Source organism: Esox lucius, chromosome 16 (assembly GCF_011004845.1).
Source record: "Esox lucius isolate fEsoLuc1 chromosome 16, fEsoLuc1.pri, whole genome shotgun sequence".
NCBI classification, from domain to species: domain Eukaryota; kingdom Metazoa; phylum Chordata; class Actinopteri; order Esociformes; family Esocidae; genus Esox; species Esox lucius.
In genome coordinates, this window is record NC_047584.1 from 23,834,436 (window position 1) to 23,905,799 (window position 71,364).

The 71,364-nt window shown below is 44.1% G+C and overlaps 4 protein-coding genes across 15 annotated transcripts in view; 3 read left to right on the forward strand and 1 right to left on the reverse strand.

The window, feature by feature from the left end:
• The first annotated feature begins 6,479 nt into the window (after positions 1–6,479).
• On the forward strand, positions 6,480–12,809 carry pou1f1 (POU class 1 homeobox 1). The gene is given in 8 exon segments (XM_010880148.3): positions 6,480–6,881; positions 11,111–11,272; positions 11,504–11,602; positions 11,716–11,792; positions 11,794–11,959; positions 12,058–12,222; positions 12,322–12,382; positions 12,540–12,809. Coding segments are annotated over 8 exon segments (1,077 nt in total). The 5' UTR covers positions 6,480–6,742; the 3' UTR covers positions 12,748–12,809.
• A 1,107-nt stretch (positions 12,810–13,916) lies between these two features.
• On the reverse strand, positions 13,917–24,070 carry chmp2ba (charged multivesicular body protein 2Ba). Of its 2 annotated transcripts, XM_020054596.3 has the most exons (7): positions 23,735–24,070; positions 20,748–20,839; positions 18,911–19,051; positions 18,533–18,727; positions 17,423–17,525; positions 17,085–17,191; positions 13,917–15,133 (listed from the first exon to the last, which is right to left on the reverse strand). In XM_020054596.3, exons 4-7 carry the CDS (start codon positions 18,722–18,724, stop codon positions 15,020–15,022), a joined length of 516 nt encoding a protein of 171 aa, XP_019910155.1. In that variant the 5' UTR covers positions 18,725–18,727; positions 18,911–19,051; positions 20,748–20,839; positions 23,735–24,070; the 3' UTR covers positions 13,917–15,019. The 2 variants fall into 2 exon arrangements, with proteins under 2 accessions (XP_019910155.1, XP_010878460.1); XM_010880158.4 differs by lacking the exon at positions 18,911–19,051 and having other exon boundaries at positions 23,735–24,067.
• Positions 24,071–25,162: 1,092 nt separating this feature from the next.
• On the forward strand, positions 25,163–37,847 carry vgll3 (vestigial-like family member 3). 4 transcript variants are annotated; one of them, XM_020054571.2, is made up of 5 exons: positions 25,163–28,163; positions 34,755–35,024; positions 35,681–36,044; positions 36,211–36,780; positions 36,916–37,847. In XM_020054571.2, exons 2-5 carry the CDS (start codon positions 34,884–34,886, stop codon positions 36,951–36,953), a joined length of 1,113 nt encoding a protein of 370 aa, XP_019910130.2. In that variant the 5' UTR covers positions 25,163–28,163; positions 34,755–34,883; the 3' UTR covers positions 36,954–37,847. The 4 variants fall into 4 exon arrangements, with proteins under 4 accessions (XP_019910130.2, XP_019910131.2, XP_010878463.2 ...); XM_020054572.2 differs by having other exon boundaries at positions 34,793–35,024; XM_010880161.3 differs by lacking the exon at positions 25,163–28,163 and having other exon boundaries at positions 34,216–35,024; positions 35,681–36,035.
• Positions 37,848–59,128: 21,281 nt separating this feature from the next.
• akap11 (A kinase (PRKA) anchor protein 11) overlaps positions 59,129–71,364 on the forward strand; it is a 21,915-nt gene continuing 9,679 nt past the window's right edge. For 3 of the 8 annotated variants that reach the window (XR_004574576.1, XM_013137892.4, XM_013137896.4), the window contains exons 1-8: positions 59,129–59,278; positions 62,074–62,173; positions 62,780–62,890; positions 63,253–63,306; positions 63,398–63,529; positions 64,142–64,427; positions 64,531–68,210; positions 68,384–68,542. Coding sequence is in view for 7 of the 8 variants with exons in the window: in XM_013137892.4 (XP_012993346.3) it covers positions 62,111–62,173; positions 62,780–62,890; positions 63,253–63,306; positions 63,398–63,529; positions 64,142–64,427; positions 64,531–68,210; positions 68,384–68,542 (4,485 nt within the window). In the remaining variant the exon portion in view is untranslated. Of the gene's footprint in view, positions 59,320–61,689; positions 61,925–62,073; positions 62,174–62,779; positions 62,891–63,252; positions 63,307–63,397; positions 63,530–64,141; positions 64,428–64,530; positions 68,211–68,383; positions 68,543–71,364 lie in introns of those variants that run through there. The other 5 variants (XM_013137893.4, XM_013137894.4, XM_013137895.4 and 2 more) reach the window with 5 other exon arrangements.

Below are 71,364 nucleotides of genomic sequence, written 5' to 3' on the forward strand. Positions count from 1 at the left end.
GCATTCAGCGTGATGTGAACACAAACACTGACTTCCTCAAACACAGATGATTGTTTAAGCATTATGTGAGACTCTAGCTGATACTAACCGTCTCACAGCAGAATCTCAACCACCCAGGGTTCTTTACAGATGGGTTAAGGCAGATGGTGAGGGGGCCACTATGTATGAGTTGGGATTCGTGACTCATGAATGAATGGGTAAATAAATGGTAAGATAGAAGAGTTGTATCAGTGAATTGGTTTGGAAGTTGTTTCTCCTCTCGGTTTCTTCACCCCCACCGTTGCTACAAGTACATACATCCTTTTTTTTTTTTTTTACACACATTTGGACACAGATATTTCAGCTAAATTCCAATCACATTCATTTATTAAGGTAAACCTTTATAACAAATCCAAGTGTTTTAATCCATTTATGCAATTAAAATAAATAGTAACACAATTAGTATACTTTTTAAGTGTAATTTCTTAATTTAGGCTACTTTTATTTGTCAATAGTGTTGAGGTAAAGATTACATCCATATGGATATGTAATCCAAATCTGTAAAAAATAAAATGCTTTCCAGGGGGTGTTTTTTAAATTTCGTATGAGTGTATCTTATTAGCTATGTGGATCTTTTATCAGCAGCAGAAGGCAGAGGTATGTTTAATCTGGACATCCTGGTCTCTGTTAGAACCAGTCTATTTAAATGAGCCACAGTCCAACCCAACAACATGATCTCCAAGCTTTACCTCTGTGAAGAGCCAAACAACAAGATGCAACACCAAAGGGATTAATGAAATAGGAAATCAAGCCCAAGTTAGCACTAACATTAATTATTTAGCAAGTGAGGAGTTTTTTGTAAAGTATAGAATTTTGTTCAAATAAAATGAATTTGCTATTTGGATACGTAAAGCGTATGTAATAGTAATTTTGTCATGCTAAGACTGTGTATAGCTGATGTAGTATAAGCTGACATCTGGGAAAAAAATAAAATAGACACCTGATATACAGTTGTGCTCATTAGTTTGCATACCCTGGCAGGGTACCACCCCTGGTGGTCAGGTATGGACATTGCTCGATGGTTAAATTAAGCTTATCTGAAAAGTGCTGTAGTTCCCTTTAAAAGCATATGGCGTGCCCTGCATCTTTCCTATATGAAGCCCATACTGTACCTCTGCAGAATTAGGGGTAGATTTCAATCCATTCTGCCAGCCAGCCCGCCAGACAGTTGCTTGCCAGTGCTTGTTGCTATGGGCTACTACGTGAGGGTATGTTTCCGCAGCGTGTCTAGAAAGCTCTAACAGAGTGCATACAAATCATCTCTAGAGACTGTCTCTGTTCTCTCTCTCTCACTCTAACCCCTTCAAACTCTGTCTCTTTATCTTTCCCTGCAGACCAGTAGCCAAGAGTATAAATTAAATAGTTTGTTTTATTTCCTAACAATTGTCTAACGAAAATACAAAAGTTGTCATTGTTTTGAAGTTATAAAGGGATTTCAAAGGACCCAGAAGGGAGTCGTTAATGATTGGTAATGAAATTGTTTCCGTGGCATGTTTACTTCCAGGCGTATAAATACGTTCACCTAAATGCACTCTTGGCATTACTATAATAACAGTGTTAGATGTAGCTGTGTATGAATTCAGAAGAGAGAAAACACATTGGCAAAGTGTGTTCCCAGATACTGTACCTATGACTATGGAGAGAGAGAGAGGGGCCTTGGCTGGTTGTATATTGATAGTCAACTAAAAGTCTCTTTAAACATTCAGGATTGAGTAAGATAAATATATTTACCAGTCAGATAGATATACACCACTAGTCATATAGATGGACCTGTATTGGACGGGAACAGAGAGGGAAATCAGACTGATGATGATCTGTGCCTGGGCCATCTGGAACTGGAGCTACAAAGAAATGAAAAATAAAAGAAAGCAGCGATATATGCCTTGATGAACTGGTAGGTCATATTCTGATTCCTTTCCTCAGTTCCCCAACAGGTACTTTGGTTTAAAAGCTTTAAATTCAGTCTCCATGCTTTTTCCTATTGGTCTCTCCCCTTGACAGTGCCCTTTTATTGGATTGGTGGGATTTTGGTGGTTTCTGAGGTAATAGACAGTTTTTAGTGCTTGGTAACCAGTAGAGCATTAAACTCCTTGTTTGTTTGTCTAAACAGTGTGTGCTTACTATAGGAGGATGCATGTACAAACACAAACCTTAGATGTAATTCTTCTATTGATCATTATTCTGAAACTATGAATGTTTCGTCTCTATGACAAAACGGATCCAAGGAACTAGCCAGGTGAAAAGATCTGTTGTCCTTTCTGAGGAAGGCAGTTAACTCTAATTGCTTCCAGGCTGTTGCTGAAATTGCGAATGTGTTCTCAGTCATAGTTCTCTGGTACAAAAAAGAAATGAGCTATTGGTGTAGGTCTAAATTGTACTGTTTTTCAGCATTTTGTTGTGACAGAAGGACGAGCAAGACTGATGTGACACCAGTAAAACGCCGCCAACACTGACCTCCACCTCCAACACACTGCCTGAAATCTGTCTGGAGTAGACAACCACAACAAACCACCACAACAAACAACCACAACAAACAAAACAAAGACAATCTCGTTTAGCCGGCAAACGTTTGGCTGTGACATTTATTAAAAGAGAGCCTCTAGAATCAGCCAGTGCCATCGGAGCAGGGAGTTGTATCTGGGCTAACCTTTGGTTTTGTTGAATATGTTGATGAAATTACCCTCATGGTCTGGCTTCTGTGTATTTATGCAGTGGGCACTGACGACAGATGCTGGAAGATGGGAGCTCTGTATATTCATCAGTAGGCCAGACGCTCTGCTATAGTTCAGGTTTGCATAATGGAAACAGAAGTTAAACCTGACTCTGCTGTTTGGTATCGTACGGAAAAGCGCTTCATGTGACATTAAGGTCCCAGCTAAATATAATGACGATTTGCTTGCATGAAAAAAAGAACAACAACATTCCTATCAATTCCTGTATATACTCTTATATTACTGTACTGTATAACTGAGGGGAAATGTATTTGAGCTACCAATGTCATTCACTCCTAATTGACAGTTTGCTATTTATTGTGAAGAGGGGAAGGTCAAACTCTAGATATCAATAAGAAAAATGCACCCACCTCCCCAAAATAAAAATAAATATTTCCACCAGAACCTCCTGTTGTTTTAAAAAAAGCTGCAATACCCTGCCTTTCTAAATATTAAGACCACAGTAATATTGAAACCAACATCAATATGCTACTGCTAATAGAATAACATCATCCACTGACATTCCCTCTTCCCACACAGGTGATTTTCTGCTCCTCAACACAGGCAAACTCCACAGGCTAAACAAGCAGTATTGGCTAAAGGAAGCACACAGTTAAACCACGTACATGCTCCATGTCATTAAATATAACCTAGTGTAACCAAGAACTAAACTATTTATTGTGAATAATCAGTAATAACGTGACTAGCTGTGTAAAAAAAAAGAGCTGTCTCTAAAAAAATAATACATGGTCACATTATTTTGATTTACGATCAACACTGCCCTCACTAGTTCAATTGGGTTGGTATTCCTAGATTTATTTTGTCCGTTTTTTTCCAAAATATTAAGTTATTTAAACTGAAATATACTCCCAAACAGCTCTGAGAAAACAGTTCAGTAGAGCAAGAGATTTGATTTGGGTGGACTACACCAAACATCCCTAGTCGTTTCCATTGGCTACTAGACCTGCAGTAGCCTTTACATTTGCAAATCACCTGATGTTTAGACAATAGGAATCAATAAAAATTAAGAAAACCTGCCAAACCTCTGTAATCCCTCCCCCAAAACAAATGTCAATGCCGCTCTGTCCTCCCAAAAATCCATGTACACCACCCTCCCCAGAGGAAAATAAAGTTCCAACACCGTCTCCCGTTTTCACCCCCCACCCCCACCCCCCATCTCCACATCCTTGCCCTCACAGAGTTAAACACCCACGCGTGTCCCCGCCCACCGATCACCTGTTCCCAGGACTGTACATGTGCATGTGTGTGTATGATGTGATACCTGTGAGAAGACGTGGGTGTGTCCTGTTCCCACTGCCAAGGCTGTGTGTTCATGTGCATCTCAGCAAGGGGTCAGACTCAGAGGAGGGCAGGTGCTGAGGACGGGGCCCGGCAGGCTCATGGACCAATCTCTAATTAGGTTGAGGGTCTTTGTCCCTGTAGCATGGGAAAGGCTTCTCCTCCCATCTCCCTAACGCCTCTCTTTACCCTGCCTCATCCTGTCATTATCCTGCCTCTCTCTGCCCTCTAGACCATTAGGCTCTCTCTCATTCTCTCTCTCTCTCGATCTCTCATTCTCTCTCTCTCGATCTCTCTGTTCCAAGGGTCAACATCCTTCCATCTAAACATTAATCTGTATAGTGGGGTTCATAATTTAGAGTGTTCAATGTTTGTAAAGGGTCTTTTTCTCCATAGGATTCTCAGGCAAACAGCTAAACACCTTGCTGAGAAAAACACACATACACGCGCACACAAACAGATGCACGTACACACACAGTTGAACAGCCAAATATCGTGCTGGAGGAATAAAGGAAAACATTGATTCATCACATTGGTCATTTGAAAATGTAATTTCATTATGGGTTCTCAGCATGTATTCTATTTTTGACAGTTTGCATGATGTAAAAATCAATTCCAACTATCATACTCCTGGTTTTACTGCAAGTTCTGTGTTGTAAAGAGGCAGGTCGGGGCATGCCCATGTCACATCAGATCACCTCCTGCCCACTTCCAGCCTCTAGGACAACAGCTGACAGGCTCCGGAACAACAGCGTGATGGCCTTACTCTTTAACAGTGGCCAAAAACAACAGTTCCACCTGACATCTTTTCCCCAGCAGAGCGACTCAGGGCAGGAGACACGTGCAGGAACACATCTCCAGATTAACCAAAATGACTCCTGTTGTCTTTCATGTAAACACAGTTGACACATTTAGAGCCCCCACAACACACACTCAACACCAACATAAAGGACACAATGCCAAAACAGTATAGACACAATGCCAGCCACATCCTCCTCTTCCCTTCCTAATCCCTATGGACAGGTGGTTTGAGTTTACACACACACATACACACACACAGACAAACTCTACTAACCAGGTAAATCCCTTAGAAATAAAATGAAATGTATTGCTTTTTCTTTCTTTCTTCCTTATTTTTTTTCTTGGGGGGGGTATGTTTTCTTGGTCTAGTTAAAATAATCCAAACAAGCCACTATCTGATCAATACACCAGCTGAATCTGTCAAGCCTACCTGTGTAATTCAATGTAATTGGATGTGTGTTGTTTATTCCATTGTCTACAGTGTAAATTTATTTATTTGTTCAGTATTTTTGACATATTTTTCTTGTCTTCATTCAATTAAATATCGGTAGTAGCTCAGATAGTAGAGAATGGAGCATAGGTCCATTCCAAGGGTTATAGGTTTAACTCTTACTGCTGGTCAATACGATACAAACATTTTATTGAATTAAATCTCTGGACGAAAACTCTTGATTGAGCGAGTTTGCAACATTTAAAATAAAAATGTATAACTCAGTTTACACCTCTGGTTAAATAATGGATGAGTTAAAAAAGTTCAGTTTGCAGGGAGGGGCATTGAATAAAAGCTCTATAAATATAAGAAACAGTGCAATAGCTACAGATTCTAAATGAGCATACAATGCATGATTTTTAATAATTCATATTACAAATCATTTAAGTTGTGAAAAGAAACAAGATAAAAACCCAGAGAGAGACCAAGAAAAAGTCAGAGTACAATATAGTCACTGAGAGAGAAAACAGAGATTTCAGTTGTTACATATACATGTCCACCTCGGGTCCTCATTGCTGATGTCTCTGCCCATGCTGCCCCACTCCTTCAACTAGCCTTGATTGCACATTTAGAATTGCCATTTGTACCCGCACAACTATTTATCCTGCTTATATAATACTAAATACTTACTGGCATCCTCTATTGGCCTTTATCGCACATTTAGTACTGTCTTTGTCTTCTTTGCACGTCTATACATTCCACTTGTAATCCACATACACCTAATACTTTACACTTAAAAAATGTCTGCCCTCTTCTATTTGCACTTCTGCTTAGATGCTAACAGCATTTCGTTGTACTGTACTTGTACTTATTCAATGGCAGTAAAGTTTAATCTAATCTAATCACGGAGATGAAGAGAGAGAAGGAATGAAAAATATAAATAAGAATTGAGAGATTGAGAGAATGAAGGGAGAAAAATAGGGAACGCAGAGAGACAACCAGAGAGACCTAGCTATTAAGTTACCCATTTCTCTGTGCTACTAATCCAGGATTTTCCCTACTCTGGCTGGAGGCAGCCGGTCAGATACATGCTGTGGGGGTTTGGGGAAGGTGTGTGTGGGGTGGGGGGGTGGGGCAGAGAGGGGTGGGGTATAAATATCTGCAGTAGACAGGCAGAGTGTTATTCAGGTAGGCCAGGGAGGAACTGAAGAAAGTCACCAGACATCTATCCAAAAACTGAGATCCCCTGAGGCCCAACCACCTGAATGTGTACAGCCAAAAGGAGAGGGGGACCAGCCAAGTAGACCAGCTTTTACCTGACCTAAGGAAGTCCGGTGCAGAAGTCAGTACCTGAGAGTCTACCTGAGAACAGCTGGAGGAGAGACCGGGTGTGGAGAGCAGTAGAGGTGTTTCCACCAATCCTGTCCAGGTGAGGAGGTGAGAAGGAGGTGTGATCATCGAGATGTCTTGCCAGGCGTTCAGTGCAGACTCCTTCACCACCCTGGCAGGGGACTCCTTGCCACTCCTCATGCACCACGCCTCCTCTGCTGATTGCCTGCCCTCCTCCGTCTCCACTCACACACACAACATGGTGTCTGCAGGTAACCTTTCACCCCTGACCTCTGAAAGTTGCCTCTAGGATGTGTGTGTGTGTGTGTGTTTATGTGTGGGCACGTTTGATGTTTCTGTGTCCAGGTAATGACCGCTTTCCACACCGTGAGACGAGTGATAATGTGTGTGTGTGTGATCCAGGGCTGTGTGTGGATAGCAGCACTGTAATATCTGGATCGTGTAGAACCATGCAGGTCTGTTTTAGGTGTTTGTAGAATGTCTCCAGCTGTTGGCCGTAAAGACATTCTGAGTGTTAGTATAGTGTGTATGTGTCAGGTGGCGTTTCTATATGTAAAAAATTGGTGGGGCACAAACCATTTCAAAAATACCAATAAAGCTACAAAACTCCCTCTTGCTACTGATGTGTTTATTTAAACCATCAACAAACAGCGTGGCTGCACAAAACACTTTTAACGACAGAGCGGCTTGCTTCTACCAGGTGTTGTAGTACACATACTGGAGAGAAAGAGAGAGACCTTCTTGTGTAATTGCTCTCCTTCTCTCACACACACATGTAAAATTACCACTGTCACATTTACAAATGTTCGCCATACGCGAACAGCAATGAGCTCAACACCACTGAAGGCCACAACGAAGCGGAAAGTCAACTTTTTAGGGATACAGATCCGTTCTATGACAACAACCTTAATAGATAAGCATGGACACACTGACACTCGTCACCATCTATATCAGAGGTGTCAAACCGGTTCCACGGAGGGCCGAGTGTCTGCAGGTTTTTGCTCTCTCCTTGTACTTGATTGGTTAATTAGGTCACTGATTGGTTAGTTTCTACCCTCACCTGGTTGTGTAGGTATGAACTAGGAACCAATTTATAGGAAAAACCAAAAACCTGCAGACACTCGGCCCTTTGTGGAACCGGTTCGACACCTGTGATCTATATCAATCCATCCAGCACAAAAATATGACCAACGCACGGACCAGCACCACAAAGGCAGGATGATAAAATATGCTTCCACTAACCAAGGCTGAGGGCTCACTTGAAGAGAAAGGTGGTTCTTCCTCTGGGCAAACTTTTCGATGACTTTGGGAATTAAGTCATCTAGCTGCTGAATCAGCGAGTTTTCGATGGACAACATGGCCAATGCGTTGAGTCGCGGCTGTCCCATGGTATTGCGAGTGAATGTTTTTACCCTCTTTAAGGTGGAAAAGTTCCTCTCTGACTCGGATGTCTTCATAGGTGTTGTTATGATAATTTTCAGCAGATTGACGGTCTCAGCAAAAGCCTCTAGGTTGTTCTTATGGATGGATCTTAACAGAGACAGGGCCGTCTTACCATTGTGAAGCTCAGCGTGGCGGTACAGAAGTGGTCAGATCAGACTTCAACTGTTCCTCGTTTCCTAGAGGCCATATTTTCACCGCACAGTCAAGCTCAGATGTAGGGAAAGACAAGACAAATTGTGGGAAGAGCGAGCTGTCAACCAGCTTGGCAGCGATCAGGTGGTCACTTTGTGAAAACCTCTGCTCCACCTGGGAGATGACTGTGTCGCATGCCTCCTTCATCACCGGTGCTGTGTTGGTTACTCGTCGGCGTGGCTCGTCGGTTCCATCGTGAACGGTGGCAGCCCATTCATCAGTTTGCTTCCGCATATTCTGGACATTCTCCTTGAAACGGGTGAGCGAACTGCTAATCCTAATCCCACTCTGAGTGTTGTATAAAACATCAACTTCTGGCATAAGGAAGAAAAAAAAGCCTGCCAGAAAGGCTCGGTCCCAGAGTTTTTTTTTTACAGGCCGTATGCCTCACTTATGGTGGCCTCATCCCATCTGGTTGTGTGCGTATGTCCTCCATACACAGGAGCAGCGCAGCGCGGTTTTCCCAAACTGCATGGACAGTTCTACTTTGAAAGTGGGTGGCCTTGGAATGCGTCTCTGTGTTGCCTCAGCAAGTGCTGCAACACGTTTTGGAGCACAGAGAAAAGGTGGCAAAAGCAGTTCAATCTGCAAAAAAGATCTTTAGGATGCTCATCCTTGCTGAACAAAGTTGCTGCAAGGTCAGGTTCTGCTGTTGAGCATAGCAGTGAACAAACTGGGCATGTTGGTATCTCTTTCATTAGCGTCTGTACCCCTCGGACGTTTCCACTCATTACAGCCGCACCATCATAAGTCTGAGCGATCAGCTTTTCTCCCAGCTTCAGTGGTTCCAGCACACCCTTGATGCTATTAGAGGGGCCGAGTCCAGTTTTATCTTTGACTTCCACAAACTCCAAAAACCTCTCTGTCACTGTATTGTCAGGCAACATGTATCACCAAACAATGAAGATGGGCTGAGCGTCATAGTGCCTCTGAAGTCTCGAATCGCCCTCACACGAAAATGCATCTGAATATTCCAGGATTCAGGGAGTCCACCGACTCATTGGGCCCCTGCAGTGTGGTTTCACATTTTCCACAGTTTAATACATATTATGATCCGACTGAGAACGTACATGTTTTCCTCCACCTGTATGTTATGCTGCTCAATGGAGCGCCTGTATGCACTGTCAACTTGGGCTGCGACATTTACCCTTCCAAGTAAGCCCAATTTCACAGCATTGTCCAGATGACTGCTCTCATGTTTTGCAATCCTCTCAGAAAGATGTTTCAAATCTTTGTAACCCGTCCTCGACCAAGTACCATCTCCACCAAATAGCAGACATGGAAAATAGACGTGTGCCTTCTTCTGTATGCTAACTGTTAGCCACTTTTTCTTAGATCTACATTGATCACACTTACATTCTGAGCATGCGTATTAATATTTTCACACGTACAATGTACATTACATTGTGAGAGAGGGGCTAGCCCCAAATTCAGGCTTAGCCTATGGCCTACTACTGCAAACTCAAATTGGCAGAATGCAGTCTGAAGCAGCAAGGCAGGGACCAATGAACACGAAATAAAATCCTAACACAAATGATATGCAATTTAGGAAGATCCTATATTTATAGATAATACATTATAGGAAGTAATCTTCAAGAAATAAAAAAAAAAATGTTGTTGCAGTTCTTTCTGTTGACAACAGGTGGGGCAGTCGCCCCTGCATGTCGTGTGTGTGCAGGTGTGCAGGTGTGTGCAGAGCGTGTATGTAAGTGTGTCAACAGTGTAGGTGGGGTGTCATTGACCCATTTTACGGTCCCGGCTGTGTGTTAACATGCATCCTTACTCTGGCATGCACACACACACGCACGCACACACACACATGCTGTTGTATGTCCTAGATTAATATTTGGCCTGCATCTAAAAGTAAATTCAGGCACCATTCATTATCTTTCACAGTCAGTATTCTGATCAATAGCCTACTGCCCTTGACCACACTTAACCCACCATTCAAGCAGTGTATGGAAAATTCTTCCCATTGGATACCTTTGTGAACATGCCCACATCACACATTCATGTCTGAGTGTGTTTCAGTTCAATTTAATGTGGGTCCAAGTCCTTCATGCAGGGAAGGAACATTTCAAATAGCAAATGCATTTCATTTATGTAAATTTGTCTTATCAGCTAATTGTCCCAGCAGTAGATAATTATTTAATTAACTAATTTAATGCAACAGCTTTTGCAGTGAAAAAGGAAAATCAACCAGTTGTGTCGAATCCAAGCACACAATTTGAATTATTTAAAAAACACGAGCACCCATTACAAATGTACACACTTATAAAGATCTTCACAGGGGTACTGCAAAAAAAGTGTTTCACTGATCTGAGGTCTCTCTCCACTTGCCTCAGGTCTATCTCACCAGTCCTCTCAGGTCTGTCTCTCTCACCAGTCCTCTCAGGTTTGTCTCTCTCACCAGTTCCCTCAGGTCTGTCTCTCTCACCAGTTCCCTCAGGTTTGTCTCTCTCACCAGTTCCCTCAGGTCTGTCTCTCTCACCAGTTCCCTCAGGTCTGTCTCTCTCACCAGTTCCCTCAGATCTGTCTCTCTCACCAGTTCCCTCAGATCTGTCTCTCTCACCAGTTCCCTCAGGTCTGTCTCTCTCACCAGTTCCCTCAGGTTTGTCTCTCTCCCCAGTTCCCTCAGGTCTGTCTCTCTCACCAGTTCCCTCAGGTCTGTCTCTCTCACCAGTTCCCTCAGGTCTGTCTCTCTCAACAGTTCCCTCAGGTCTGTCTCTCTCAACAGTTCCCTCAGGTCTGTCTCTCTCAACAGTTCCCTCAGGTTTGACTCTCTCAACAGTTCCCTCACGTCTGTCTCTCTCACCAGTTCCCTCACATCTGTCTCTCTCACCAGTTCCTTCAGGTCTGTCTCTCGTCCAGTCATCCAAACGTTCTCACATGCACCTATCCACCTCCACCCTTGGCAACGCCCTTAGCAACGGTACCTCCGGACTACACTACCCCGTCACACCCTGTCACTATAGCAACCAACAGACAACTTACGGCATGATGGCAGGTCAGTGATGATGATGATGTTTGTGGTGATGATGATGAGGGCCGGCAGATTACAGAAGTGGCCAAGTTGGGTTACAAAAGGTTGCGGGTTCTGATCCCCAAAACGACAAGATAAGAACCCCGGTCGCTTTGTCCCTGCAGGTCATTAGTGTAAATGAGAATGTGTCGTTGGCATATTTATCTGGTCAAATATCGGTAATAAATGTGTTGATGATGAAGGTTTCCTTTCTAGCTCAGGAGATGTTGTCTGCCAGTATATCTCAGACCCGAATCCTCCAGACCTGCAGTGTCCCGCACCCAAACATGGTCAACGGAGCAAACACACTGCAAGGTATGCACACACACACACACACACACACACACACACAGCACATTAATTGACACACTTACACTGCCCTCCAGTGGTTATGCCTGGTACCACAGTTGCTGCTTCTGTCTGTTTAGGTTCCTTGGCCCCTTGCTTGTATAAGTTTCCAGAGCACGGTCTGGGTGGGGGCTCATGCTCTTTAAGCCACAGCTTCCCCCCCCCTGCCCACCACTCTGCTGTCCGAGGAGCCGTCCCTGGGGGACATCAAGGACCCTCGCCGTAGGAGCCGTGCTCCAGATGACCCCCCTGACCTGGACTCACCTCAGATACGAGAGCTGGAGAAGTTCGCCAACGACTTCAAACTACGTAGGATCAAACTGGGTGAGTTTGCTGTCAGCCGGTCCCGACCTGTCGTACACGTGTTTTCACACACAAGCTCCCACAGGGAGATACTGGATGGCTGCCTGTGTGATTGACAGGGTACACCCAGACCAACGTTGGAGAGGCACTGGCTGCAGTGCACGGCTCAGAATTCAGCCAGACCACTATCTGTCGCTTCGAGAACCTCCAGCTGAGCTTCAAGAACGCATGCACGCTGAAGGCCATTCTGGCCAAGTGGCTGGATGAAGCAGAGCAGGCTGGGGGTAGGTGGACAACCATGACCTTACCCTGGGAGAGGGCAAAACCATGACCTTAATTGAATAACTAATGATGGGGGTTTGTGGTTGTGGGTCGGTTCACAGCTCTGTTTAATGAGAAAATGGGCATCAATGAGCGGAAGAGGAAACGAAGAACCACCATCAGGTAACTATCAATGCGACATTCTCTTTTGCAACTGACTACAGCATTACACTATCTTCTTCCCATATATGCACATTAAAGGTAAAGTTGTTCCTGAACAGGAGTTTGATCCATCCCTACCTCCCTTCTGAAAAAAATGCCTCCCTGCACTCTTCTCTAGTCTCGGGGCTAAAGAGGCGTTGGAGTGCAGTTTCGGGGAGAAGAGTAAGCCCTCGTCTCAGGAGATTGTCCGTATGGCCGAGGGGCTGCACCTCGAGAAGGAGGTGGTCCGGGTCTGGTTTTGTAACCGTCGGCAACGAGAGAAACGTGTCAAGACCAGCCTCCACCACAGCTCCTACCTTACCAAGGACAGTCCGACCTGTAGATAACCCTGGACCTCTGACCCCTTTGTGTCCCATAATGCCAACAGAACCTTTGTTCTGGTGCGATGTCACTGTGCTAATGGACATATGGAATGTTGTTCTAGAAATGCCTGAAATGCATAAACCACTACTGTATAACAATTTATGATTCCAAGTTTGGTAGCGGTAAAAAAAAATGATAGTAATATATTCTTGTGTCTTTATCATCTGAAATGTGACGTGAAACTGGATGACTATGTATGGGAACAGCTAATTTATTAACAGAGATCCACAGACATCCTCAGACATTTTTATACTGTAAGAAATCAAAAGCCACTGTCCCAGTTTAATGCTTCATTTTTCAAGTTTACTGTTTTCTTGATGTGTTCCATGAATAAATACATACAAACCAACAGTGAAGAGGAGCTGATTTAGGTGATGAATAGGCCCACTGGACAAATCACACTACAGCATCACTGCAGAGTTGGACTCAAAGACAGGCCACAAGTGACAGCCATTGTCTAATGATCATTTAGTACCTGGCTGATACACAATCATTGAAAAATATACCAAAGAAACAAATCTGATGGTAGGGGGGGTTGTGGAGGGGTGCTGTGGGGATGGTAGGGGGGTTGTGTAGGGGTACTGGGGATGGTAGGGGGGTTGTGGAGGGGGACTGGGGATGGTAGGGGGGTTGTGGAGGGGGACTGGGGATGGCAGCGGGGTTGTGGAGGGTGACTGGGGATGGTAGGGGGGTTGTGGGGGTACTGGGGATGGTAGGGGGGTTGTGGAGGGGTGCTGGGGATGGTAGGGGGGTTGTGGAGGTACTGGGGATGGTAGGGAGGTTGTGGAGGGGTGCTGGGGATGGTAGGGGGGTTGTGGAGGTACTGGGGATGGTAGGGGGGTTGTGGAGGGGTACTGGGGATGGTAGGGGGGTTGTGGAGGGGTACTGGGGATGGTAGGGGGGTTGTGTAGGGGTACTGGGGATGGTAAGGTAGGGATGGGTTGGGGATAGGGGGCCCTATACTAATTTACAGCCTGTAGTTTATGTGGTTGTTTCCCCCAGTGGGACCAGGCAGTCTGTCTGTGTAATCAGGTCTCAGCCCTGGGCTGCAGTGGGTCTGTCACTGCCTACGAATCAGCATGTGTGTGAAGGGTGGAGGTGCGTCTGGCATAGGAAGTCATTCGAGCAGTAGTCGGACAGAGAGATTTTATTCATTATAAAAGTCATAATCAACTCTAAATAGTAGAACTGTACGTAGACAAAGGAGACAATAGTTGGATACGGTGGATAAAGGTAAGACAAATCGATATTTGTTATTCCTCTCTGGAATATTTTCAAGGAACACCTCGTTCTCCCTCATTACAAAAACCAATGAAACAATACTGGGTCAGTTCTCCAAGTCATGCATTCCATCAACAATCATTTAAACATTATATATTATTCAACAGCAGAAAACAATGATAGATCCATGACAACATGGTCGGGTGTATTACATGCTGTTCAGCTGAATATGTGACATCTCCTAACCTGGTTTTACAGCATGGAGGACAGAGACACAGAATCACAGTCAGGAAAACAAAACCAGTTGAGTGTCTTATTCACGTCTTCTCGTCGATCCAAGTCCAAGAGTGTGTGTGTTTTAAACAACATGTATGGAAACTGCACAGCAGCCAGGGTAAATTGTGAGAAATGAGGATGTACTCAGATAGTTCCCTCCCACATCAGAAAGAAATGAGATTACTAACACATCCACTATATCTTCAGATTACAACACAATTCGTACCAAAAGTAGTACCAAACAAGCCATTAAAATAACTGTTCTCAGTTTGAATTAGCACTAGATTATTCCATCCCATTATTCTATGTACATAACTGGGGTCTTGTGTTGACCAGCTGATTCCATGGATTCTCATGCAAAACGGTTAGCAGTGAAAAAGTCAAACCCTTACCCTATTCTCAGGGGTTAGTACTGTCAGTACTCCTAGAGTTAATGTCAGTGGTATTAAACAGGCACATTGTCAGCAGTCTATGACATCAATGTCTATAGCACTGTACCTACAGATGATCAGAGAGCAGAAAAAAATCTTCATTAGTTCATCATCTTCCCATAGGAATGGCTGTCTGAGGACCATACGCAAAATGTCATGAAAATACAGTGCATTCTTCCTTCATTGACTCATTAGATATTTATAACCACCCTCAGTTGGCTAGTCACAGACACATGGACTGCTAGTACAGGCCTAAATCGTGGCCTCTGGACTGCTAGTTCAGGGGTAAATCATGGTGTGTGGTGTGTTAGTCCACTCCCAGGGCTCGAAGTTGTCTCTCTATCTCGTCATCAGAGATCTGGGTTTTCCGCTTAGGAGAGGCAGTCGGGGTACTTTTCCCTGCTGCCGGGGCTCTCACCATCTGGAACACACACATCAGAACCGTTAAGACAGGCACTTAACACACATCAGAACTGCTAAGGCTGGCTCTTAACACACACATCAGAACCGCTAAGGCTGGCGCTTAACACAAACATCAGAACCGCTAAGGCTGGCACTTAACACACATCAGAACCGCTAAGGCTGGCGCTTAACACACACATCAGAACCGCTAAGGCTGGCACTTAACACACATCAGAACCGCTAAGGCTGGCTCTTAACACACACATCAGAACCGCTAAGGCTGGCGCTTAACACACATCAGAACCGCTAAGGCTGGCGCTTAACACACATCAGAACCGCTAAGGCTGGCGCTTAACACACATCAGAACCGCTAAGGCTGGCGCTTAACACACATCAGAACCGCTAAGGCTGGCGCTTAACACACACATCAGAACGGTTTAGGCTGGCGCTTAACACACATCAGAACCGCTAAGGCTGGCGCTTAACACACACATCAGAACCGTTTAGGCTGGCACTTAACACACATCAGAACCATCATGACTGGTGCTTAACACACATCAGATCCATCATGACTGGTGCTTAACACACATCAGAACCATTATGACTGGCACTGTGCTTAACACCCATCAGAACCGTTAAGCCTGGCACTTACTGTAACACAGATCCAAACCGTTATGACTGGTTCTTGACACACATCAGAACTGTTAAGACTGGCACTGTGCATTGAGGAGAGTGGAGGTGGTGTAGTGACACACTTGGCCCCCAGGGGGAGTGGATTCTCGTCTCCGCCAGATGGAGACAATCACTGTAATGGCCTCATAAATCACCACACAGGGGTAGCCCACCGGCATTACCTACAGGATATCTCCTCAAACAGCACATCCTGACAGACACAGGCAGAACTTAAAGGCTACCTTCACATGAATAAAACAGGCTTTCCCCCACTCTGCCGTCTGTCGGCCTGTCTGTCACACAGAGCTTTGAGATGGATCAGGACTTCGTCTACCAGACGACTAAACTGTAATGGGTAGGGCTGGCACGATGATGAAATTTTAGTTGACGATGAATGTCACACAAATAATTGCGATTAACCATTTAATGATCTATATTGTTAATTTTATGCCACTAGTACAGTGTGAGGCTGATAATACTGTAATTATATCCCTGGTGATTGGTACATGGTTCTTCACATTTGTGGTGTTCATGCTTTTGATCGCCACTTTTCTGGATCTAATCTGACAATTTGGCTCCTCCAAATAATTGCTTAATTTGGCTTTAAACCAAAATGTGCCCAGTGTGGTACGGTTGTATTGGAACTACCACTAAACAATGTTAATTTCACCTCCCGCTCTGCTGCATATATTATTATAGGCTAGTTAGTGGAAATAGCTAATTCTAAAAATATTTTGTAGGCCTTCCTAACTTCACAAAACCTGTTTCAACGCTCAGTTGATTAATTCAGTTCATGTACAAGGACAAGGACAATTTATTTTATTTTCAATTATAGACCTAAAAATGCAATGGGACAACAGATATTTCTATATACGCCAAATATTTTTTGATACGACAAATAGGCGACTGAAACCCGTTTGTCTATTAACTAATAATGTTGCAACATAACGCTGCATCGCAAAACAATTCTAAACTGGGTTTAGATACACTGAATTTAAGAAGCAAATTACTTTCAGTAAATGATCTGCACCTGTAACTTTCCACAGACCTGTCATCCACTCTGCTGCACCCCTGGGCCAGACATCTTAACTGACTAAGACGGACATCATTCCCATGGTATTTGTTGAGACGTTTCTAACGTTGATGTAAACAATCTCCCTCATTCAGTTTAGAAACATGACTTTTGAATCTAAATATTGTGCAAAAAGATGGTCATAAAGAATTATTGCGATATGGCTCCAATAATCGCGATCAGGGAATTATGTAATAATTGCGAACAGCCCTAGTGATGCGCTTACCTTTCCTGAGATCTCAATGCCAATCTCATCCAGAACCTGGTTTACAATGTCCTGAGATTCTTCTTCATCACCTGACTCGTCAAAAATCTCATCTAAAGTATCGTTGACTTGAGGGAGAAAGAGGGAGAGAGAGAGAGAGAGAAAGAAAGAGGGAGAGAGAGAGAGAGACAGTTGCCAGTCGGTTTACTTTTAAAAGCTGTGAGTTGTCAGGTCACTGAACCACCAGACAAACACGGATCTCCATGGAATTTCTGGTTTGAACTTTGGACAGTTTCTTTTTCTGTTACTAATGTGCATCTTTTAAACGGTTTAAAGCAGCCAATAACAGCAGCTCTTACTCATGTCTTCTGTCATGCCCATCTTCATGTTCTCCCTCTGGAAGTCCTGCATGGTCTTGAGGGTCTTCTGCGGATCCATCTTCTTATTCACTGTCTGCATCGTCTGGACAAAACACACACAGGAGTTACACCTCAATGCTGTTAAATGTCACACACACACACACACACACACACACAAGTACTTCTGTACTGTACACACGTGTGTCGACACAGACTTGGCCTAGTTTAATTCCAATGCTGCATCTAATTACCAATTTGCATTTTGTTCCAAAACGTCTCCAAGTGCGTCCTTGATGTTAGTAGATCTCTCTGCAGCAGCGGAGTGCTGTTTGTCTATACATAGATGGGTTTAGGGTGGTTGGTGGAAACTTTACAGCGAAGACAAAGCACCTGTTCCCAGAATGGCAGGAAACAGGATGGGGGTGTCACTTGGAAGACGATGAACACACTGAGCTAGTCTGTCACCTCAGCGCCAGAGAGAGATGTCCGCCCTCAACGCGTTCACTTCACAACTGTGTTCAGTTTGACCTCTTTATCCCTGCTCCCTTTCAGCCAATCAGACATCCTGACCATGACTAATTAAATACAACGCCAAGAGACTTTCCTGATTAGAAACAGATTGATCATTAATACATTAATAACTGCTTAAGAAAAATACTTGATAACTGAAACACCAAAGCTCTAAACATTATACACCAATTGTCCTCTAACTGGGCTAATTGGATATGCCACTTTATACACAACTGGAAGCCTAATGGCTAATAACTAAGATGTGTAAGATCTCATCTGATCTGTGTCTTTAAGCTGTAGACAGGAGGGGGGGTAAAATCATCACACAGAATAACAGGACGGTCTTGCGGCGTGGGGGGGGGGGCATGATATAGAGACACACTAATTATCACACTCTGAGCAAGAGAGGACAGGAATCCTTTCAACTCAGCTGTTTTTGAGTCTTTTTGTTTTAACTGGGTTAGTGGGTCTGATTCTGATTCTGGCCTCATTTACACAGAAACAAAGAAACACAGACGGATGGAATGAAGAGATGGAATGCCAGACTCCCGACTGTGAACGAGTGTTTGAATGCATGCAGTCACTGTGACTGGTTCCTACTTTAGCCGTGGCAGACATGGCTCCAGCCATCTTCATCTGGGAGTTCATGACCTTGGTCTGCGTGGACATGGAGGTGACCTTTGAACTGACAGCATAGGTCCTGTTCTTCTGCTTCCTCAGCTGGACCAGTTGCTTTGCCAGGATCTTACATGCTTCCCTGTTCCCAGACTTAGCCATCTTCTTAATCTCCATCTCCTACAGGGGACAGGAAGAAGACAAGCAGGATTACCAAGGGTAAGCTTATGAAAGGGTTTACATCGGACTGTAAACAGGTCACTTCACTGCACTCACAGACAGATCTACTGTAGATAAATCCATAGTAGATGCAGCAGGATCCCCACGGAGCCCTGGTGGGGCGTAAACAGTGTAAATAAGCACCTGAAAGTTAGCAGCCCCTCTTAGCTTGAGTAAACACGTGAAAACAGCCTCTGGCCCTGAGTGATCTCACACGGCTGTTCGGGTCTCCCGGGAAATGCTGCAGCCTCGCATCTCCATGTTTATGTGTTTGTTGTGAAGAGCCTCAAAAAAAACAATCATTTATTAATGAGCTTCATTAAAGCTTCCAGGAATATTCCCCCAGTCTTCCACTGCTCCCTCAGAGTGAGCGTTAAACAGTCATTAGGACAGATCAGTGAGGTGAGAGGAGGAGTGAAGGAGCCGACCGTTCAGCACATCCAGCACGGCTTCATCAAGTGGCCCTCGCACGTCTACTCGTGTGGAGCCAAACAGCTGAGGAGGCAGATTCAAATGACAGACCCAATGCAGCACCCATTTGACACACGGGGCTGCCTGTCTGCCTGCTTAGCAGATAACTGAGAAAAATACACACTGTAAAATCCAAGCTTATTAATTATGCTTTCATTTTTATTTTATTTGTATCTCCAGTGAGGCAAAATAAATGCGCACATTTAACAACAGGGACCTAGGCTGTTGTGTAGCAGTGTGTAGTGTTCACAGACTAGGGTGAAGAAAGCTTACCCCTGTTGTTATATTTCCTTGTAAAGACAGAGATGGAGAGAGAGACAGAAATAGACAGAGGATTGAGTGGAACAGAGACACCGAGAGAGAGAAAGAGGTGAAACTGACAGATAGGCGATGCGCTCACTAAGATGAACAATTTCCAAAGAAACAGACTGATCTGATGTTCACTGGACCAGGGCGACACTTCAGCTGCAGAAGAGACATGTTTCTTTTCATCGGAATAATGAATTGAACTCTGCCGGAGGAATGAATTGGCAACATAATCAAATCCTACCTGATACAGCCACACTTGATAACAGTGTTCCACATACAGTAGTGATTAAATTAGACATCTTACTAGGTGTGTGTGTGTGTGTGTGTGTGTGTGTGGGGGGGGGTTCATCTGCGAAACAGTTTTTTGTGATTTGTGCTGAAAGCACTAGTGGTGTCTTTGCTACAGACTAACAATAATGAGAAGTCTACAGCATCCCCAGCCAAGGAAGTGCAAAGACACCGGGAAAGATGTGTGTGCATGTGTGTTTGTGCGTCTCTGTGCACGTTTGAAGCTGTCTGCGTGTGCCTGGCTTAGGGTGTGTGCGCGCATGTGTGTGTGTGTGTGTGTATCTGTGTATTGCAATACATTCATGCAAAACTGTAATATAGGTCACTAGTTTTTCAGACCAATATAAAGATAACAGGGGCATAGAAATTAGATTAATTAGGACCTATTTTAATGAGAAATAAAAAGCTGGTCCCTGGGGTGGTAATTACGGAATGTGGGATGTTTACTTAAAACAACAGAAAGATACCGGGCCTTCCTTTCATCATTCTGATATTGCAGTGAGAAATGCTGGGGAAATGCGCCATTGTGTTGTTCACTCAGCCCTATGGAGACTGTGTGTGAGGTACCTTCTCCCCCACTGTAACTGCCCCAGTTATCCTGTCCTGTCTATGGGACCTGTTAGCTACGCAGCATGTAGATCTAGCAGAACAGGAAAAGGATGAGAGTGCAGGTAGGGGGGTAGGGGGGTAGGGGGGTAGGGGTGTAGGGGGGTAGGGGTGTAGGGGGGTAGGGGTGTAGGGGGGTAGGGGTGTAGGGGGGTAGGGGTGTAGGGTGGTGCAGAATGAGCCTACTGTCATTCACACAGGTTTGATGCAATTAGTCCCAGTCTAAGGAAAAAATCTGTGTGAGAACAGGTGTGTGTGTGTGTGTGTGTGTGTTTGTGTGTGTGTGTGGGGGGGGGGGTGGTCTTACCATTTGTTTCTCCTGCTTCTCCAGAGCAGCTCTGTCTCTGGTAATCTGTCTCTGAGTACCACGCAGCTCCTTGGTCTGTTCCTTTATAACATCTGACAGAGAGAGAGAGATGGATACTATTACTCATAAAGACAGTTAGAAATCCAACTCTGCTTTGTTACACTGAAATACAGTAACTCATTTGACAACAGGGATTAGTTAGACAATGTATTATACATAGAATGTACTTTCTGCATTGTGCATTTTACAAAGTACTATTTTGAATTCACTATGTTTCTCCCAGAGGATAGACTCTAACCGACATTACTCAATCAAAGAGTAGACATCTAAATCATCCTTGCCTCAAACTCTTTCCATAACCCAGATTCAGTATTCTGTGATTTAAACACCTGAGCACGCACTGTCCACCGCTGGGCTTTGTCTTAGCGAACACACAAAGAAGAAATATCAAGCATCCGTAGATTTCTTGAAAGTTCATTGCTCATAAAGACTAAAGACAAAACATACCCAAACAAAATGTATTTCAAATCCATTATTTACATTCTTGTAATGTAGGCAGCTGCTTGGAATGTTTCTTGTTTTAAGGGTTTCCAATAAAAACCCACAAGGCTTCCTAGTTTATTCATACAGCAACAATAATACAACTAAAGCGTCCAAATTACACTTAGGTACAAACTCCTTGAAGTGTAGCATTGATGGGCAAAGGCGTGAAATGAAGTGGAGAAGGGAGGGCATGCATGAATAGAGAGTAATACACCACAAGTCCCTAAAACAAACCCCCTGCTGTGGATTATGAGTTTGGGGGGGGGGGGGGAGCAGTCCCAGACCAGTCATGTCTGGAGGCAAGGGCACAATCCTGTCCTACAGATTTAATGCAAACGGCCTCACACACTCCCTCCTTATCTCTTCCCCTCTCACACACCCTGCCTTGAAAGTGTCCTGGCCATCCCAGCTCTCATATTTGGGTAGAGGACACATTCCCTACACTGCTATTAGCCCTCAGGTGACCAGGCAATACAATACAAAAAAAACACTTCACCACACATCCTCCTTACTGGAACGGATACAACGCCCAAGCCTTAAGCCTGTTACAATGCTGGATCACTACACTAAATGTTAAACAGCAAACTAGTCCAAATTCATCAACACATTTTTTTATATTTAAGGTCTCTGGCCTGATTTATTATAAACTATATATAGTTTTGTATAATAAAAACTATATTGTATAATGTTCGACCTGATTGTTTTTGGGTGTTACCTTCTACGTTGTTTTGGTGACCATAAGGTCAGGTTTTTCTAATACAGGAAAATGCATGGGGTGATAAAGTCCCCAAAATACTGTAGAAAGTTGATTTCATCCATACACAGACCCTCAACACCACAAAGAAAATCACCATAAACGAGAGAATGTTGATATAAAGTTAACCATAATGAACAGAATCTGTGAAAGACCTTGTTATAGGTCAACAGTGATACTCTAAACATCCCGTACAATTCCAGCGAGAGACAGCCGACCACTTGTGGGAGTCAGGCGTAGTATCTACGTTCAAGGTGACGTATCGAAAACGTCTGTGAAAGGGTGTGGTATCGTCTACAAAACTCTGACAGCTTACACCCGCACACCATCGCACCCCTGCACGCCACCACATGCCCTACCACGGGATACCACCGCTACCCGACAACGGCAAACTTGGCGCTGCCACATCCAGAGACAGGCAAGAGATGTGTGGGCAAATCTGATCAACTACCATTAAAGGCACCCTAAAATTACAGTAAGTGGATGTTCTTCGTACATGAACCTGAAGTAATGACAAATCACTTCTAAATATGAAATTAAGTAGAAACTTGAAATTGTGTTAGACAAACATCATACTTTTTTGGTGATTTAAATGTAATTAATTAACTGTATTATCCAAATAGCCTAAAGGCTTGCGCTGCATTCTGACATTGATGCCTTTATGTAGGCTAATACTGTTTCTCAGACATTAGGTATTCAATTGGGCAATACACGATGGAGACTACTCTTCCACTTATTTATTTTTTATATATGTGTATGTTTTACGTGTGTATGTTCATTTATTTTCCATGAGACCTGTTGGGACTATGCTTTTGAGAATTCATTTTCACACTCATTCAGCAAAAAGCTGCATGACAAGCAGTGCATTATCTTCACAGGCAACCTTGACTTTACACACACACACACACACACACACACACACACACACACACACACACACACACAGTTGTGTGTACAGACTGATTACTTTGTATCCACTGTCTTCATATCCATAACTCCACAAGACAGAACTGACATTCACAGTCCTAACCACATCCCAATGGAAATCTTTACATTATCATCAATGAACTGCGAGCCATTGTGTTAAGAGAATGGACAGAGAATAGACTAGTGGGTTGAGCAGACCATTTGATAAACTATAACGTAAATCTATTTGTCGTACAGTAAAGTACTTTTACAATTATAACAGTATCTCTGGATTTTACAGGACTTCCACTGACAGATGCTGCTCATGATGGAATGAACCGGTAAGTTACAAAGTAGTCTATAATCCATACGGTAGAAAGATGCATCACATAATATAACAATGTTTTAAACTTCAATCAATTTAATGTAGCGTAGCGCAGTTAACAGTTATGACGGCCATACATTGTGAAACACACACACACACCAAAAAAAACTTTACAAGCTACTTTCTCTGAGACGCAAAGAAATGTATTGACTAGTTTCGGGCGAGCAGTGTATACAGTCTGTTTCTTTAAGCTGATCTTTATTCTAAAACTGACAATGGTAACATCTAACTTTCAAGGATTCCAAGTTGACCAACGTGGAAGTTGATAACACACCAGAAACACCAAATATTACCAGTTAACTGGTCTAACAAGCTTGTTCAGTCCCGTATATTAGCGCTCACCAATTCAAACAAATATGTTACCTAAGTACAAGGCTAAAGCAGTTGAAAACAACTTACCGTCGACTGTCTTTTTCTTGAATAGCGAAGCCATGGTGGACATATTAAAACTAAAACCTTTTTTTGGTAAGTACTAAAAATAAAATGACCGACGATGGGCAGCTACCGTAACCCTATCAACAAGACTTTCTGGCGCACTGTTACCCCCAACCTGTCACAAAATTCACATGACAACCCTGACTCACTACCGGCTCTCTGACGTCACCACGGGACTCTCCCAGTTCTTCTAGTGGCCTCCAGAGTGCAGTACTGTTCCGACTGGAAACGGAGCTGTGTCACCCTCCATATTAACACGCACGGTCTATATGCTGTGAGAACTGGAGTAGATAAAAACATTAAAAGTAATCAGGGACGATTTTATCAACTCTGCTCCGAAATTGCAGACCGTATAGAAAAAAAGGACCAATCAACTTGAATGCAAGATTCGGTCGAGCATAGGCCATTTAAATTAGCATTCTGGATTTGAAGTCATTTCTATAATGAACATAAAAATAAACCAAATGCTTGGGCATTGTATGTCTGTATGTACTGTATATTTGCCTCATGTGTGTATGTGTGTTAGAGCTTGAATGCAGGCATGTGTGCATGTGTGTTAAGAAGCTATGAAAATGTAAAGTACCACATCCATAAAAAGATCCACATACAGTAGGGAGTGATGGACATAAAATAGCTCCCTAGGGCTTTAACACTGCCATCACTTATTTTGTTTCATTCTCGTTTCATCCTTATCTCACTGGATGATAACACCATCACAGAATGGATTCACAGGATGTTTCCTCTTCATATTTTAGCAGTAAACCACTTCTACAGTCTGGTCACTCGAACTGTTACCAAGTGAAGTCCATGAAAATGAAAAGTGTTTATGTCATTTGGTGAAATGGAAGAGTAGCCAGGAGAGAAGAAGAGAATGTGAGAGAATTAGTCAAGGAATTCTGGCTCAAAAATGGGGTGAAAAGGGATGGGGCGAAATCCGGAATGAGGAGAACATAACAGATGAGAGGAGACGGAGGACAGTAGGATGACTTTGAAAAGACAGAGGAGAGGAGGATGATTCACCCCTCAGCTCAATCCCCTCTCCATCCCAAAGGAGGAGTGCAGTGTCCCGGGGCGTTGTTCTAGTTAAAGTTATTAGAAAGAAGTTAGGTCTAATCAGCAGTAGACTACAGGGAGCTACGCTAAACGCTCTCATCACCACCATCACCCCAGGCCCAGAGGTGATCCATCCAGCCAGCCAGCCCTCAGGTCCTTCACTACCCCCCTCTTAATGACATTAAAACACAGACTGCTGCTGTATTTGCTGTGTGTGGAGACATCTTCAAGGTATATTATATATATATATATAGTACATCTCATATAGAAGGGAGGGTTCAGGACATTAAATGAAAATTCCCTCAGTGGCATTTTAAAAACATTTATCTCTTGACTTTCTCTCTCTCTCTCTCTCTCTGGTGGTTTTGCCTGAGGCAAACAGACGTTTCATGTTAACATGCTCCTAAAACCAACTACACAGTCACACAGACAGACAGCAGAGAGAGATGTCATGTGTGAAATTAGATCCCGGTATAACCATTGGGAATCAATGAGAATCATCGCTACAAAATAAAAATACAAAATCATCCTACAAACAGACTCAGTCTAGTCCAATATACAACACGTAATAAACCGTGTTTTGCCTCCACTGATGCAGATGTGATTAATGACGACATAGTAAGAACATAGCCTTTAATCTATTCATTTTTCTTCAATTATTAAACTTAAATCTGCAGAATCATTCCCAAAGAAATCCTTACCATTCATTTCAAAATAAATGTACAATAAGAGGAATAATTCACATTGCTCCAGAGTTATTCTCATTCAAGGTGAATTCAGATATGAGTAAATTAGCATTTAATTGCCATGATCATCCGGTCTTGGGCTTAAGCCTGGTGTAATGGGTGTCATATATGTGACAGGTAACAAGGCAGAGTTATGGCGCTATGCTAACACATATTGAGAGGCAGCGACAGGCCCAGGACTCAGAGTGGTACCTGGGGATTTAAACTGCCTACATCCTTTGGTGATGGATGAATGCTCTCAAGTACACAGGGACAGTTAGTGGGAGGATGTTGGGAGAGAGAGAGAGACCGGGACGGAAAAAAAGAGAGGGTCATGGGGGTAACATATCAAGTGAGGGACTATACTTCTTCAGCCTGTGGGAGGCATAGGAGAGGGGTGTGTTCCTGTAATGCACAGGCAAGAAGGGAATGGGGTGATTATGAGAGAGGATCTCCCCTGGGGGGTAAACTCTTCTCTGGCAGCTTGGAGCAGATCACACGCACAAACAAACACACGGACACACGGACACACAGGCCAGCACCTTTCCACCAGCAAATTGAAGATAACTGACATTGTGAATGTGAATGAGCCGAATAATCCATGAACACCACAGAGTAACGGTGGTAAATGTGAACTAGGTCAGATTGGGATGTTCCGCTGTTGTTTAAACCTGCTCTCTGCTGACATATCACCGGGGAGCCAGTGTACGATCGGGAAACAGTTGTTGTTCCAGTCAATCCCTAACTGCTATCCACAGGTACGTTTAGCCTGAGGACGGCAATCTGGACCGGGCACGGTATGGGACATCTGGAACATTAGGCCCTTCTAAGGCCCACCCCTACCCACCATCCTCTCATGTCACACCTCACTCCTGACGCTCCCTTTCTCAGACACGTTTCTGTCTCTCGTGCCACTGACGCCCGCCCCGGAGCCGGGCACAGCCAGCCGTATATCTGGGGAGGCGGGCCGCCGAATATTATCAGCAAGGGGAATTAGACTCATTAACGAGGGAAAGGCAGAGAGGACCTGCAGCCAGAGGCACCCCCCCTCCCCTGACTCCACCTCCCCCCTTTTCCAGTAGTCACACAGAAATACACCAAATATACAGATGTGCAGACATATGCTCAGAATGAGCCCCCACCAGTACATTCAGGTAGCTGATTATGGTATGTCAGTCACAGTCGTGTGCTATAAAACCGCGGTAACAGCCCAAGGTGCTGGCACAGCAGATACTGTCTGTCTAAATGTAATCACGTTGATCCCTTCACAACTCACTTCAGGAAGCCTCCTGTTCACTCTCTCCCGCCATTTCAGTCCCACAAAACAATGTACATCTAATCTACATTGTAGCCAGTCTTTCTATTTCTATTGTTTGATGCCAGGTGAGGGAAGAGAAAACCGAGCGGCTCGTAATTAGATGATTTGGGCTAATTAGGGGATTATCTACAGATCTGGTATGTTGGGAATAGAAGCACAGCAAGAGAAACAATTAGTCTGTAAAGCAAGATAGATGTATTTATAATGAGAAATGTAAAATCCTACATCCATCCATTTGTATTCTGAATTGTAACATACTACGGCACATGCAATTTATAATGTGAAATGTCCTCTGTTTAGCTCCTTCTCAGGCTGAACATTTCCAATAACCTTCTTGTTTGGACCTTGAAAATAACTTGAACCTCCCACCAGACCAGTGAAGAAGGCTCCTTCATTAATCCTGACAGACTCTTGGAGTCTCTAGCAGCTCTTTAAATTACCATCAGTATTCATGCCTCTCAGTTATCATCTAACACGCAAACTGATGATTTCCAGAGGAGCAGGAGTCACATTAATATATTATTATTGCAATTATCTGGTTAGAAAGGTCTGGTCTGCCTGTTCAGAGAGATCTGAGTCGTCTACTGGCCACTTCATTAACACACTACAGAAACATGTGACCCTGTGGCATCACCACAGAGGACCACACACACATGCAAAATTCTGTTTGTGAGATCCAATTAAAAGTCCTATTGACGTTAGAGTCCTGCATGGCAGTATGATATCAGTACGATGGCTAAAACAGCAGGAACAATTACAAATGTGATTATCCTGGACTGTTTTACATTATGCTGTGATTAAATTAAACACTATCTGGGACGACTGGTTGTTCATGGCACCTTTAGTTAAACACGTGGGTTTTTTGTCGTTTGACATAATTATTACAATGATTTCTTAAACCCCCAATACTGTCCTACAAATGTGTTAATTAAGGTTATTGACTAAGCCCCTGTTTAACAGCCACGTACGTAACTATTGCTAAATAGGGAAAGATAATACAAACAATCAAATTCAATCTGTCTGCCTTCTTTCCTGCATGCCTGCCTGCCTGCCTGCCTGCCTGTCTGTCTGTCTGCCTGTCAATATCTGTTTATAACACAACCACTGTAATGTTACTGGAACTGTACTAATGGCTATTTAATTGAGTGATTACAGAGTGAATATGGACCATTAGAGCACCATCATCGTCAGGTGTTGCAGAGTGCTCTGGAGGGACCACCAGAGACAGGTGTTCTTCAGATTGGATCTGCAACAGAACAACATCCACGTAACAAAGTCCACACTCTGCAGTTCTTAGGTAGAAGGATGTCATCCTTATTAATCACACCTTACCACTAATAACACTCCCACCTGCAGCTTCTCACATTCAGCAGTTACTCATTACTAATGACTGGAGTGGTAGTTATTTCTAGTAATATGGACGTTATAGTGCTGAAAAGAGATTTTAACCAAAATATCTAACAATATGCAGTTGGCTTCCTACTGTGAATCACAGCTCTTTTCCACAAGGCTAAAAAAGACAGATGATGTACGGAACACACATTTTGGGACGGTTTTCAGACCAGAACACTTGCGCCCCCCTAAGCTCTGAGGCAGCGGATGAGTTTTATTCTTTGAAGATAGCATGGACAGAAAACAAACTGCTTTTATCTCTTCATCCCCTCCTGCCTTCAAAACATCCCCTAATAAGGATCTCATTAAGACTAGATGAGGAGAAAACGTGAAAGGAAAATATGAGAGAATAGCATAGAAGAGGGAAGAAAAGGGGAGGATGGGATGGAAAAGTGAGAAGGAGAGGAGATAGTTGCTTTAGACCCTGAGAGGAATACGTTCACTGAGACACCCCGAGGACCAGTCCACGTCTGCAGGGCATTTAGCTGTGTGCGTGCATGTCTGTGAACGCATATGGAAGTAACTCGGATATGAGAAGCCTCTGCCCCACTTCCACTGCGACAACAACACATGATCAGAACCCCGACACTGACTCCGCCCTAGTTCAAGACGCGACGCATCATCAAACCAGGACTGAATAATTGACGCTCCGTCTGCAGCGCGCAGCATCATCAAAGCGAATGGAACAGTTTCCTTCCTGTCTTAGCCTCAACCTCTCACAGAGCATCATCTTCACTGACAGCCGGCTGACCCAGGAATTAATAATACAACCACCATACCGTTTTCCCCTTTCCCAACTGTCTGCTCTATCAGAATGGATAGCGTGAAACTCATAATGTGTGATCCTAACTGTGTGAGAGGTAGAGGGAGAAACAACAGAACCATGATGGTGAGTTGTAAAGACAGGTAGAGTGATATAGAGAATAGGAATGAGAGGGAGAAAAAAAATGAAACAGAAGGGGAAAGATTTAGGAAGAAATAGATATTACCTATTGCTGTATAGCTATTTTAGTCAGTAATACAGACAGAATATTCTGTTCCTGCATTTCATAAGTGTGACCCTATTTTCTGAAACTGGGACAAATCAACACAAACTGATATCAATAATTAAATAATTTCAATAACCCATTAATTTATACGTGGCATAAAGAGAGCAAGATAATCACACAGATTAAAAAAACTGCAGTTTAAGCTAAATGAGAACCATTACACTGAAGTGCTGAGTCCTTGTATAATGACATGAGCAGAGTGTTTTCATGTCCCTTAGGAAAAACATTACTGCACATTGATGTCCACATCTATGTGTACAGTACATGCAGAAACCTGAAGTCCCCACAAATGTAGCAAAACAAAGTTGTTTTGTCAGGTCCGCAGTACAGAAAACTTGATTTCCAGCTGAGCGATTAGGTTTAGGGAAATACATACAGTTGGGCAAATTGTTAGAATTGGGGTAATATTTAAGTTTATGCATTAACGAGTATGGTACAGCATTAGAGTTAGGTTAGGTTTAGGCATAAAGGTTAGGTTATTGAGGTTGTAGGGTAGGGTAATTGTAGGGTAGGTTTAGTTTAGAGCTACGAATAGGGAACTTGGATTTTGGAGTTATGTCTCAGGTCCTCAGACAACATGGCTGCGGGCCTCGGTATCTTTGATTTGATTGTATTTGGAATTTTTCTCCTGACTGTCTATCTGGCTGTCAATAGTAGCTTAGCCCCATGTGTTTGGGTCAGTTTCATCCTCAATCATGCCAGAAGCTTACAGACTATAAGAACCACACGACCCATGTAGACCCATGTAGACCCATATACACTCACCTAAAGGATTATTAGGAACACCATACTTATACTGTGTTTGACCCCCTTTCGCCTTCAGAACTGCCTTAATTCTATGTGGCATTGATTCAACAAGGTGCTGAAAGCATTCTTTAGAAATGTTGGCCCATATTGATAGGATAGCATCTTGCAGTTGAAGGAGATTTGTGGGATGCACATCCAGGGCACGAAGCTCCCGTTACCACCACATCCCAAAGATGCTCTATTGGATTGAGATCTGGTGACTGTGGGGGCCATTTCAGTACAGTGAACTCATTGTCATGTTCAAGAAACCAATTTGAAATGATTCGAGCTTTATGACATGGTGCATTATCCTGCTGGAAGTAGCCATCAGAGGATGGGTACATGGTGGTCATAAAGGGATGGACATGGTCAGAAACAATGCTCAGGTAGGCCGTGGCATTTAAATGATGCCCAATTGGCACTAAGGGGCCTAAAGTGTGCCAAGAAAACATCCCCCACACCATTACACCACCACCACCAGCCTGCACAGTAGTAACAAGGCATGATGGATCCATGTTCTCATTCTGTTTACGCCAAATTCTGACTCTACCATCTGAATGTCTCAACAGAAATCGAGACTCATCAGACCAGGCAACATTCAGTCTTCAACTGTCCAATTTTGGTGAGCTTGTGCAAATTGTAGCCTCTTTTTCCTATTTGTAGTGGAGATGAGTGGTACCCGGTGGGGTCTTCTGGTGTTGTAGCCCATCCGCCTCAAGGTTATGCGTGTTGTGGCTTCACAAATGCTTTGCTACATACCTCGGTTGTAACGAGTGGTTATTTCAGTCAAAGTTGCTCTTCTATCAGCTTGAATCAGTCGGCCCATTCTCCTCTGACCTCTAGCATCAACAAGGCATTTTCGCCCACATGACTCACACATACTGGATGTTTTTCCCTTTTCACACCATTCTTTGTAAACCCTAGAAATGGTTGTGCGTGAAAATCCCAGTAACTGAGCAGATTGTGAAATACTCAGACCGGCCCGCCTGGCACCAACAACCATGCCACGCTCAAAATTGCTTAAATCACCTTTCTTTCCCATTCTGACATTCAGTTTGGAGTTCAAGAGATTGTCTTCACCAGGACCACACCCCTAAATGCATTGAAGCAACTGCCATGTGATTGGTTGATTAGATAACTCTATTAATGAGAAATTGAACAGGTGTTCCTAATAATCCTTTAGGTGAGTGTATAAACAAATGTGTGTATTTATGTTGAAATTTGAATAGAATTTTTGTCATGACTTGGAACCATCTTACAGTATCTCACAAAAGTGAGTACACCATTCACATTTTTGTAAATATTTGAGTATATCCTTTCATGTAACACTGATGAAATGACACTTTGCTATAATGTGAAGCAGTGAGTGTACAGCTTGTATAACAGTGTAAATATGCTGTCCCCTCAAAATAACTTAACACAGCCATGTCTAAACCGCTGGCAACAAAAGTGAATACACCCCTAAGTGTCAATATTGTGTGTGGCCACCATCATTTTCCAGCACTGCCTTAACCCTCTTGAGTTCACCAGAGCTTCACAGGTTGCCACTGGAGTCTTCATCCACTCCAGCATGACAACATCATGGAGCTGGTGGATGTTAGAGACCTTGCACTCCTCCACCTATCATTTGAGGATGCCCCACAGATGGTCAATAGGGTTTAGGTCTGGAAACATGCTTGGCCAGTCCATCACCTTTACCCTCAGCTTCTTTAGCAAGGCAGTGGTCATCTTGGAGGTGTGTTTGGGGTCGTTATCATGTTGGAATACTGCCCCATGGCCCAGTCTCAGAAGGGAGTGGATCATGCTCTGCTTCAGTTTGTCACAGTACATGTTGGCATTCATGGTTCCCTCAATGAACTGTAGCTCCCCAGTGCCGGCAGCACTCATGCAGCCCCAGACCATGACACTCCCACCATCATCTTTAGAAGAGGCTTCCTTCTGGGACGACAGCCATGCGGACCAATTGATGCAGTGAACGGTGTATGGTCTAAGCACTGACAGGTTGACCCCCTACCACTTTAACCTCTGCAGTAATCCTGGCAGCACTCATACATCTATTTCCCAAAGACAACTTCTGGATATGACGCTGAGCACGTTCACTCAACTTCTTTGGTCGACCACGGCAAGGCCTGTTCTGAGTGGAACCTCCCCTTTTAAACCGCTGTATGGTCTTGGCCACCATGCTGCAGTTTCAGGGTCTTGTCAATCTTCACAACCTAGGCCATCTTTATGTAGAGCAACAATTATTTTTTTCAGATCCTCAAAGAGTTCTTTGACATGAGGTGCCATGTTGAACTTCAGGTGACCAGTATGAGGGAATGTGAGAGCGATTATATCAAATTTAACACATCTGCTCCCCATTCATACCTAAGACCTTGTAACACTAACGAGTCACATGATACCGGGAAGGGAAAATGGCTAATTGGGCCCAATTTGGACATTTTCACTTAGGGGTGTACTCAATTTTTGTTGCCAGCGGTTTAGACATGAATGGCTGTGTGTTGAGATATTTTGAGGGAACAGCAAATGTACACTGTTATACAAGCTGTACACTCACTACTTTACATTGTAGCAGTGTCATTTCTTCAGTGTTGAAGAAAAGTTATACTGAAAAGTAATGCTCAATGAAAAGTTATACTCAAATATTTGCAAACATGTGAGGGGTGTACTCACTTTTGTGATTTGTATATGATTCCAATTTCCTGTGAAATGTTTGTAATTGATGTTTGAGTTTGAAGCATCGTATTAAATACTAAAATGGTTTTCTTTCTATGGAGAATAGTAAAAAAAAGACACATTTATATTACATTTTTACTTAGTTTTTCTCCATTCCCAATTTTATTATGCCATTGCAAGGCTTTGTTTTCCTTCTTATCACACTGTTTGTTCAACCAGGAAGCGCTGGGAGGGGAAGGGCATTACCTGGCTAAAAACAAAGATTGAGTTTGCGGATGCTTGCTTATGTGGACCATATATAGTTCACAGTAATTATTGCAGCAGTTACTGACAATGATAAATAACGTGATTAGCTCTTCAATTTTTATGAGAAGCTGTGTGGGAGGTCAGGCTTCATCAGGGAATACACTTGAGAATGAAGTGGCCATCTCTCTCCTACTGTGCGAACCTTTAAATGCTCCTATATACGCATCCTAGTCTCGCCTCTCCTAAAAATACCCTCATACCAGCGGGTCCTCACCCCTCTGTTTAACCCACAACCTACATTGCATCCGGAGACTAGGGGTGCCGTTCGTAAAATATTTCATGTTCTGTAATCCTGCTCAGTTTTTGCACATTTAGCATTGCCAAAGAAATGTAAAAATGCACTAAAATTTTTCAAACATCAATGTAAATTAATCCAAAACTTTTCCAAAGGTAATGTTCTGCAGTAACGCTAAATTATAAAATTGCCACATATAGCCAATTGTATAAATATAAGAGTTACATTTTAAATATAAAGGTAAATGTTAAATGTAAATGTTAAATATCACTGTAAACCCGTAACCACACGTAACTCAAGCAGAAACTGACACGCTTAACACCCGGGTCTGTACGGAACAGGAACGTTCAACACATTAATTAATGCCTGAGCTGAGTTAGAATCCATGCCATGTGAGACTACAGCCATATGAGAAACAATTTTAAGTCAGGAAGGAGTGTGGAGTTGTGAGGCCCACACAGTTACTACAAAATTGATGTATATACTGTATGCCATTCTATGTTATCGTGAGGTGTCGGTCTGTCTGTAGGCTGTTGAATGTTGACGCTACCAGCAGGTGGCAGCTGAACATTCATTGACATCCAGTGACAGATTCTCACTACTCAAAGACCCAAGATAGCTCCGGAACTCCAAACCAAAACCTGACCCAATCACACAGGCTCTAAAAAAAAAACTAAAAGGAGTGGGTCTTTGGAAAAGCAATGTATTTCTGATTCCTATTTAAAAGTTTCCCATTTGGAATTGGGCCTTCGATTTAGTTTGTAAGGTTCACTTGTTTATTTAGTTAAGTATGAATAGAGTTATATAAATAGATAATAATGTTGGCTTCCTTCTGTGACAGAATTTATGGGAGTCTTTTACACTGCAGTCATATCTGCCACTTTATTTTTTCTCCCCTTTTTTGGTCATATCATAGCCTGCCAAGTGTACTGGTTAACTAGGCCAAATGTTCAACGATAATATATGGAATTTCCCCAACGGATGGACTACACTGAATGTATTGAAGTTACAAGCAAAACAACAAACAATACAAGACATTTCATGACACAATTCCGAAACTTCACATTATCTGAAGATGGTTAAAATTTCCTGAAGCTTCCCAAGCTTTGTTATTTTTGACCCTGGGTAGCACTTTTGTGACAACTGCTACAGTTGCACATGTTAATTAAATACATTAGGCAGATTTACTAAATTGCATCTTCAAGTGGCAGCTCCTCGGACACTTCTCTATTCCGAGTGGAGGGAATGCGCTCCATGGGCGCGTGCGCGCAGTCCCATCCCTCCCCTCCTCTCTATAGTCTGTTAAAACTTTCCTCCAATCAGTATAGCTTTTGAGAACTTGGACAAGTGGAGTTTGTCGGGTACCTTACGTTGGTCTTCAACGGGGTTCTTCTCAGTAGGAAGCGTTGGTCCTATTGATTCGGTTTTGTCTTTATGCAAACAGCTCTTTTCACCGACGGCATGTCTATTGTCACCGCGAAGGTTTATATGGAGGCAGCGGTGGACCTGAGGATTACATCTGTCTAAGGAGCGCTGAACCAGGCTGTTTTTCTCTGCCTGCCTCGTCTCAGCCATGAGTTGTCTGGATGTAATGTTTCATCAGGGCTATGGAGCTCACTGCCTCCCAACGTCTTCAGCAGCAGCGGCAGCAGCCTATAAAGCAGCATACTACCACCACCATCATCAGCACCACCATCAGCAACAGCTGCAACAGGTGGGTGTCCAGACGAGCCAACGAATTGCTCTGAAACAGTTTGTGTTTTTCTCATCGGTATTCTAAAATGCGCGCTAAAACGACATTGTAAATGTATATTCTAAGCATTGGCAAAATTTGCACAGCGCATTTAAGCATGGACAAACTTTGCGTCATGTTTTGGCACGTCACAAATATCAGTCACACTGAAATAAAGTTACTAGTTAAAAAGTTGAAATTATTTCGCGCGATGTATTTAGAACAGGTCATGCAGAATGACTTGAGCTAATCTTGTTCCCCGAGAGAGGGGATGTAATGACAGCTCGTCGCTGTCACTCAGGAATGTTGATGATGATATTTCTTTTGGAACGGCCAAGAGCGTTTTCAGTGGAAAAACGTCCACCAGTACGCACGCTAAGAAACATCCTACAACTTACTGAATAAACTTATGTTTGTAAAATTATACTTTTTTGTGAAAATGGATGTCATATAGGACTGAATTTATTAACTGTATAACTTTTAACATGGGCATTGATTTTGTTCAGTCGTAATGCTATATCTGTTTTTATCGCTATAAAGCAAAAAGACAGACTGACGGGGGCAGTACTCTCATTGCTGAGTTGTAAGAACTGTTTGTAAGAACTTTTTTCTCTGTATCTCCTGCTTTCTCCCTGCAGAAGAAGCTGAGTGTGTACAGTAGGATGCAACAGGACAGTGTGGAACAGCAGTGTCCAGGAGCAAGACAGCAACAGCTGTGTGGGGGAGGAAAGGGCAGGCCAGCCGGGGATCAAGGGGTCCATAGGGCTCTGGAGAGTTCTGGGCTGGGGGCCTCGGTTAAGGACAGCCAGCCGGCTGAAGCAGAGTACCTGAGCTCCAGGTGTGTCCTGTTCACCTATTTCCATGGAAACATCGGGGATGTGGTAGATGAGCATTTCTCCAGGGCACTTAGCCAACTTAGTGCCTTCACTGGGGAAACCAAGGCCACCAGGAGCACCCCGATACACATCTCTGGCTCAGCTGGACTGTGGAAAGGTAGAAAAGGTATATCTTCTTGATATGGACACATTCCCTTTTACTGCTACTTGTTATTTCAGCTAATGTAGTGTACAAAATTTTTGGATGTTTTACTGAGAACCTTTAGGCTTTCACATGTATGTCTCAATAAACAATGTCTCTCTCCCTCTCTCTCTCTCTCTCTCTCTCCCAGACAGTGTATCTCTCCCAGAGGGCCAGTGTGGTTCATTGTCCTCTCCGCTGTGGGGTGGAAGTTATCCATCCCAGAGCAGCGCCTGTCTCTCCGTCCATCCAGACTTCTCCCCCAGTTCAGCAGCCTTCCACATCCCAGAAGGAGCCTTGTGGACCGGCCATGCTCTGCCCCAGGCCAGTCTGCCTCCCCAAGCCTCTCTGCCAGACCCCTGGGCCTACAGCCTCAGCACTCAGAACTCCGCCAGCTACACGCACGTCCACGACGTCTACCCGCACGCACACCCTCACGCACACGTGCACCACCGTCACCCCCCACCGGTGCTGCACCCCCACCCCACCCATGGGCCAGGCCTAGACCCCAGGTTCAGCCCTCTGCTACTGCCTGGAGTGAAGACTCAGAGCCCCATCAGCCCACACCTCCCAACACACAGCACCAGGCTGAGCAGCCAGAGCCCAGGGACACACACTGATGTGAAGACAGAGGTGGAACAGGCCAGCTCCACTTCCCCCACACTGGCCCCCTTAGCCTGGCCCACAACTCATCACACCTCCCTGGATAGCTATGACTCAGGTAAGCCGTGGGCATGGAGCACACGGACATGCTGGAGACACATGCTGTATCTCTATTTCTCTCTCTCAAATTTCTTAATGCATTCTGTTTTTGTTTTGTCCAAACATGAACTTTTTTCTCTTACTGTCTCTCCAGGTATGGATCAGGAAAAAGTGAAGTCCGTTTGGTTCTAAGAGAGAGGATATGCCCCATGACCCATGTGTTTGAGTTTGCCATGTCACGTGACCTGGATTTTAACCTTCATTTTATAAATTGTTTTACCAAACTGGCCAATATAATTTTCATGTCCAATGGTCCAGCATTTCTGTCAAAGGCTTAAAATAAAGGTTTCAAATCCAGGTCGTGATTATTCAAAAGATATGAAATCACTGAGATGTTATTAGCCTGCTACAGACATGTAGTCAGCTCTACCAAAACCTAAGGGAACCACCACACATTTTCAGTGGATTCACTGACTCACTAAAAGTCTCTGCTTACTAGAATAACTCAAACGTCCAGGGTGGTTCACGTTTCTCAGAAAGTCCAGGGTGGTTTAGGTTTCTCTGAACGTCCAGGATGGTTTAGGTTTCTCAGAACGTCCAGAATGGTTTAGGTTTCTCTGAACGTCCAGGATGGTTTAGGTTTCTCAGAATGTCCAGGATGGTTTAGGTTCATCAGAACGTCCAGGGTGGTTAAGACTTCTCAGAAAACCCTTTGGAGAAGCATACAAAAACTGTCCCAGATGAACCAGGAAATACTTCTGATCACCTTTTAGCCACGTTTATTTTTATTTGTAGCAATGGTATATTAGCTTACTATGGGGCCTAAACAACACATTGCTGGTTCTGTTTAAAGAACTTTGTTTGTGGAAATAGCGCTCAGCCAAGCCTCTCAGCTGTTTTACACTATTAAGCTATGTGTTTAATTGACTGTAATATATTTTGTATATAGTGCTTTGATCTGAAGTGATTGTTGTTTACTTAAGAGTTTGATTGTTGCTGTTTTCAACCCTGTGTTGTGATGTTGCCTAGTGTCCTGTATGTGTGAATAAATGCAATTATTGATATGTAATAAATTGCTAAGTTCTATTGGCAAATATTTTTTCTACAATAGGTATCCCATGAGTTAATGATAGTTTGTTGGACAGCCTTGAAAATCTGCATTACAAAGTCTAAAATATCTTAACATAACGGAAGTTAACCTACACTTTCCGAGTTTTCAGCACCACAATCGGCTTTGAATAGTGTACATGGTACTGATAGAAGGCTGGTAGAGAGTGAATTCCTCAGGCAGTTGTAGATAGCATGACGTCTGTAGCCTGTCTAGGATTCAATGCCATGCTTGGGTATGCATTTCCTGTTTCCTGTCTGGACAGGAAGTCCATTTCTGAGGCTCAGACAGCACACACACACACACACACCCACACACGCAATTCATCGCAGACATGTCCTTATGCAGACAGATTTGAACAGAATGGGGAGGTTTGCCTATTGGAGGTTGACCCTAATCTACTCCAGTGGGAATGTGTGGGACGCCAGCTATGTGCATTGGTGTGAAATCAACATTATTTTGGAGAAGAGCAGCTTTAAATATTTCAGGGTAACTGGTGCCAAGACTGGCATTAATCTTCTCCATGACCAACAGCTGTGTAGTGTAGTGTGTGTGTGTTTGTGAGCGTTCCATGTATGTCTCTGTGGGTGTGTTAGAGTCTGTAAGTGAGCAATCTAACCAGGTGGTGTGTATGCTGTTTTAACATTCGGTCCACCTGATACTGCAGGATTTCAAGATGGAGGTCGTTTTCTACCTACCCAGTGTCAGACAAACACATGGATACCATGTTTATTTCTCTGTGTGCAGTTTGAAAAGTATTGAATTCAGCAAGTTGAAAGCAATAAAATCGACCTAACTTCTCCACAGCTGGGTGGATGGTTTTTTCCTACAAAGCACTCCTTACAGTAATCAGAATTTTTTTAAATTGAATAATGTTACTGATAAACATAAAAAACAAGATTATATTCACCCAGAAATGAACCTGCTGATCATGACAGTCCCCTTCATTCTCTCTTTTCTGTACTAAGAGCCTGAAAGCACCGTAACTACTGTTTCTCTGGACATGACCAGAGCGAGAGGAAGAGAGTAGGGGGAGAGTGGGGGAGAGAGTAGAGAGAGAGGAATGGAAAGAGAGAAGAGAGTAGGGGGAGATGGCGGGGGGACAGTAAGGAGAGAGGGATGGAAAGAGAAGAGAAGGGGGGAGAGGGGGAGAGACAGTAAGGAGAGAGGGATGGAAAGAGAGAAGAGTAGGGGAGAGGGGGAGGGGGGGAGACAGGAGAGGGTGAATGTGAGTTTCTATGCTCCACCTGGGTCCTCTTCGGGTCCTTATTTTTTCTATTTTTTTCTCTGTCTCTCTCTCAGACTGTTTCTCTTCCTCTCAGGGACAAAGAAAAGGAGAGCTTTTAGATGGATTTACTGAAACGATAATTCAACACAGCCTTTTAAAATGGTAAAATTGCTAATATCTCAAGTCACAATACGTGGCCCTATTGAGAAACTAGGCCAGAGATGTAGTGTGAGCATGTTGTCATAGCCGTCAATGTGTTTTCTGTTGGTTAATCATACAATTTCAAACAATAGTAATCGTTATTAGCCTTATCTATTTAAAACAAATACGTATTGAATCTGTTCATTTCTGATCATTTTCACAAGAAGCTGGTCACATAAACCTAGCAGGCAGATAGAGCGTGCAGCTCAGCTCGCTGAAGACAGACATGGGAGGAAAACGTTAGATGTTCAAAGTCATTACAGGCCTAACTACCGTTATGAAAAGGAACCACACTTTTTTTTAAAATTTACAACATAATTCATAGTTTGATCAAATATATGAAAAAAAAAATCTGTCATAGGTGGTTGTGTGGACCGCCACTGGCCTCTCTCTCCTTCCCAGCCTGCATTAGCAGAATCAAAGCACTTGGCATGAAGCTCCTCATTAGCATTAGCAAACACATGTTTGAAAATGGTTATATATATTTACATATTATTTTAATTTTCAGTAATCGCAGCAATGGTCATTGGACTCCTCCCTCCGAGCACATACACACATACACACAACGCACAACCACAAAACCCAACTTTGTATAGACTCTAAGCAACATAATGAGAAAAGGCTGAGCGGAACCCAAAGCCAATCTCCCTTGCGCAACATACTCAGAACCTACCCGCACAACTGTCCTTTTAAACTGGGGTTTACTTTCCCTTGGTGACACAGAATTACATTCATTTTGACAATGGCTGAAAATGCAGTCTTTTATGCTTATGTTCTTTTCCTTCACACACACTCCTCATGGCCATGGAGAACTCCCATGTTTTCAATTCAAGAAACTCCTAGGAATAAAGCAAGTTGTGTATACTCTGAACAGACAATTAGTTTAAGAAGAATTGACCATAACCCTCAGCAGACAAGAAGAGGATATGGGAGAAGAAATGTGAGGAGATGAGGAGAGTATATGGGAGAAGAAATGTGAGGAGACGAGGAGGATATGGGAGAAGAAATGTGAGGAGACGAGGAGAGGATATGGGAGAAGAAATGTGAGGAGACGAGGAGAGGATATGGGAGAAGAAATGTGAGGAGAGAGGAGAGGATATGGGTGATGAAATGTGAGGAGATGAGGAGAGGATATGGGAGAAGAAATGTGAGGAGAGAGGAGAGGATATGGGTGATGAAATGTGAGGAGATGAGGAGAGGATATGGGAGAAGAAATGTGAGGAGAGAGGAGAGGATATGGGTGATGAAATGTGAGGAGATGAGGAGAGGTCTGTTAAACATACAGCAATGATGTAATATTTCAACCTAGTAGTTCTAACTAAATAAGAAATGCCTTGAATCTAATGAATTTCCTGTAAACTTTGATCAAATAACCACTCAATCACAATGTATGTGTTTTATAATAGATTCTAGACAACCTAAATGTTGGTCACCCTGTTCCTAATCTGTAGTTGGGGAACTTGTTGGATAGAAACTTCGGTCTCAACGCTACACGGATCAATTTCCTTCCAGATTAACATCTAATCATTTCGAATATCAAGTGTGATTGCACCAGATGTACAGTCGTGTCCCTTTGACTTGCTACTGGTCACACTTAATCAAAACCTACAACCAGCTGCTGTCACGTCCTGGCTATGCCCCTAGCCATCTCTGCGCTGGGCTCGGGGCATAGCCAGGATAGGACAGGAGGTGGCACATCTAGTCACCTCCAATCCTTTTGGTCTCCCCAATTGGAGGCAGGTGTCGGTCGTTGCCTCCCATTGGGGACCCCATTTAAGTTCCTTGTTTTTGCCATGCCGGTGTGGTTCATTTTGGTTTTGTTCCTGCATGGAGGAACCCTTTGTCACCGGTTGCGGCGTTTGGTTTGTTTGAGTCTTTCTTGTATTAAACATGGATTATTTCAGTTCTTTCAATTCTGCGCCTGGGTCCTTCCACACCCCAGCACGTGACAGCTGCAGAGTCCTGATCTAGGACAGTTAGCTTCTACCTCCGGGTTAACTGGTGTGTCTGACTGGTCCTGAGAAATACACCAGTAGGACAAACAGCCGTTACTCCAGATCTCTGTCATCCAGAGTTAATCAGATTGGATTCCTCCAGGACGACACAGCTGGTCTGACTGGTTTAATGAAAGTGTGATTCGGGAATGTGTGTTAAACATACAACATGCTGATTTCACACTGCCTAAAATAACCCCACAAATAAACACTGGGACTTTATTGATGTCATTTTAACAGCACGTTCAATCTGAGGCTTGTTTGATGGACAGCCAGAATTTGATGCTCTCACTCTCGCTCTCTCTTCTCATGGGTCACACTGGTAGCTCCTCAATGGTAGCTCCTAACGTATTACAGGTGCATATTGACCTTTGACTATAGCCAACCAGGAAACAGAGAAAGAGACAGTGTGAGAGAATCTTGGGAAGGAGAGAACGGTAGAGAGAGTAGAGGTGAAGACAGAGTAGGGGGAGGTAGCGAGAGTAGGAGGGAGAGTTAAATGAGTAGGTCGAGGGAGTGTAAGGAAGAGAGAGCAGGAGATAGTGTCAAGGAGAGAGAGTAAATTGAGAGTGGGAGGAGAAACGGAGAGTAACGGAGAGTAACGGAGGGAGAGCAGCAGGGAGACAGTGCTGACCTGTCAGAACACGGCCCTTGTCCTTCCTTCATCCCTCCATCTCCTGCTCCACATTCCAGAGTAATTGAGCGGATGATTAGTCTAACAATCAGAAACACAATGCCAGCTGCCTGAACCTCAACCTGCAGAAATCCAGAAAGCAGGCCTGCCTACACTGGTCTCACCCTGCCCCGGTTGGGTCCTGCAGGGGGGGAGGTTCTGGTGGTGGAATACGGTAATACGACCTCGCTAGTCCATATGGTAGTCATAAGCCCTTTCCCTTCAAAACCACACTACTCCTCTGCTCCTCGCAGCTCATCCCTCTGGTAATTGGAGCTAATTGTCAGCGTTCATGTGGGGCTGGCGGAGATGAAACGGTGGTTGGGAGCGGTTGTTATGGTATTAAATGTGTGTTTAGGCATTAGGGGCTTTAGGGTTGATGTTAGGGGCGTAGTTGGCACTTGTTAGGAGCAGAACTGTGTCTGTCAACGCCCATCTCTAATGCAGCATGCTGGCACTGTTAGAGATCACATGTCCCCTGATTAGCATGATTGGTGGTTTTCCATGTTTGAAGCGTCACCTGTTCCTTTATGACTGTCGTAAACACACAGGCAGTTTGAAGTATGCAGGCAGCTGGTATTAAAAGGAAGCAACAAGATCAACTTGAAGTGAATTAATGCACAAAAACGACGTTTCTGTCAATCGGATCCCTCCCCAGCTGTTGGTCAAATGCATTCATTGCTAATCACAGTTCGGTGGAGTGAGATGTATGGATTTACAAATGTCAAGCTTTGACGCTGTTTACCATTGAACTGTTAAACTGCGTGAGTCTTCCGCATTCCCTCACCACGGTAAATCTGCACTGAGATAGATGTAGCTCTTTAGTGTGTTTAATGACGTCCCATAAGTGTTGGCATCCGTGTTTCCACGGCAGGCCTGCAGGTCTTCACTGTAGCCATGGCGTGTGGCACACACGGCCGAATTTTTTGCAGGGAGCTGTGAAATGGCTGTTGCATGCATGTGGTCTGCTGGAACACACTGGTGGTAAATCAAAGCTAAATATACAATGAGACCACAGATTGAGACCTGCAGTGATGAGTGTTTATGGTGTGTAGTAATTCTATAGTTCCTAACCCTGGCTTGGCTGGATTGACTCCTCCACTCCACCTGACCACCCACTGTGGAAGAAGAAGAACACATGCCCCTCTCTCTACTGTTTCCTTCCAAGCCCGCTCTCACTCTCTCTCTCTCTCTCTCTTTTTACCATTCTCTCATTCTCTCCCAAGCTCTCTCTACTGTTCTCTCCCAATCCCTTTCTCGCTCTCTCTCCCTCTCTCTCCCTCTCTCTACTTTCCTCTCCCAGGCCCTCTCTGTACCTCTCTACCATTCTCTCTCAAGCCCCCCCTCTCAATCTTTCTTCCATTCTCACTTTCATTCTCTACCAAGCCCTCAGTCTCTACCATTAGCTGAACGCAGTGTAATGATGGTTGACTTGGAATATGTAAATACAACCCCCAGGACAGAGTAAAGCAGAGAAGTCCTTAGGTTAGGGAGGTTACTGGTACGAGGTAGCAGCATGTTGGGGACAATAATAGGATTAATGAGGATATTGTTCTTGAATGTTTCCAAGAGATGACTCATAAGAAGAGGTGAGGGCGCATGGGCTGAGGTCAAGGATAAGGTGCCTACACAAAACTAAAAAACAAATGAGAATGGGATGAGATGAGATATAGTAAATATCAAGCCAAAACAGATGAGTTATCATCCCTTTTTCCCCCTCATCATTTATAAATCTCCTTCATATATAAAAATGATAAACATCCGATCGAAATTATAAAGGCTTTACAGAGAACAGACATATTCAATCATCCTACCAACCTACATCATAATGGTCTTTCATAATAACAACATTGATGGGCTCTATCTGAATGGTTCTTACAGAGAGACAGGCAGGAAATGCACCTGCTTCAAAGAACACACAAAAACTCACACACACACACACATAAAGACAAACACACACACTTGCTGCTACTTAGAACAGTCTGTTAGGGGTTGAGTGGGTTTGTGACCGTCTCTGATATTCACTCGTTCATCATTATAATCAACAATATGCCCATCAGCCTGAGACCACTTAGGATGCCCCAGGAAATTGCATTGAGTGAAGTGTAACTTGACTGTTCCAGTGATGAGGACGAGGATCCCTAAAAGACCTGGACAACAGAGTTGGGAGCGTGTTACCCTAACCTGCAGACAACAGATATCTACAATGAGGCCCAAACCTAAATAGTGAGCACATTGACATGATCCATAAATTGTTCACTAGAACTTCCCAAACACACTGACAATACTTAGAATACTCACAGCAGTAACATGGTTGAATAATCACCCAAGAGTAACATGGTTGGATAATCACCCAAGAGTAACATGGTTGGATAATCACCCAGCGGTAACATGGTTGGATAATCACCCAGGAGTAACATGGTTGGATAATCACCAGCAGTAAGATGCTTAGATAATCACCCAGGAGTAACATGGTTGGATAATCACCCAAGAGTAACATGGTTGGATAATCACCCAGCAGTAACATGGTTGGATAATCACCCAGGAGTAACACGGTTGGATAATCACCAGCAGTAAGATGTTTAGATAATCACCCAGCAGTAAAATGGTTGGATAATCACACAGCAGTTACATGGTTGGATAATCACCCAGAAGTAACATGGTTGGATAATCACCTAGCAGTAACATGGTTGGATAATCACACAGCAGTAACATGGTTGGATAATCACCCAGGAGTAACGTGGTTGGATAACCACACAGCAGTAACATGGTTGAATAATCACACAGCAGTAACATGACTGGATAATCACCCAGCAGTAACATAACTAGCACGCCTCTGTTGTGTAATAAAAGTATATCTCTGAATAAGTCTCTGGCGCACCTGCTGTCTCTACTGCTAGATAACCTCAACCCCAGCCTGGACAGTAATTATCTGATTCTGTTCTCTATGTGGAAGAATCTGTGAGTTAATGAGTCAGAGTCTGTGAGTGTGTGGGTTCCCCTCTCTATTTCATTCCTGTTCTGGTCAGTGACAGCTCCCTACAGAGAAGTATCCTACTAAACACACACACACCCCTCCGGTCACACACTCATTGTTAGTTAATTGGGTTAGATCAGGGCTGGGGGTTCATATAGGAAGTGATCTGTCACAATCCTGTCTCGTTTCCAGTCAGAATGTAAAACAGCTTTTTTTAATAGCATACCATCCAACATTAGTGATTAACCTGCTAGCATTTAGCAGGTCATGCATGAACCAAACCAGCTTTGAGAGTACCACACAGTGCATCAGATTTGGGGTAAGCCAGACCTGACTGGGTTTATGTAGAGTGTGTGTATAGCTTTAGCAGTGTTTTAAATGTCCTCAGACGGGCACCATCAGCCCTGACCCATCCTGCTAAGAGGACTCAGGGCCCCAGGGGAGGAGGCTACGGTGTGTGTATAGTGGAGAGGAGCCATCATCTGCCACCTGCCGCTCCTTCCCGCGCTGCTCTCCAAATCTACACCTTCACTGCCACTGTTCCATACTAACCATTCCATACATACCTTAGGCCTACAAGGACATACCGCAGGCAGTCACCTCTGTCTGCAAACCCTGTGTGTGTGTGTGTGTGTGTGTGTGAGTCAGCCAGCCGTGGGATCATACACTGCCCACACTGTGATCCAGCCAGCGGAGAATGTAATCTCTCTGAGGAGAGAGAAGGATGAGAATGGAAAGATAAAGGGATAACATCCTTTATCCCTCTCATCCCTCTCTGTCCTCTGAGTTCCTCTCAGGCCTGACAGGGTGACAAGTGTCTTACTGTAGGCCTTAAAGAGGAACTCACACTAATTGTCAGCTAATTCCTTACTCCCCTGGGCTAGTCTTTGTCCTGCTTTCCAGTCTTGCTCCCTGCGACTCAGGGAAGTCCCTCTGAGAGCCCCAGCAGGGCTGCTTGTCTAGGCCTGGCTCTCTGAGGCCTACCCACTGGGGCCTGTCACCATAGCCTGGACCTGGAGTTTGGAGCCCCCCCCCCCACACCAGGCATCCTGCTGGGCACATCTCTGCCAGAGCGACAGGAGAGCCGGCCCTGAATCAGGCAAGCCGGCCCCCCTGTCAAATGACCATCCACTATTCACTCACACACACACACGCACACACACACACGCACTTAACAAACATATACATATTACACACTCATATTCACAAAAAACACATACTCCCAAAGAAGAACTTACATACAACAAGTACAATATCAAGCTCGATATAAAAGCAAATTAACAAACAACTCTACAGACATATACACTCTCACAACGGCCTCTGTACTTCTTTGCTAGTGATTGACAGGAGTCTGCCGGGCTACTGTCAGGCAGACATGCGACATATGTGAGTCCCGCCCCCCTGTCATGTCCGACTACCCATGAGGCCTTTGTGCAGCCGGCGCAGGTGGCAGCAGACGTCAGGACGCTGCCACAGAGAGACAGGAAGAGCTAGAATAACACACACATCAGTTGTCAGACTCCCCCCTCAGGTGTCTGAGGCTGGAGTTGTACTCCAGGAACGCCTGCCTGCCTCCCCCTGGATGTCCCCATCCTGCCTCTCAGCACCCACAGGGAGAGACACAGAGGGATGGGCTCCCATAGCTGACGGAAAGAGGGGGCAAGAGAGGAATCTGGAGAGACTGAAGAGTCCAAGAAGCGTGGTTGAATTGGAGGGAGTGGTGTGTATTCTGTGTAAGGGGGCAGTGTGTGTGTGGAATGTGTGTGTTATAAAAGGTCTTGGCGGCTCGACTCCACTTTCCGATGCTACAATGGTGTCATTGACAGGCCGGAGAACGGGCTATTGTGGTGTGCGGGTAGTGACAACACACAGTGTTGTGAATGTTTGGCATAGTTGGCATTCTCTCTCGTGCCCTCCACAAGGCTCCAGGCTTATCACACATTCTCCCCTTTCTCTACCCCCTTAGCCTTTGTCACTGTGTGTGTGTGTGTGTGTCTGTACAGCCAAGGCTATACCCTTTAGCATTTCAAACCAGGGACACAACTGAGATGACCCAGCCTGATCAACACTTCACTACAATAGGAAATATCTTAGCTGATGGTTGGTTAATGATTAAAACATTTTAGAGATGGGGCAATAATTATTTTCGATTTGAGGGGTCACCACCTTTCAAAACCCAGGGATAACACCTGAAATAATTCTCAGATTACAAATAAATATCAATGAGTCTGCAATCAGGAGCAGAAAGCCACAGCACGCTGTCGACCAAAAGGGGATTTACTTTTACATAAGCCTTAAGCATGACGTCTACACCATTATAAGTACAGTAGGATGTTCAAATTTGAAGTGATCTTCCATGGAGTGGGAGGCTGCAGAGACAGAGAGCGGTGCAGACAATAGTAAAAAAAAAAAAAAACAGCCCTGCATGAGACACAATTCAGTGGAACCCAAATCAATCTTAGCCGAACAACGATACAGCTCTGATTGAAAATCCTGAATCATTTCAAATCCTTTCCCAAATTAAACATTGTAATTCTGTGTCCCGCTGAAGGAGGCTTGACCCCGTTTTTTCCGAGACGGCGATAAGGGGAGGGGACAGGGGAATGGGGGAGGGGCGGAAAGACAGCAGAAACAGAGAGAGCAACACAGAAAGATAGAAAGAGAGCAAGAGAAAAACAGAGGGAGAAAGAAAGAGTGATGGTGATAATGAGGTGGAGAAAGAGCAGGAGAACGTTTTTTAAGTGAGTATTTTGTCCTTTGTCGGGGAGACATCCAGTTCTTTGGAGGGTTTTGGTTTAGAGGAACCGCGTACAGGGGAGCGGAGGACGAATGGGACGAGTGGTTTCCTAAAGTACACCCCTCTTCGCCATCCCACAGAAAGCCACAGATTTTATAAAAACATCCATCCCTGCCTTTGCCTTAGCCTGTAGGCTTACGTTCCGTTTCCCCTCCCGCCTGCCTTCTCACACGCAATACCACACTCAGCCGGGTATGGTGCCCACATGCTCCAGGTCATGTGCCAGAACACACATGCACACACACATGCACACGCACACGCACACACACAGCTGTAACTGCACCAGGCCAGTAGCTGTGTATTTTGTTTCCTTGCGTTGCAGATATATCATGACTCGGTTGTTGTTTAGCAGTCTAGCCCACATCTATGTGTACATGACCAGTAGAACTGACTAGGTTTCTAGGCAGGTATCCACTAGGGAAAATGCCTTTTTTCGTCTTAGGGGTTAGGTTTAGGGAAAATGCCATTTTCGTCTTAGGGGTTAGGTTTAGGGAAAATGCTATTTTTCGTCTTAAAGGTTAGGTTTAAAGAAAAACATATAATATGGCATAGTGTTAGAATTACTATAATTTTTTGGTTTAGGCATTACCAGTTAAGTTAAGGGAATAGGGGTTAGGTTAGGTTTTGGTATCAAATTAGGTTACTGCGGTTAAGCTTAGAGTTAGTTAACTTTAAGGTTTGGATAAGGTTTAGAGCTAAGGAATAGGGAATTTGGACTTCTAGGTCAAGGTTAAATATCAGATTTCAACAAGGACAGAAAGACAAATGTGCGTGTGTGTTTGTGTTCTTGAAGTGTCTTGTAGTGAACAGAATTCCTCAGAATTAAAGTAAACCGGGGAAAATACTGAGAATTGAGAAATTGAATCCAGTCTTTACTTTGGGTTACGGTTAAGATTAGGGACAATAGGACTTGTCAATGTAAAACTATTGTTTTTCCCCAAAGATCCTCACTAAGAATGCAGTACAAGCCTGTGTGTGTGTGTGTGTGTGTGTGTGTGTGTGTATGTGTGTGGGTGCTTAGAGCAGCTGTAAATTCCTTAGCATGTTTACATCTTCTAATGCTTTCTCTTTCAAACTTTTTATACAGCATTTTTTGTATTTCTCTCTCAAGGTTTCTCTCTCTTTTTTTCACATTGCAACAAGGGCACAGACATTTCACTACAAAGACAACAGCATCTGATGTGGTGCTGAACACACCGAAACAACAGCCACTGAGACGATGCTGAACACAATAGTATAACATGTGAGACTGTGTTGAACACACGAAGATAATAGTATCTGAGATGATGCTGAACACACTAAGACAAGAGTATAAGACTGCTGAACACACTAAAACAACAGCACCTGAGACAGTGCTGAACACACTAAGACAACCATTTCTGGGACAGTGCTGAACACATAAAAACAACAATATCTGAGATGATGCTGAACACATTAAGACAACAGTATCTGAGACAGTGCTGAACACACTAAGACAACAGTATCTGAGACAGTGCTGAACACATTAGGACAACAGCATCTGGGACAGTGCTGAACACATTAGTACAACCATATCTGAGACAGCGCTGAACACAGTATGACAACAGTATCTGAGACAATGCTGAACACAGTATGACAACAGTATCTGAGACGATGCTGAACACAGTATGACAACAGTATCTGAGACGATGCTGAACACAGTAAGAGGTGGTGATATATTTCCCGCTACCGCATCAAAGACAATGTGCAGCTCTAAATCTATTATTTAGTCTATCCTGGCATCCAGATAAACCAGTGGCATTCACAGTGGTCCTAAACACGTTGGATACTGTTAAACTGCTGTATTATATCCTGAGCTGATAGTCTTTATGTCTTTCCATAGTAGGCTGCAATCAAACATCCCTCTAGGGACTATAGTCATTCTACTGTTGTATCTGGTGTTGTCACACCTCCCAGTGTTCCTCCATTACACTGCTATTCTTATAAGGAACAATAACAGCATCCATGGGCCATTAACCAACAAACACACAAACACACACACACACACGCACACACCCACACACAAAGCCCATTAACTCCTCTATTGTCTCCTGGGGTGTTCCTGGAGCAGAATCAGAGCCATTCCATCAGTCTCATCAGCACCGCCTTGGGAATTGCATTAACACAACGAATTAGCCCTCAACCATTCCTCAAACACCTGGGAATACAGGATAATGGCCGCTCTGTGTGTGCGTTTGTCTGTTTCTGTGTGCTTGTGTGTGCGTGCATGTGTGTGTGTGTTTGCGTGTGTGTGTGTGTGTGTGTGTGTGTGTGTGTGCTTGAAATGGAAGGAGATGAGAGGAAAAAGTCCAGCTGTGATTGCTGATACAGTGTTGCCTAACTGCTGATAAGCGCCCAGGGGATGATGAGTGTAAACGGGGCAGGGGCACTGAGGTCACCTAGTACTAATTCAAATCCCCTCCCCTCATGGGTTTAAGTGCCCACATTTAGGACACAGTCATAATACTGTAAATCCAGACAGAAGAAGACCATGCAATCTATAAATGTAATCTATTCCCTGTGAGGAGAGTTTGAGCTCCCGGAAAGATACCTTCAGGCCGAGGAACAGTGTACTGTACACATTTTCCAAACTTCACCATTCAGAGTCCTCAGATCTTGGGGGTTCATGGGTGCTGGCCCTGCAGTATTCTGGGATTAAACCGTCTATATTCTGTGCTTTGGCCCTGCAGTACCTGCACTGATCTGTGTGTCCATGAGAACCCAAATAATTAAGCCCAGTTATTCCCAACCAGTCCCTGGCCCTCCGCCGACTGACATTCCACAACTCCCAGACAACTCCAACTTGATTTCCAGGGGAAACGGCATTGGAGCGCTCACATGACATTCCCAAAAAAGGCGGTTTGCCCCTAAACTACCCAGCATGCTCCACATGACTCAACCAGCTAGGAATTACAGCTCTAAGACAGTCAGCAAGAGACGGAGAGATTGCCTGGCTAACAAAATGCATTGCTTAAGCCAAATGCCACACCCACAAATGATTCTTCTCTGCAGTGGGTCTGGATTCTGACTGCTTCTTCAACCATTTCTAGAACGCAAACACATTCTAACCACTCTGATTGGTAAAAGAAATTGGGAAGATTTGGCCAGAGGCAGAACTTGTGTTTGTGTTCGAAAAATCTGTCATTGGCTTTCGTACTCCAATTGGCTAGACAAAATCCAATCGCTGCTGATTTTGTTTCACACGTCACAACAAAATACTTTTTATTATGGCCTTGTGGTCTCAGACTGAAACATGTCAAGAACCTTGCAGTAGAGGAGGAAAGCGATTCGAGTCATTAGGCCAATAGGAAGCGACCAGACCCCTACATACACACATAGTCCTGCGCTTGTCAGTCACAGTGTTAATCATGGTAATCCTGAGTGTAGGAGGCTAATGTGCAGACTTCAGAAGACCTGGTTACCACAACACTCAGTCTTCTCTGACACATTCTGGCAGCTGCCAAACACACAGGCCTACTCATTAACAGTGTCACATAGTTCCACACACACATGAGTGTGTGTGTGTGTTTGCCCTGTAGTAGGAGTAGAGGTCAGTGATGGGGACTGGACTTTAAACACAGAGAGAGTGTATAGTAATGCATTTATGTGACAGTTAATGTAATATCTTCCTATAGAGGCTAAGCAGGCACTCCAACAATAAAGACAGACAGGGGTCGGTTCTGTTAGAGGCCTGGCTGCCTATAAAGGGACTTTGAAGCAAACAGAAATTCGTTTTTCAAAGATGGGTGGATCCATGAAATATCCAGCCTTGACCAATCAAGGGACGAAAGATTGGCAATGGCTGAATGCATAATCAGAGGTCAGAGTTGGTATGAACACTACAGTACACAGCACAGAACAGTCTTTCTGGGAGCTACAAGTCTACCATCCTGTCTTGGTCATTTCTGGGCACATTATATTTGAAATTTCACATCTATGATTTTGCATCATCATGAACTACCCATACCCTAACCTTAACCATTAGAAGGGCACGGTGTGTGGGAGAAAGGTGAAAGCTAGCGAGAGACTCCTCAAACAATGGCTCATTCTCCTGAAGCTTCTTGCTCTCTTTCTGCCGGCGAACAGAAAATCACTCCTCATTAATTCTCAATGACAACTTTGTGAAAACAATGAAATTCAATCATGGCCAATTACTGAGAACAGGAGAGGGAGGTAGACTGAACAGACCTGCTGGAAACACTACTCTGAAACGGAGGGACAGAGAGATAGAGAGAGAGAGAAGGGTAATGAAACACAGGGGTAGATAGAAAGACAGACCATGCCAGGGAGAGGGAGCTAGAGAGGAGACGACAGACTGAGAGAAAAAGGAAAAGACCCAGAGCGGGAGATGCATGCATGTGTGTATGTTTTTCCTATAGCGGAGGTGGCAGGGAAATCTTCAGAAGTCATAAAGTTCAGTTTATTAAAAAGAATAAAAAAAGGTTCCAGACATGTAAGTTTGATTTATGACGACTACATAATGAATCCAAAATATACAAAGAGAATACAATGTGGTGATTAGGCACACATGTAACATGTAACACAATGTGCAGGGACCTCTCTACACGAATACATTAAAGTGCAGTCTGAAAACCCACATAAATATCATGAGGATAATAATAATGCGATATTAAATAAGTAATTTAAAAGTCTGATTAGAAACTGCGGTCACTTAATAATTGAGACATTTTCAAATTTTTTGCAGAAAGCTAGTTTAATACATTGATCAGGTTGAATCTAGCCTACTGATTTTTCCTCTTTCCCTGAAGGCTGCTATAGTAGACCGGGCTGGAGGTAAACACTTAAATATTCATGTGCCAATTAAACTGGATTAAATGAATCTCATAAATATCACCTGACAAAGCTGTTCTAATTGCTTAAACACCATTAAGCGATTACAGCTGTTTTAACTCCATCTGTATGATGAGGATAAATCCTTGCCTGTGGTTTTTTTCTGCACATGAGTGTTTTCCAAAATCAGGCCCTTCTAGAACCATCTTCTAATCCCTAGTTGAAAAGGGGTGACTGCTGTGCTCTTACGTCTATTCAGAAAAGTATGAGTTTAGAAACCCTGTGAGTTTCTTAGTATGGCAAGGATGTGGGGGGGGGGGCGGGGGTTAGAAGGTTCTGGGCGATATACCTCCTCTTGGCCCTGGTCTAAACACAGGGTTCTCCATGGCCCTGGTCTAATCAGTGGGTTCTTTCTTCCTCTAGGCCCTGGTCAATAGAGTGGGTTCTTCCTTCCTCTTGGCCCTGGTATAAAGAGTAGGTGCATCCTTCCTCTTGATCCTGGTCTAAACAGTGGGGTCTTCCTTCCTCATGGCCCTGGTATATGGAGTCGGTTCTTCCTTCCTCTTGGCCCTGGTCTAAAGAGTGGGTTATCCTCCTCTTGGCCCTGGTCTAATCAGTGTAATTCTTAGCGGAGTCTCTCTGAGTCTATGCTACCCTTTATAGTTATATTAGCATATGTAAAAAATCTCAAAGGACCCACTAACAGAAAAGCAATAATTTTCACAGCAGAAAACCATTGTCTGTGTGTGTGTGTGTGTGTGTGCATATGTGCGCGCATGCGCCTGTATTGTAATGTGCTGTACAAGGAGGATGGAGATAATTGCCTGAGCGGTAGGGCAGTTTGTGTTAAGATGAGGTAATTCAGTGATTTGATTGTTTTCATAATGTCCTCAGGCTGTTGTGCATCAGAAAATAGACAGGAAAGCTGCTGGGGTCACAAACACACAGACACACACACACACACTAACAGACAGGCCCACACAACAACACACACGTATACACACACAACTGAGACGGTGAGCTGAGAGCATTAAGCCGAGTCACTCTGGGGATTCTTAACGGCCATGCTATATTAAAAAGGGAATCAAACTTCACAGTCTGGTAACAGTCCTGCTAGTTAGTGATAATCACATCCCACCTCCCCAGTTTGTGGTTTTGTCACAACTACACCCGTGTGAACCTTCTGTCACATAGGAGTTTGTCCTCAGTATCAGCAGCTAATAGGAGGATGGTTAGCGTTAATGCTTTCTGTCCGCTCAGACCACCTGTACATAGTTTATGTATCATTGTTTCAATGACACTGATAGTGTCCCACTGACAATAGAATGAGGAGGTTGGAGAAGGATTGAGAGGGGGAGGAGAGAGGGGAGGAGAGAAGGGAGAGGAGTGGGTGTTTATTCTACTGAGAACAGGGGTTTCATTTACCACCTGCAAAAGGGCATATTCATACAGGGCAGAAGTACAGCATGTAAATGCTAAGGGAATGCCAAGGTTCATGACTGGTCCTGGAGTGGTTAACTACTGCCCCCTACTGGACATAATATCACATCACAGTCAGATCTGATGGGTGAGGAGGAATTGAATGGGATAAGACAAAAATAAAGACAGGAAACACTGTAGTTTCACAGTTTAAAGTAAAACGATTTCCTCTACACTAGTCTGACTTTTGCATTCTGATTGGTTTGATGCGTAACCCTGGATGGGAAGCCTTGTTTTATGTTGAGGCATTATTTATTGCTAGAGCCCACACAGTCAGCAACTAGCAACTAGCCTAACACTACCTTTGATTGCAGGTCACTGTGCTTGACAGCCTGTTAGAGAGGTCCATGGGAGAGCTGAGAAGACTGAAGCTGCAAGGTGTGTGTTCTGGTGGCTTTCTGCACCCATCACTTGTCTGCTGGGCAGCATGGCCCTGATTGGTTTCTAGTGTCTTGAAAGGGCACGTTAAGAATGAGGGTATCTGTCTGAGAAAGCTCATTCGATAACGTCATAATGTTACACATTGTCAATTAGGCAATATTATTAATGTTTGTTCATGTATTCCTTTGAGGACTGGTCAAGGAGTGGGGTGGCCAGGAAAAGACACCTACTGAAGGAGAGTCTAAAAAGTAGAAGCAACCCTAGGCCCATCCAGTGCCAATGCCACAAAGCTTCCCAAAAAATAAGGTCTGGCACTGAATTGTCTCCAACATCTTTCACTTGTTTGAGTAAGGTTGGATATTAATAAACACAGAAAGTACCCTAAATAGTCAATAAATTCATTCAGGCAAAAATAAAAACAATAAATGAAAAACATTGAGGTTGAGATCTCTGATGCCCCTTCCCCATCTTACGATTTATCCGAAGCAGTGAAACACTTCCCCCTGCTTGTCTTTCAGCGTTAGGCTGGCTGAAGCCGAGTACGGTGCATCCATCATCACTCTAACACAGACCATTTCACCCAGAATGGAAACACTGGAATTAGCTTACTTTTTTTCTCATTAGCACCTCTCCCTTAAGCTAGGAGTTTGAAATGAGAATGCTGATAGCCACTCATTCACAGTCAACCCAGTTCCTATGATTAACTGGCTGACTGTGAGGAATTACACAAAAGATCATTAACTGGAGTCTATGGTGGAGAGCAGTTCAACTGCCAGTACCAAGATTCCACTCACAGTAAGCACTGCCTTTTCACATCTTTGTTTAGAATTGAAATGTACTATAAAGACATATTTTATTGTATATATATATTTTTTTTTAAGATGGGTGCATTCAAATCCACCATAGAAATGTAGTGTGTTTATTTACAATAGTTAACCTGCGCTCACACATTTGTTCTGAAACATGAAAGCATACGTGGGTAATCCCGGTAGTAGATGTTTGTTTTACAGGGCCCAAGAATGGTCTGAGTTGCATTGTGGAGTTTCACCTCATGGATCAGCGTCACACCAACGCCCCCAACAAAGAATGCTGGTAGATTCCGGAAATGTTCAGGGGCAGCCAGCAGGGCGAGCCCCGCCCCTACACACCTGCCTTCTACTGGGACCTCATCTGGGGAAGCATTTCAGGGCTCCCAGGGAGCAACTCAGGGCCAGTGCTGTGCGCATTTAGAACTTCTCCTGTTCAGGTGGTGCAGGTCGAAGTGGATGAGGTGCCATTGCAGCTTCAGCGGAAGCAACCGGCAAATTATATATTCGGTTAACTTGAAGGGGCAGGAAGACTCAGGCCCGACAAAAGCAGTCCCAGAGTTCCACCATGGTCGCTGGAATTACTGGACAGAGTTCATGGAGAGGTGGGACCAGATCCAGCAATGTTGGTTAGAATTAATATCAGGACTAAGTATGATGGGATGGGCACATATTCACTGATGGGTCTGAAGATCCTTAGTCTGGGAGAGTGGCTACAGCATTTGGGGTTCTGGACTTTGGAGTGTGGTGGGGAAAAGGTTGTCGGAATCATGGAGGTGAGGCCAGAAAGAGTGGTCATTTGTCCTGATTCATGTGCGGTCCAGCAGTGCTTGCAGTCCTTTCATTCTGACAGGAGACAGGATCTAGCGTTTTTGTTGCTTCTCGCTTTGTTCAGGTTGGGCAGAGAGGACGGGATGTTAGTGAGGTTCCCTTGGGTCCCAGCTCATGTTGGCGTGAGAGGAAATGAGGAAGTGGATACTGTAACTAAAGGGACTTCAGGACATTCAGAGGATTAAACCTGAAGTTCCACTGATTAAAGCGGAGGCTAAAATGGTAATAAAATTGGGTGTAAAGAGATGGCAGGAAATGTGGGTGAGGAGGGAAAGGGGGAGGCATTTATTTAGCCTTGAAAGTACATTAGTGGAGGGCGGGGACCTCAGGATGGTGCCAATGCAGGAGTTCATCATTTCTAGGCTTCGACTGAGACATACAGGGCTGACTTCTACTTTGAGAGTTGTGGGGAAAAATCTGACGTGAAAGTGTGATTATTGACAGGAGTCGTTTCAGCGTGTGCTGTTTGCATGTAGGATATATAATGGGAAGACGGCAGAGAGCAAAAGAACATTGAGGGAGTGTGGTGAGGAGGATTTTAATGCACAGACAAAATTTTTTTTTTACTCAAGTCATGAGATCTTATATTGTTAAACCACCACCGGGAGGCAGCCACAGAGACAAAGCCGCCGACTCACAAAAGGGGTTTGTCTTTTGAGTTTGTTTTGTCCCTCACCCTTCTGGTTTAGTTAATAAAACCACCACCAGGGCCCAGTGTCCGTTCCCTGTCTCTCCCTGTTAGACATGTCATTGAGGCACATCTGCCCTGAAGGCAGAAATTGAATGATTGGTTTACTGAATGGAGATTGCATTTGAAAGGGGATTGCATTTGTTGGTTTGAAGAGATATTTGCTTGAAATAATTGAAATATTCTGCCAAAGGAACAAGACAAATTACATGATTTTCAAGGCATATTTTACATGTTGGATCTGAACCTAATCCTAAATGAGTTCTTCTGACTTCGTGTTGGCCTAAGAAACTGTAGTACACAGATGCAATTTGCCTCTTAAACAGGGAACCGTGGCAACTTTTCTATTGCTGGGACTTTGCACCCTCAGAGATATGGTGCCTAAATGCCTAGCCCCTGAAAGGTCCTAGCTGATGGCAAAGGGGTTACCCTTCAAACAAATGTGTTGTTAGCTGTGTAGTTGTGCAAGGGCATCGTCAACAAGAGAGTTGAATATATGCATGTAAGTGGCAGGCATTCGAGATTTGGTGCGATCCAGTGAAAGTTTTCAATGCTGCCCAATTTGTCCTGAGTGAGTGAATCACACAAGAAAAGGCACACGGTTTGATGTTAACACCAAAAGAAACCGAACCAACATGATGTGCACATTCTTTCACAAAATCCTGTAAACCGTACATTGGAATAGCCAAAGAAGAGGCTCTCCATTTTCTCCATTCAGTGATTCTGCCAGAATCTAGGACTTTGCCTCAAGCAAAGACAAACCATTTTTCATAGTTTTAATGTTACTGAAGACCCTAAGGTGCTGTTCTATATCAGCAATTTGTTTGAACTGGGATTTTGTATGTATATACATACAAAAATATGTATATAAACACATTTTTGGGCCAGACCAATATGTTTATATGTTCTGATGACCAGTGGGTCAATATGTATGTGTGGGACCAATGCGTTGTATGTTAACAGTAAACTCTGAAATCAGCCTAGTCCTTAACAGTCAGCCAGTGTTTAGGAGGAGTGTCATCAGATGTTTTGGTTGTAGTCAAGATTCTAGCAGCCATATATAGGAGTTACTGAAGTCTATTTAGTGTCTCATCGGGGTAGCTGGAGAAGAGCATTGCAAAATAACAAAAGCTTGGATTAGCCTTTCTGCATAACTTCATGGAAAAAGTCGATCAGGAAATTTGTTTGATATGTTAGTCAAAAGAGAGTTACAGGGTACAAAGTAACTCAGAGGTCCTTCACAGTTTTGTGGAGATGACCGTACAACTGTCAAGGTTAATTGTGAGATCTGACAGCAAATCTCTGTTTCGACTTAAAATTAGCCATTCAGTTGGTTTCAGATTTAAGAAGAGAAGAATGTTCTGTTATCCACTTCCTTGTCTGAAAGACAAGCTTCCAGGGTGGGCATTTTTGACTTTGCCACATTTGATTGAAATGTATAACTGTGTGTCATCTGCATTACATTTACCTTGTGTTTCTGGATGACAACACAGAGAGGCAGCATTGTGAAAACTAAAGTGGTCCCAAAACCAAATGTACTTTCTCTAACTACTCATGTTACTATACACAATTTCACATAGGCTAAATGATGCACTGCCCATTTTCATTATGGGCATTCCCGTGTTAAAATAAGTGGAGCTGCTGTTGTTATACAGACAAAATTAGGTACTAGCAAGGCAAATGACTAAGCTAGCTAATACTGTCTTGCTAAAAGGTTGTTTTGTTAGGTTGTTTAAACTGACCAGTTCCTCCTTCTAGCGTCAAAGAGGGGAATAGCAGAAACGTTCTTATAGCGTTATGTCTTTGTACCTATCCTGTGGTATAACGATAACCAAGCAAAGTGTTTAGTCCCAGGCTAGTGTTGTGCTGCACAGACATATTTTATGGGAAAATCATAGGAAGAGTATATGAGCATTAGTATGCTGACACTAACAAACCATTTGTGAAGTAGCCTACTTCTCAAATGACTTTTACCTAATACCCCAATTATTAGAATTTTACTGCGTTTGTATGGCGGAAATCTTACAAAATATGATTTTTAAGCTTAGCGTTGTAGCCTACATGTCACGACTAAGAGCAATAGACTGGACAGTTTTTGCAAACTAATTTTCTTTTCCGCATTCCTGAAATAAACCATAACATCTGTTAGCAAAATGATGCATTTGCACTGTCATAAGTGAAAACAATCAGTTTGTACTACAAGGCAGTGTTAATGTAGTTTTTGGTGCTTTTTGATAAAGTGATTTTCTCGACACAAAGGTTTAACCGTTGCCACTACATGAATGAATATATGTATCGCTATTGATAATATTTAGTATATCTATGGTCATCGAGAAATTATAAATATTTTTCGGGACCGCCCACTGATAGCCTATTCTGTTCCTGCAGAACATCACGCATCGATTACTCTGGTTGTGCTTCTCCCTTGCCATGAGAAAGCGGAGCGCCATGAGTGATTACTACTGCCTGAGTCATTCTTGTTTTCATGGAATATACTGTCAGTGAAACGTCACCTTGCTAATACGATTCCAGCACTTGCTGAACGGTGAGAATAATGGTTTAAATGAACGTTTGTGGTGAATTGAGGTATGAATTATTGTATGAAAATTGTCTCACGATATCAGTGCAGCTCAATGGGCAAAGGATTTGTGTATGCTAACGCCAGCCAGGTTGCCAGCTGTTTTTGCATAATTATGTGGGGTCGAGGCCCATGATGCTAACTAGTTAGCCTGAAAAAAAAAACTGTTTAAAGGTTAGCCCATTTATTTAGTTAACTAGCTAACGTTTACTAGCTAGGAAGCGTACATGCTAAAGGGAATTTATTTGCACTGCGTCAACAATTAACAACTATATGAGTATGACTGCTAGCGTACTGCTGTGTTTAGCCATGTACCATAATAGCTAAAAAGCTTCTGGTCACAGAAATGACAGTCGTAATGACAATTTCCTGTGTGAAAATGCGACACCAATTTGTATTAGCAAATTATTACTTGTCTGCCATTTCACATAAGGTGGCTAATGTTACAGATATTTTTCCCAACGTATTTACAACAGTCGTACACCTTTGCTGGATTATCTAGCTGTAGCCGGCTCTCTTATTGTGACCACTCAAGCAATTATAGTCACAGGATGCGACAAAGGCCTGTCACCATCTCATAGACAATGTGAATCTGTTGCTAGCAACAAACTATAAAACTGCTAAGAAATGTAATTAGTCTTTGTTTTATAGCTTCTAATGACATGTCAATCACCATACCTCCACAGCATAGCAATGAAAGATTGCTAGTAAAAGTAGCTAGCTACCTACTAATCCCCCTATTTTCAGTAGGCTCAGCCTGCTGTTCCTAGTATAAACCCAGCAGATTATGTTGTAGTTACACCGAGCGCTGCAGGATTGGGGGTAAAAGTTTTGCTTGTATGATTTTGTCACCTAGTTAGTTGCTAGTTTAATTGTAGAAATGTAACGTTATGATTTACTGGAAAGGGTTAATTGAATATTGTCTATTGTATTTTTCACTCCTGTTAAGAGCTGCGCTGCATTCCTCCTTGTTTGTTTACCCATCCACCCACATAGCCACATATTCATGCTGAAACGCCTCAAAGACTGGCCTATTTTTGCTCTTACACAATTCCTGCCTTGGCAGATTTTTTTGCTACTGCATCTCCATCTGCTTACAAAGACTCTAAAAACATGTAGAACATTTTGTAGTAAGCCTACAGGTTGACACGATCTCTGTATTAGCTTATGTGCATTTAGAGAATTGATATTAGCCTAAATTATGTTTTATTTTTTTAATAAATAACTGAAATGCTGTAGTGTAGTATACAACAGAGCTTCAACAAAGCAGCAAGGAGAAAACTGTCTACAATTTGCAATGTTGTGTGTGTGGGGGGGAGGGGGGGGGGTGTAGTAACAGAGGCCTGTTTGTTGTATGACACACACAACTAGCCTTCCAGTTCAAGCTGCATTTCCATGGTCAGAGCATTTGGGTTGGTGCTTAGCAGAACAAAGTTGAGGTTTGCTGGTAACAGCTTGCGCTGTTGTTTCTGAAAACCCCTACAAAGCAGCCAAAAGACCAGGAGGTCCCGGGACAGCAGAGAAGAGGAAGTGAGGCAGAGAAAGAAAGGGAGGGGTGTTCAGTATTTCCCCTGGTTGGTTCCCATAGAGGACAGCCATCATATCAGAGACTCGTTGTCTAGACTCAGACTCAACCAGCTGCTTTGGACAGCACCTCAAAGAACAGCTCACATTTCTTGGGAAACTTTCTTCCTCGCTCTCTGTAAATATTTTGCTGTCTTTAGCTGCTCTGTCATGCTTACGAAGTGTGTTTCTGTTGCTCTGGGTTAGTGTTCAGACTTTGGGTCCACACCCCTGTTCTTTCTGTCTGTTTGATCATCCATGCCGGTGGCCTAGATTCTAAAGGTTGGTATCTGACAGGAACTTAGCAAATATCTGCTACTAAAATCAAAAAATGAAATAATTCATTTTACTTTATCTGACTCTTCTTCGTCTGTGTGTCTTATTTAACTATGCTGTGTTTTTTGGTAGGCTACTAGCTGGTTAGGTTATGTTTCCTAATATGAATTGGCAGGCTCTGGCTAGATTGAATGTAGGCTAATGGACAAGAACTCCTCTTTGTTCACATTATCAAACAGCAGAAACAATGCTCCAGCCTTGGTCAAAATACAAAAGATAACTACTCCATAAGTCCAGTTCCATAGAGTAAGGGCAATGTTGAATGTGCCAGGCGTGTATTCTGTGTGAGTATAAGACCACAAAGGTAGACTGAGATTTATCATCCATCACTATCATTGTATTACATTAGATCAACGGCCGTCTGTACTGAATGGTCTTGGAGACGCTTTCATGAGACAATGCTGTCACTGTAAAATAAGCCTAACATTTCACTATATTTGAGGCTGGCTGTTTGTCTTATCTTACATCGCAGTATCTCTTCACATGCAGTCTGCCCCGTTGTGCTGTGGTTTAGGCAGTGATGCTGAGCAGCACGTAGCAGCTGCATAACAACGTTGGCCAGTGTCAATCCTGCACCTTACAGACTGTATGCAATCGGTGATAACATCTCCAGGCATACCACAGTACCAAAGAACTTTGCCACGGTGTTGCAAAATGTAAATATGGCTGTGAAATCCCATGGAAGACACCTGTAGACCGCTTGCAATAGACCAGGTAGAAGTCAGCCCTGTATGTCTCAGTCAAAGCCTAGAAATGATTTGTAAATCAAATGATTTTTCAGCGGAATGTAGCGTTGTCTGTTATGTTGTCTCCCCTCTAAACCACCTCTGTTGTTTTCCCCTTGTCACATACTACTCCTACAGGTAAGTGGCCGGTCTGAAACACCCAGCCACTGTTGTCATGGACGCCTGTGCCCGCATTCAAGGAGTTCCTCTCAGGACTCGAGCGTCCATCAGGAAGGAGGTTAGATTCAGACGGTCATCTAAGTTCAAACATTTTATTTGGCACATACGGTGGAACATTTTGAAGTTAAAGCTTGGGGAATGTGTTAACGCTTTCTCTGTCCTGACAACCTCTCCTGCTGTTACAGCTTTTAAGGAGACACTGTCCCAGTTACACGGGGTGGCTCTGGACATTTCTCAGTGTGAGGGAGGGTGTCACTGGGAGACTTTGGTGCGGAAAGGGGATGGAGGAGGGCCTTGTAGCCGTTGCAAAACACAATATAATGTAGTAAAGGTGTATTCACATATTACACTGAAGACGTCTTGGTGAAATTTAAGGAGCCCTCCTAAATTCTGTGTTTTATATTCCCTAACCACAAGAAACGCAACCTCAGTATACACTCGCTGTTCTCATTTTGTTCAGAGTGTGGGGTAATTACTCAAGTGTCGGTTTGGGAAGACATTTCCTGTGGGATATAGTAGTCCACATTTGATTAGTTTAGTAGGCTTCAAATTTTCCCTGATGGATATTGTTGATTTAAATTAATTCTTGATAACCTGGTGCTACGTGGTGTGTGTGTGGGGGGTGTCTAACCTAAGCTGAATTCACATGTTGTTTGTTGGGTAGACTGTGCGTGACAGTGGGCCTCAATGTCTGAAGACTCTTTTGAGGAACAAGAAGGAGCTTTGCAATGTAGGACTGGAGCTACAGACCAGAGACACACATCGCCTGACAGAGGTTGGTATCAGAAAACACACACACTTTGTTTACTAACCTTGTGGGGAACCCAAAAGTTACCATTCACAGTACAGTTTTCCAAAACCTTGACCACAGAAACCTAATCCTAACTCCTAACCCTAAACTTTACACCTAACCCTAATTCTAACCTTTGTCCTAATTGTAACCGTAACCGTTTCCACAAGCCTAAACTAAAATTAAGATTTTCCATGGTTAATCATACCTTTGGGTACTTGGTAATGGTACTTTCAAGAATAGTAAAACAAGCATTTACATGTGTGCGCGCACACGCACTTACACAAACACTGTGATTGTGACTTTGATGGGCAGGTTTCCCCCAACATGTCCTCTCCTTTCCTCAGATCAATTTTCTGTATTTGCCAGGCCACTCTGAAGGCGAGGATCTAACTCTACAGGTAAGAGTTACCGCTCCAGCTCAGACTCTCCTGTAGTTGCTCGGGTTAGTCTTTTGAATATGTTGGTTGTGATCTTGGGTTCCCGCCCCAGGCCCTGTCGTCTCTCCCGGGGGACCTGGCGGAGCTACTTAGGTCTCTCCATGTCACCAGCCTCCGGAACGAAGAGGTGCTTCTACTAAAGGACAGCAGAAGACTAACTGACAGGAGGGATTCTGCTACCCAGGTAACGAGGACAGGGGATGATGGAGCTTTTCTAATAAGCCAGTAAGAGAGTAGAGAGCGTTGATGGTTTGTAGTATGCTAGGTGGAGAGAGTCTTTAGGCTGCTACAGAGAATAGTGTTTCACTCTTGAATGAGAGTCCAATATAGTTTTGATGCTGATTCATTTGACTTTCCTCAGATGGTGTGCAAATTCTTGGAAGATTGTGGTTTTTTTCTGTTTAACAGCTAGAGGTACAAATAGTGTGGATGCTTGTTTTCTTGGATTGTCGTGTGTGCGTGTGCGTCTGCGTGCGCGCACTAAAACTGAGCCACTATACTCACGGTGGTCAAGACACAAGTGGTGCTGAGTGTCACGTCAGACCACAATCAGACATAACAAAGCCAAAGCCAAGTTAAGCCCCTCTCCCAAATATATAATCCCCCCCCCAAAGATGATTTGAAAATTGGTTTGATGTACTCCTGGACATGTCAAGCACTGACATTCTGCAAACTGTTTTTAAGTGGCAAGTGTTCTTGTTTCTATTTTTTTAAAGGGCTGATCAGTCTTTGGCAGTAAGAATATACAACGGTACCATGCAACCAACAAACTCTGACTCTTCTCTGTCCTTCACAGCAGCAATGCTGGCTGAAGGCAGTTTGTGTTTTGAGGCATAGCTTCAGCCCTAGCCAGGCCATTGTTGGCATGTTGGTGGGCCTGCTGGGGCGCTATGCTACGGGGGTCCGTTACGCCTTGGAACTCCAGGCACTCCACAGGGGCACAGCTGAACCCTGTCAACCCGAGGACGATGACACAAACCAGTCTGTGTCGTCCATCGAAGATGACTTTGTCACTGCTTTGGAACATCTAGAGGAGGAAGAGAACTGTAGGTTCATCACAACTATAGGCAGAGGGATGTTCAGTAGGTCATGAAATTATCGTTTACTGTGCCTTAAGCTGAATGATTAGATTAAAAGTTGCCTTATTTACTCCCATTCTTCATCTCTCTCTTTCCACTTTCCCAGTCGATAGCTCTTCACATCTACGTGGAAACCAGCGTGACGTGGCCTCCCAAACAGTCCCCGGCCACAAGAGAGACAAGGACCTATCAGGCTCCAGGATTATAATCAGCTCCGCCCCCAGGAAGTCCTCAATAAATCGCAGGTCTCCCCCAGAGGTGTCTGTTACTGTACAGAGACCCAGAGGGGCAGAGTCCCAGTGGACTCTTTGCAGCCCTAGAGCCCGGCTCCCCTCTCCAACTCGTACAATCAGCGAATCAGAGTCGTCAGACTGCTCCAGCCCTAGTCCAATCATCTTCCTAGATGAGGTTGGTTACCAGAAAAGTCTAAAAGCGACACTAGACATCCCTCAGATTCCTGGGGGGCCAACGGACAGGGTGGAGGACTCAGATTCTGAGGTCAGCGAGTTCTTCGACAGCTTTGACCAGTTTGACGACTTGGATGAGCTGAGCTCAGAGAGCTGTACCCTCACTCTGCCTCTAGACCAGACCTCTATTACCACCACTGGCCTTGGTCAGATGAAGCACTCTGAAGTAGTCAGTGGCAAGCCAGGGTCCAAGAAAGTGTCCCGAAGCTCTTCCACCATGAACCCCCACCGGTTCGACCAACGCAGCCTCCCCGCTAATGTGAAGAAACCAACCCCACTCAGAAGCCCCCTTCGCCCTTGCTCCCCCTATGGATCCCCTGACTCTCCCCGTCCGACCAGGAACTCCTGCGAGGAGAGTGGAGGTCAGTTGTTTAGCCCCGTCAGCTCCTCTGCCTTCAGCCCTCTGGGAGACGGAGGAGCTCTGGACTACTTCTGGAAGACTGAGAGTGATGGAGATGAGGCCGAGCTGCGTAAACCCCAGGACCTGTGTTCACTCTACAAGACTTACTCAGACTTCGCCAGCAGCCTGTCCAAGGAAATCCTAGGCTCTGTGTGTGGCTACCAGTCTCCCGTAGACATCAATGACAACAAAAATCTCAGCTGTGTTTGCCACAAAGAGTTCCAAAACCAATCCGGCTACATCATGAAGCTTTCTGAGATCCAGGAGACTGTTACTGTCTCCAAGATGCAGCAGAAGCCCCAGTCTCTGAAAGATGGCATCCAGAGGTTTGCTACAGACCTGGTGGAAATGAGCCTTGGCAGTGCCTTGAGGGACCTGCAGAAAGGAGTTTCCTCCTGCACCACCACCCTCTGCCACTTGGCGGCTAGGTTAACCTCTTCTGTCTTCCAGATGGCCTTTCAGGAGATTGGCATGCGCCGTGCCTACGTTCTGAAGGAACGGGCCATCAATGGGCTGGCTGGTTTCCTGGTGGGAGAGGCAGTGTCAGGTGCTCTTAAGGACTTCCTGAAGGTGAAGAAGCAGATGTTCAACAGCACAGTGACACAGTTTGCTGCTGATTTGGCAGAGGAGCTGGTGTTTGAGGGGATGATGGAAGTTTGCCAGTTCTCTCACCCCTCCACCCCCATCACACCCAGCGACTGGTCTTTTGGCATCGGGGAGGAGGACGATGAGGAGGTGGTGTCTTCCTATGCTTCAGATCTTTCGGAGTCTGTAATCCAGGAGGCCTTCATTGAACTGTCCCAGGCTGATGTGGCCTTCACTACCCAGGCGGCTATCAGTGTCTCTCTGGACAACATCTGCTATGTCAGTGCTGACGGGACAAACACTACTTGCAGTACCGCTGCCGGCCACCAGGCTTTCCAAGTTAGCAGCCCAGAAGAGCAAAGTCCTGATCCATCAGGGGAGTATGGCTGTACCGTGAAGAAGGCTTTGTTCTGTGTGTCTGGGATGGCCAGCTGTGTACCAGTCCCCCAGGCAGGCCAAGCCATTTCCCACCGCCACAACTCAGAGGAGATCTGCCAATGCAAGTCTAGCCTTGCCCACACCTCCCAGACCAGTCCCAAGAGGAGCTGCAGCTCAGAAAGCACAGTTGTGACTACAGCTTCCTTTGATGCTACTGCCGCCACACAGACTGACCTGTTGCCAAAGACCCCTTTTCAAAACTTTACTGGCAACATGGTGGATATGATAGTGAGTGAAGCATGCGAGATATCTACCGCAAAGATGAAGAAGAAGGTGGAGGACTATGCAGACTTCTTTTCTAAAACCTTAGTGGGTCAGAGACCTCCATCTGGACAGGAGGGTATTGTCACTGACCAGACTTCCATGTCCTCTCTCCGCTGTCCCTCTCAGACCCTAGGAAGAGCAGCCAGTGAGGCTGGCTCTAGGGTCAGCTGTGCAGTCTCTGAAACCCGGCATGTGATCATGAAGGACACCCTTGAGGTACCAGCATTTGAGATTGGTGGGAGGGAAGGAAGGAAGCTGGTCACTGGTGACGAGGTGGTTACCAGTCCTGGTTGCAAGTCCAGCGGGACCCCTGGTACGCCCCCCTCCACCCCCCAGCAGCCCAGTGTGGTGTCCCAGGAGAAGCGGATCAAGCAGTTCTCCAAGAAGCTCAAAGGCAAGCTGGCTAAGGAGTTCTCCCCTGCCACCCCTCCACCCACCCCCCACTACCTGCCAGAGCCTGAGCTCAAAGACTCCCCCTCTGAGACAGACAAGGCTGACTTCATGCTTAAACTGATGAGGTCTCTGTCTGAGGAGGCAGACGGGAATGAGGAAGATTATGAAGAAGAGGAGGTTGGAGTAGAAGGAGGTAACTCTAAAGCTGAGACAGAACACTGCCTACGGTCTGAACACAACCTCTCGGTTGGAGGACACAAGCTGACAGACAAGGGAGCCCTCCATTACGCCGAGCGACTGGCGTGTCACATTGTCTCCTTGGCGACTGAAATGGACACCCTGGGAGTGGGGGACGGAGGGAAGCGAGGGGAGGAGAGCGCCGACAGTGTGGCCCAGTTCTCAGAGCGGACCCTGAACACTCTGTGGATCTACGCGGGCGAGGTGGCGGGAGAGGTGATCAGTGACGTGAAGAAGATGATGGGCTCTAGACCGTGTCGTCACAGGGCGGTCAAACGGGGCAGCCAGGAGAGGGCCGGGGAATGCCCTCACCACCACCACCCGCGGCCAAGTCAACACAGCCGGGATTGCAGGGTGGGTCACCTGGCCGAACAGTGGTCCGGCGATGCCCTGCACTCCGCCTCTAGCTCCGGCATGTCGTCGGAGTACCCCAGTTGCGAGAGTGTGACTGATGAATATGCTGGCTACCTCATCAGGGTGTTGAAGAAAGAGGGAGGCAGCAGGGAGCTGATCCTGGATCAGTATGCCAGTCGTCTTGCCTACCGCTCCATCAAACTGGGCCTTGCCCATGCTGCCCGCAACATGAGGAAAAGACCCTCTTCTTCCCGGCACCATGCCTCCAGGTGCCACCACAATTATGGCCTCAGGGGGCTCAACCCTGAGCTGTCCGTACCCAGGGATGATGCAGGGGGAGTGGAGTCACTTTCCAGCGACAATGACGATGGAAGTCAACGGGAGTATACCGAGCTGGTAAACTTTGCAGAGTCACTGGCATACAACATCACCTGTGATGTCACACGTAAACTCCGCATGTCGTCCGTCCGACTGCCCAAGTCCTTGACCGACTCGTGTCTGTATCAGAAGTCCAAGCTAGAGGACATGGCAGAGAACCTGATCAGGAACTCCTTTTCATGCCCCCTTCTGGCCAGAGAGGGAAGAAGCAGACAGTACCACAGCACCAGCAGCCTGTACCATGCAGACCACAACAATGGAGTCATGCAGGTCTGTTTGGCTACGGTAGCATCTTTTTTCAGAAGGGGGGTTGTGAAATATTCTGTTAAAACGTGGACATATTGAATACGGTCAGTTGTATTGTTTTAGCGTCATGTATTAGCGTGTGTTATTGTAGCATCACTCTTCAGCCGGTGCCAATTGTCAGCATTTATTCTCTGTAGGTCATAGAGCACTATGCCAGGAAGATAGTGGACGACACGCTGAAGATGGGCCTGGCCTCGGCTGGACACCAAACCCAGCAGGCCCCAGAGCGACACTCCCACTCTGACAGGCTGTCTGAGCGCGGAGCACAGGGGGAGTCAGCCTGCCGATACTGTCAGGTCAGGACTTTTTTTTTTTGAATTTTTATTTATTTAAAAGACTACTGTTGAGCACATCAACAGATTGAAAATGTGGGACGTGCTGGCCTGTGTCCTTATCAGAAGGTTGTCACACTCATGCCATACCTTGAATGCTCCAACCAGCATGTAAGGGAGTCACTCCTGCTGTTCAGAGGCATATGGAACCTGCAGGAACTACCTGGACAGGAGAGTCAGATTGGAGGTATTCCACTAAGTGAGCCAGGATCTCCAAGTTTTCATAAACTATTGTGTGGGATATAGTTGTTTTTTGCAATATTGAAAATAATTAAAACATGTGACATTTGTTGGGTGACATTAATAATTTTGTTTGAATGTAAACAAAAACCCAGGATTGTGACGCATTTATCTTAAGCTACCATCAGTCACATCCAAGCAATTTTGCAATGTTCAGCAGCTCTTCAATCCTGATTTTCGGTGATGCCCACTTTGCTTTGCTCCCAAATTCCATCTTTCCATCTCTGTTTCCCTGGCCTTTGCTCTGCTCTCTCTTCCCTTATTTGTCCCAATATGCTGTACTCTACACTCTTCCTCTCTACCTGTGGCTCTCCCATCTCTGTTCCATTCTGTCTTCCATTCCTACAACACTATCAAGACTACTGTTATTCATGTTCATAGCTCTTGTGTAATCACACATCTTTCTTTGTTTAGCTAGCACAATAGCTAAAGTAAATCAGACTGTTATCAATCTACTGTGGTTATCGGAGGTGTGCCGAGTTCCTGGATACAAAGTATTGTTATGGATATGAGGAATTTGCCTGATAGAAATTATTTTTGATTGTCATTAACCATGATAGGAGAAAGTTACTGAAAACCAAATATTCTCATGTCACTCACATTGTGCAGAATGCTCAATTGGCTTATTTGTCAGTTAAGACTATTTTGGGGTTTCATTGGGTTGAAGCCTCCTTCCCTCCCCACAACCCCCCCACAGCAAGCACACATGCAGACAGTTCCTAATTATTCAGTGTTCTTATGGTTACATTTTCTTTCCAGTCCAGACATAAAATAATCAGAACTGCAAATTATTAAAAGTTGATAAGTGTGAAAACAAATGTTGATTGTACAAATGTTTTGGATCCGTCTAGGTGTTTGAAGAGAGATGTATTTTGCCTTTCAAAAGTGAAACAACAGAGGGTGTTTTGTTAATGTAATGGCCAAAAAACCATCAAAAATTGCCTTTAGAGATTTCGATCGTTTTTGTAAGCTAAAAACGATGTGTGCGTGAGTGAAGGATCATTAGAATCCACGTGATAAGTGAACGTGCAGTATCGGACAGTTAGGGTAAACTTTTAAATCGTCATGTAGTTGAAACACTTTAATGCTTTTTAAGTTTATATAATCTAAACATGAGACAACGATGGTTTTTGTTTCTGTAGCCTAAATCCTTAAAGTGAAAGAGGTACTGTTACGGCAGATATAGGGCACATATAGGTATTTCGTTCACTTTTCCTTGTCAGTAGAGAACGCGGTGTAGACGATCAGTTTTGCGCACAAGCAAGACATACCACCTTATTTTTCTCGTTAATTATTTTACTAGAGATTTATTTTGCCGTTTTCTCATTGGCTAAGAGTAAGCGACAACAAGATGAAAAAACGCTGCATGAGGTGTGTTAGCGATCTGAGGTATAACGAGCGCCAACTGGTGGCAAGGAAGACAATTGCGATGCTGTGCCACCGCCTTTAGTATAGAGTTGAAGTCATTAAGAAATTCTAAAGAAAAAACCCTATTCAAGGACATTTTTACAAGTCTAATAAGTGAGATATCTTATAAAATATATATAATCAAAAAGCTGTATGCAAACAGTCTTGCCCCAGTAAGAAATTATATGATATGCTATTGAAAACTTATTTGTGCTTTGTTTTTCATGTGCATTGTTACTCATTACTCATTACCTCTGTGATCTAGCTGGCTAAAAAAATTGTCACATTGGCCGTGAATCCAAACATTTTGGCAATGAGATTGCTTGTTCAGGAGATCTTCATTGCAATTAATGAATGACAGATCTATTCCATGTCATTATCACACACTGCTTAAAAAAATTATGTTGCGTAATGTCTGTTGGAAATATTGCTAATACATAATTTAGAATATTCCACAAAATACTTTATTTCAATGATGCAATATAATTTGAAATTTCCTTCAGAAGCTTATAATTTGAAAAAAATCTTCCAAACATATTTACCCCTTGTTTGAAGTACTCATGAGATTTAGTTTTGCTCTGTCCGTGGTCCTGAATTTAGCCCTTCTTTCTAAACAAGCAGACATTCCCACTACATTACACTTTGAACCTTTACAGTTGTAGCCGACCTCAGCATGCAAGACCACTTAGGGAAGGGGAATTAACCCTCACAATGTTGTCTACAGCTGTAATGTTTTGTAGTTGATTTGCAGCAGTATTTGAGAATTTAAAGCTAAGCAGGGTTGGGGAGTAACTTATTACAAAAATAACTATAATGGGTTAGCAAAAAATATTATGATCAGATATTTCTGTGACCAGATTTTATGCTTTTTTTTTAATTAATAGGAGTAGGAGCCAAAAGCCACATTAGAACTCACAGTCACCCATCTTACCACAAGGAGTCGCTATAGCACAAGACAAAGCAGACCTTCCTGACATCCTCTCATCCCCACCTGGCAGCAAAGAGCCAATTAGCTGGTCCCCTGGACTTCGTCAATATGTCATGACCGGGATTTTAACACCTGGCTGCAATGGTGAAGCTGTTCTGTGAGCCTGGGCCTCTGTGCCGTTCTGGGGCCCAGGCTTTGGTTTTAATGTAAA

Bases quoted from the DNA above. Each gene is read 5' to 3' on its own strand.
- vgll3 (XM_020054571.2), top strand. From the start codon at position 34,884: ATGAGTTGTCTGGATGTAATGTTTCATCAGGGCTATGGAGCTCACTGC. The intron at 35,025-35,680 runs GTGGGTGTCCAG...TTCTCCCTGCAG, and splicing joins ATCAGCAACAGCTGCAACAG to AAGAAGCTGAGTGTGTACAG. The intron at 36,781-36,915 runs GTAAGCCGTGGG...CTGTCTCTCCAG, and splicing joins CCTGGATAGCTATGACTCAG to GTATGGATCAGGAAAAAGTG.
- chmp2ba (XM_010880158.4), bottom strand. From the start codon at position 23,777: ATGTCCACCATGGCTTCGCTATTCAAGAAAAAGACAGTCGACG. The intron at 20,840-23,734 runs GTAAGTTGTTTT...TCTCTCTGTCAG, and splicing joins CAAGAAAAAGACAGTCGACG to ATGTTATAAAGGAACAGACC. The intron at 17,192-17,422 runs GTAAGAGCTGCT...TTCTCCCTCAAG, and splicing joins GGGCATGACAGAAGACATGA to TCAACGATACTTTAGATGAG.